Here is a 72089-nt window from a genome sequence, read left to right on the forward strand (position 1 = left end):
GGAAAATAATCTGGATGAGTTTAAGAAAGTTACTATTAGTTTATCTAACATCGGTGAAAAGATTTCAAATGAAAACCAAACTTTAATTATTTTGAATGCTCCGTTTGGTTCTTTTAAAGATGCTAAGGTCGATATTAAAAATGGTAGGGAGTCTTTAACATCAAAAGATGTTTTGAGTGCTCATAGCTTTAAGGAATTAGAGATGAAGTTTGAAAGAAAGCATTTATTGAAGGTTTAGATGTTAGGGGAAGATCTGGAAAGATAATTAATCTAATTTAAAATCAAATTCAAATAACAATAATAAATTAAAAAGTAACCAACCTAATAGATGTCAATGTAAGGGGAGGGTTACTTGTTGGTATTGCCACAAGGAATGTCATTTTAGAAAAAATTGTCCTAACAGAAAATAAATCACAGAATAATGGAAACACAAATAGAAAGGATTCTGCTAATTTATTGAATGGATATGACAATGTTGAAGTGTTAGCTAGTGTTGCCAAATAGGTTAGTGGACTATGAATAGATTATAGACTCAGGTTGTATAGTCCATATGACACCTAGGAGAGAATGGTTAAGTGACTTTATACCAATAACAAGTGATAAATCTTTATGGGAAATTATGAGACTTGTGATGTAACAAGTGTAGGATCTGTTAGGTTTAAATTAGAGAATAGGGCCTATAGGATGTTGGAGGATGTTAGATTAGTCCATGCTTTGAAAATGAATTTAGTTTATTTAAGGATGCTAGATTCCAAGGGGTTTACCTATAAATCTATTAATGGTGTTCTTAAGGTGACTAAGGGAGTCGTAGTTATTATGGGAGGGAAATTAGTTCATAGTTTGTACATTTTAGAGGGTGAGGGTGTTATGGGTGAATTTGATATAATTAAAAATAAATCTAATGATACTAGTCTTTAGCATTTAAGACTTGGACACAATAGTAACCAAGGGTTACAAAAGCTTTGCAAGCAAGGCTTGTTGGACCACAATAAGGTAACTAGTCTTGATTTTTGTGAAAACTACATTTTTAAGGAAGTCTCATAGTCTTAGTTTTATTGCATCTTCACATAGATTAGGATCTATATTAGATTATACACATTCAAATTTATAGGGATCACCCCAAGTTCCTAGTTCTCTCAGGTTTACATTATTTTCTATCTATGGTTGATGATTATTCTAGAAGAGTTCGGGTCTTTTTTTATAACAAAAGAATCAAGCCTTTGAAAGTTTGGAAATATGGAAAACTCTTTTAGAGCATTAAACTTATAAGAAATAAAAGTTTTAAGAATTAATAATGTGCTTCAATTTTGTAATAATCAATTTTCTGATTTTTTCACAATTTGATATTGTTAAACATGGGACAAGTGTTGATATACCTTGCAAAATGGACTAGCTGAACCTATGAATGGATAATATTAAACAAGGTTAAGCGTATGCTGGCTTATTCTGATCTAAGTAAATCCTTTTGGACCGAAGCTGTATCCAAGTTTATCATGTAATTAATAAGTCCCCCTCCTCTACTATAGCCTTTAAACTCCTATGGAGCTGTAGACAAGAAAACCCCCTAATATGAATTAGCTAAAGCCTTTTGGTTGTATTGCTTATGTTTGTATTAAATAAGAAAAATTAAACCCTAGAGTTGTCAAGGATGTTTTTCTAGGATATCCTCTAGGAATCAAAGATTATAGGTTGTGGCTTATTATTGAAAAGAAGTGTGTGATTAATAGAGATGTTGTTTTTAATGAGGTATGGTTTTATAGAAATACATTACAAAGACTAGAAGAGATTGATGACTCAGATAGAGTTAGATAGGAAGTGGAGAATGCTACCCATTCTCGGCAGCATGGGAGTGATGCTCAAAATGCATTATCTGGTCTACATTTAGATCAAGATCATGATAATAATGATGATGATGTTCTAGAATTATCCCCTGATATACCCTTCAAATCTGGACCTAATCTAGGTGGTTAAGGTAATGATCATTTGTATGATTATCTTCTTTTTAAAGATAGGTCTAGAAGGACCATTAGACCACCTATTGGGTTTGTTCATGCTAATATTATAGCCTTTGTTTTTCATGTTGGCAATTTAACTGAGCTTAATGAGCCAATTAGATACAAGGACGTATGTAAGAGTTTATTTAAGAATGAATGGTTGAGGGCAATGAATGAAGAACCAAACTTGATCCCTTGTTTTTTGCAAACCTGTTGTCCAAGGTGTTGAGAATGCTAGATTTAAGAGTAGGATTGTAGCTAAAGGTTTTTTTCAAGTTGAGAGCATAGACTATCATAAGGTTTTCTCTCTTATTGTTAAGCATTCTTCAATAAGATTGATGCTATCTGTTGTAGCTATATTTAATTATGAGTTAGAATAATTAGATGTTAAAATAAATTTTTTACATAGCCGCCTAAATAAATAAATTTGATGGAACAACTTGAAGGTTTTATAAAAAGGAATTTTAAAAATAAAGTATATTTGCTTAAAAAATCATTATATGGTTTAAAACAATCTCCTATACAGTTGTATAGAAGATTTGATGATTTTGTTTTGTCTCTTGGCTTCTCTAGAAGTAGCTATGATCATTGTGTTTATTTTAAGATGCTTGAGGAGAAGTGTTTTATTTATTTGCTGATTTATGTTGATGACAGGTTAATTGTTTCTAAAAATGTTGATGATATTAATAGGCTAAAAGAGTTATTGAAAGCTGAATTTGATATGAAAATTCTTGGACTTGCTAAAAGAATTTTGAGAATAGATAAAGTTAAGGATAGAAAGAATAAAGATTTGTTTTAGTCATATTAAAAAGGTTATTAAACTGTTTTTAATGCATAATTGTAAGTCTGTTAATGTGTCTTTGGGGCTCATTTTAAGTTAGAATATGTTGATGGTGATTTGTCTAGTGATGAAGTTGTTTTTATGATAACTATACTCTATGCTAATGCTATTGGTCGCTTAATCTATACAATGATAGGTACTAGAGTGGAAAATGCTTATGTTGTTATTGTTATTAGTAAGTTTATGAGAAAACCTTGCAAGAATGATTGGGAAGCTATAAAATGGCTTTTGGAATACTTGAAAGTAATTTCAAATCATATTGAAGTTTACTTCGAATGCTTCTAACAGTTTTCTTGTGAAGGGATATTGTGATTTAGATTTGTGCAGCTAATTTAGATAAAAGAAGGTCATTAACTGTCTTTATATTTATTGTGGGTGACACTTTGTTAGTTGGAATTCTAATATATGACATATTGTTGCCCTATCATCCACCAAAGCAGAGTATGTTGCATTACCTGAAGCTATAAAGGAGTTTTTATGGATCAAGGGAATTGCTAAAGAGCTGGGATTTGAGGTTGAAGATCCTATTATGTTTTGTGATTCACAGAGTGTAATACATTTGTCAAAAAATAGTGCTTACCACAAAAGGATCAAGCACATAGATGTTCGGCTACATTTTGTCAAGAAAGTCATTCTAAGTGGTCAAGTCAAGGTGGAGAAGATCTCTTCAAGTATAAATCATTCTGATATACTAACCAAGTGTGTCCCGGTTGTTTGCTGAAAATTTAGTAGTAGTTTTTTATGTATTTCTTTCTTTTTTCTTTCTTTTCTTGAGTCAGTGCATGTGTAAAGTCTCTAGTCTTGAGTCTTAGATTCCTGGTTTTAAATCAAGGTGAAGTATGTTGTAATATGGTTTAAATCCACGCATCATTATAAGGGCATATATGTCACTCATATGCATTACGTTAATGGCATATTTGATATTTTGTTTTACATTAGAGTTTAGAGGCATAACTGTCATTTACCAGGTATTTGGTTTTAGGGTTTTTTCTCATTGTATTTGGGACTTATGTTTAGGTTATTGTTGATCATCTTCTTCCTCTCTCTTGTGTGAAGTGTTATAACACTATGTTGTTGTGATTTTCTTGCTATTCTACTTTTATGCTTCTTGTATCTCTCTTGATTTATGCATTACAATCCTCGTACAGAGATGTTTATCAAGAGTGATTTAAAGGTATACTTTGTTTGATTATAGTGGAAGACTAGAGGTTCTAGTTTTGCCTTTGATGTAGGATCGCAAGATCCGAACCAAGTAAAAATCTTTGTTTTCATTGATTTGTTTCTCTGTTCTATTCCGCTAATCTGAGATGTGCAATTGAATCAAGAGGGAAGAATGTGGGGTTTCTTCTATAATATTGTTCATGACCTTCACTAGATTGGGTTGTTGATTATTGAACACCTGTTGTTCCTTTTAATCCATACAAAGTAGCATGCAATTATGAAAATAGAACTAAACCATCTATTTTTGTTTTTGTCCAATATGAAAACTGAAGGAAAGGATGCAGATCTCTAATTGACACATTAAGTTCTCAATCCCAAGGATCCCGCCACCCTAATCCTCCTTGTCCCTTCGCATGAAAGGAAAATATACCAAATTGTCTCGCATAATTGCCACAAAGTACACAAGAAGGATGTACATTTGTCAATTGGAATAATTTGGCTCTAAACGGAATGCCTGCATTTGAAACATGCCAAAAAAATGATTTAAATGTCGGACGGAGTTGTAGTTTCCAACAAAATTTCCACCACTTTGAGAAGGCATTCTGTTGAGTGGGGAATTTTTCTTTCAACAAAGCACACCCCCAACAATTTAGCAAAGAACTCGCTGTTAATTGAAGTCAGGGAAGACCAAGAGTCATTGGAGGAAGAGAGGTAATGGATAAGTTAATTGACCAAGGTGGGAGTCGGGAATTTTGAGATTTAGAGTTAATTCCCTGTTGAGATGTTTATAGGTCTCTATCATCTGGGCTACCATAGGCTTCCTTGTCCACAACTTCAAATCTTGATGCTCAATCATGTGGTTCGTTTTGATAACAGGACCCAAGGATTGTACCAAAAGGAGGTTTCCATTCCATTCCTTGCTTTTTTGATAGCCAACTTCTTGAGAGATGGTAGAACCCTTCTATGCTATTCCAGATCCACAATCCCTTTTTTTTGTTGCCTTTGGGTCAAAGGGTGTCGTGTTCGGAAAGTACTTTGATTAAAAACTTTTGCCCAGAGTGCATCAAGATTATTGAGCATTCCCCATCCTTGCTTGAGGAGTAGGTCACAGTTATACTACTAACTTTGGATTTTCCTTGGAAGAGGTTATTGCATCTTTTTTTTCATTTCAATGATCCCTAGTACAGAGAGGATTTAGTTTTGCTCCCTTGATGTGCATTCCTGTTGAAGTAGGCTCCACCTTTTTCAAAATTTATTTCCTATTCAGTTATGTCAGCAAAAAGTTTGTAGAGCTTTCTGCATTTCCAACACATCTTTTTTTCCTGCTCTGCAGAAGAAAAAGGTGTCATCTGCAAAAAAGAAAAAAATATTAGTTTGAGAATTCTGGTCCTTCTCCCCATCTTGATGCCCTTAAACAAATTAGGGATCTATACTCATTTAATAATCTTGTGAGGATTTCCATTACCAGAAAGAGGCATGGACTTAGTGGACATCATTGCTTGAGCCCTTGACAAAACCATAGAAAAGGTTAAAGACCTTGAAGAACCTGCAGTAAGAGAATCTGCAAATGGTTTCAAAGACCTATTAAAAACCTGAATAGAGTTTTAAAATCTGAAAAACTAGTCTTTGCGCAGCTCAATCGCATGAGTTGGAGTGACTATTAAGAGTCTCAACAGCCTGCAAACAGTCCAAGTTGATAATAATATATTTCAGTAGAGATATTCTCAGGTCAAATATTGGTATCTGTAGGGAGAGGGAACACAACAATTGCAGTGTCCAGGAGGAATCCAGTGGGGAACACCATAGAGAATTCTCTTGATTATAACTCTTCAAAAATACTGGGCACATTACACTGTTACACCAATCGGGCATAGATGGAATTCTTGGTGGAGCTTTTCATATTTTGGTAGTCAAGGCCTAGGATACCACAACTACATAGAGAAGTAATCTTTCATACCTCATTTTAGTTGATTGTCCACCTTCACGTCGCCGGATACAAGAAGCAGGTTTTAGTGGCTTACAGACCTCAACCCCTGTCCAGTAGTGTATGAAAATAAGTAATACAACTATGTAGGGAATGTGATCTCTTAGTTAAAACATAAGTTTGAATCCCATATATTTCAACTAGAAATAATAATACATGCAAAATTCTTACAATAATTTACTTAAAAAACCAAGTTTGATGGACACATATCCAACACCTCAAACTAATGCAAAACTGCACAAAACAAGTGAAAATTTCCCCCCCTCAAATTCATCATATATTCACAAATTGTTAAGTCTGCTCGGGATAACATGTAGCTGGGCAAATCAATTCATATACTAAATCCACATGATGATCAATCACCCAAATCTTCTGTAACATCTGCTGCACCATGTATTGCAATTTTTTCTGAAGCATCATCAGGATCACTTTCTGTAGGAGGGTCATGGTGAGTTGCTGACAAATACCTGCAGCTAAGATGCTGTTTTGCAGCATCAACATCAGGAGTGGCCCATTTATGGATGCTAGAATCGTTCATCCTTGGATTCGGTGAAAACATGGATGTTGGACAATGAATTGATTGTAAGAAGTTGAAGTATGCATACTTGATATCAAACTGCATATCATACCCTATCAAAATGATACATTTCTTACCATCAAAAAACTTTCAATAGACACTGAGCAAAGAAAGAGAGAAAAGATTGGTTTCCTCACAATAGTTTATCGCAATGGTAAGTCCTGTGTCATCTGAACCCTGTCTAACATGATGAAACCACATACTTGGCCTGCATTAACTTCAGCTGATAAGTACCATAAGCAACCAATGGTGGGTGAACAAATTTATGACGTTGCCAAAAGTCACAGAGGGATAGCAACAACACCAGAGTACTGTTTCACCACTAAGGGTGTGATTTTTTTTTTTTTGTGGGGAGGGGGGGGGGGGGGGGGGGGGTTGTTTTTTTTTTTATTAGGAGTCTAATAAGAGTTTGTATAGGAGTTAAGTTAGAGTTTGTATTCATATAGAATTCTATTCCTTGTAATATTCTACTTTCCACTTAATTATAAATAAAGGGCTTGAGATCATGGATCAATAAGCCATTCTACTACAATCGTTTCTTTCAACATGGCATCAGAGCCTAAGTTCGATTAGTATGTTCTTCTATTTTTTTCTGTGTCTTCAAACCTATAAACCCACAGCAGATTTTTTTCTCCAAAACCCTTCGCAGTTTTTTCTTGGTCTTCAACAACCTAATTCTGCAACCATCGTTTGGCAGAAATTTTTTCCCTTTTCAAACCCATCGCACCGCACCGCTGCACTATTTTTCAGTTCCACCTAGAAGACCAGAGAAGAAAAAAAGGGAAAGAAGAAGAGAAGAAGAACCACAACCTGCTGCTGCTTCTTGCGATTAGAAAAACAGAATCACAGGCCACAACCTGCTGCTGCTTCTTGCGATTAGGTAAACTGAATCACAGTGGGCTAGGCCAAGAAGAAAAGGAAAGAAGAAGAGAAGCCACCATCGCCATTGCCTTCACCTTACTGCTGCTGCTGCATCATCTTCCCAATCGTGCGCAACATAAATCTTTGATTTTTCAGGTGTGTGGAAGAAGATATCGATTGTTATTTGGTTGGTTTTTTGGGTTCAACTTCTGATTTGGTTCTTTAGTTCATTGTTTGGTTCAATTCTTGGTTCATTGTCCAAAATAGACTAGACCAGAACCATATTTTTCGTTTTTTTTTGTCTCTGGTTCTATTAGACCAGACCAGAATTTTTCTTTGGTTCAAAAAAAAAAAAAAAAAAAAAAAGCAGAAGAAGAGGGAAAAGGGAGATTTGATCATATCATTGTTTGGCTATTGCATTGTGCGACGTTTTAGTTTTTTTTCACAAGGTGACTGAAGAACTGCAGACAATTTTTTCAACATGGCAACTATCGATGGTACTACTGCTCCCACCGGACCTGAACATTACCCAAATTTTCATCCTCTTTCGGTAAGATTTGATGGGACAAATTATTTGATTTGGTCACGATCTGCTTACTTAACTATTGCTGGAAGAGGACTTGTTGGATACATTACGGGCACCACTATCAAACCTTCTACCACAGGCGTTTCCCAGGAAAAATGGATCTCGAATGACTCTCTTATTATGTCATTTCTCTTGAATTCCATGATTCCAAATATTGCCCGTGGATATCTATTACTTGATACTGCTGCCCAAATCTGGAAGGCTACTCTTTGAAACATATGGACAGTTGGGGAATGATGCACGGGTTTATGAGCTACGAAAGAAGCTTCATGAGACTACCCAAAAGGAACCGATCGTGGCCCACTATTATGCTTGAGTTGCGATCTCTTTGGCAAGAGTTGGATCATTATGGGGATTATCACCCCACTAATCCGAGATGATGTGGCGACTTATAAGAAGCACATTGATAAGATTCGAGTATATGACTTCTTGGCGAGGTTTGAACGTGGAGTACGATCGGATCGGAGTACAAGTCTTAAGCCGTTCTCCCTTTCCTACACTAGAACAGTCTTATGCTCTTGTTCGGTGTGAGGAAAGTCGTCGATTAGCCATGCTTCATACTCCTATTTTGGAGAAATCAGCTTTACGATCGTGTCGCACTAAATCTGATCCGGCTAAGGAGATTGTCAAGTGTGAGCACTTTGTCACAAACCCTATCATACTAAGGAAAATTGTTGGAAACTCCATGGGAAGCCTGCTGATTTTGAGAAAAAAAGAGCACAAAAAAAAGGAAAATCGAAAGCTCATATTTCTGAGACAGTTTCCACAGCACCCTCTGCAGATGTTGGTCTCTCACGGGAGGAGTTAACTTCTTTGCGACGTATTCTCGCAATCTTCTGCCGGTGCAGGTACAGCCTCTACCACTCGCTTCCTCTACTAATCAAACCAACTCCTACCTTGCTACTTCGGGTAAAACTTTTACAAGCTTCCAAGTTTCTTCAGTTTCTACTCCTTGGATTATTGATACCGGAGCCACAGATCATATGACAGGTTTATCCTCTTTTTTCTTACAATATTCTCCAACTTCCGGAAAGGATAAAGTTCGAATTCTTCGATGGCTCCTATTCTTCCATTCTTTGGAAAAGGGACCATTCAACATTCTCCATTCCTGTCTTTGTCTAAAGTTTTACATGTTCCCTCTTTCTCTACTAACTTGCTCTCTATCAGCAAGCTTACACATGACTTAAATTGTAAAGTGACATTTTTCCCATCTTATTGTGTCTTTCAGGATCTGGTAACGGGGAAGGAGATTGGACGTGGTAAACTAGACAATGGACTTTATTTGCTCGAGCCGATTGAAGGATCTACTCTGCTCGACTACATCTTCTAATCAGGTCCATTCGGTAATATCAGACCTTCATCAGTGGCACCGTAGGCTAGGTCACCCCCTCTAGGAACTCTTAAGAAAATATTTCCTGATTTAGTTTCTTCTTGTAATGAGGATGATTTTTTTTGTGAAGCCTGCATTTTTGCGAAGCAGACTCGTTCTACTTATTTACCTTCTCTTCATAATAGAAAAAATATTCCTTTTATGTTAATTCATACTGATGTGTGGGGTCCCTGCCGACGTGTGTCTATCACTGGCCATAGGTACTTTGTTACTTTTATTGATTGTCACTCTCGTTCTACATGGATTTATCTTTTAAAACAAAAAAATGAAGTTTTCCGATGTTTTCGTGATTTTCATAATATGATTAAAACTCAGTTCAATGCCACTGTGAAGATCCTTCGCAGTGACAATGGCACAGAGTATATTGATGGTGAATTTCAAAGATATCTCTCTGACTCTGGCATAATACATCAGACTAGTTGCGTTGATACGGCTGCCCAAAATGGGGTGGCCGAAAGGAAGAATCGGCATCTCTTAGAGATAGCCCGTTCTATTATGATTGCTATGAATGTACCTGACCAGTACTGGAGTGATGCTATTCTCACTGCTTCTTACCTTATGAATAGGATGCCCAGTAGGATACTTGGTTTTAAATGTCCTAATGAGATTCTTCAAGGAGCCTCTTCTTTTGTTATTTCCCCAAAGGTTTTTGGATGCGTGTGTTATGCCAGAATCACAGCCCACCAGAGTAAGTTGGCTCCCCGCAGCCTACGCTGCATATTTTTGGGGTATTCTGCTACTCAGAAAGGGTACAAATGTTATCATCCTCCCTCCAAGAAAACCATTGTATCTATGGATGTACTTTTTCATGAGTTTTGCCCTTACTATACACCTCTCCAGGGGGAGAGTCCTAGAGGAGAGGTGTTCTTTCCGACTCTAGATCTTCCTTTCACACACCAACACAACTTAAGAGTCCCAGAAGAGTTTCCTGACCAGGGGGAGACTTCGGCCAGTATACCTGAGGACTCTAATCCTCCCCCTTCAATTTCTGAACCATGTGAAGAACCTAGCCAAGGGGAGACCACTCCTTTGAGACACACTGTTGGGGTCTTTCAAAACCAGATTGACCAAAATAAAGAGGTGCAGACTTATCAGAGGAAGAAATACAACCGGCTAAAGCAGGTGGAGAAAGGGGATACGTTACCACTTCAGTCTCCTACTCCAGAATCGGATTCTACCGAGGTATCTTCTTCGATCTTCCTATTCTTTGTTAGAAAAGGGGTCGGATCTTGTACTCAACATCCCATAGCTAAATATGTTTCTTATAACTCTTTGTCTGACTCCTACCGTGCTTTTATATCCTCTCTGTCATCTGTATCTGTTCCTAAAAGTTGGCAGGAAGCCTATGCTAATAAGAGATGGAAGGAAGCTATGGTAGAGGAAATGCAGGCAATGAAGAAAAATGACACTTGGGAGCTGGTTACACTTCCTCCAGAAAAAAAACCAGTGGGCTGCAAATGGGTATTTGTGGTTAAACAAAATATGGATGGATCAGTCAACAAGTTGAAAGCTAGACTAGTTGCAAAGGGGTTTACCCAGACCTATGGGATTGATTATCAGGAGACCTTTGCCCCAGTTGCGAAACTAAATACTGTCAGAGTTCTCGTTGTCCGTGTCTGTGAACAAACACTGGAACTTGCACCAACTAGACGTAAAGAATGCCTTCTTAAATGGGGAGTTAGCGAGAAGAGGTCTATATGGAAATCCCACATGGTTTTTCCGATGACAATACTGCAGGGGAAAGTCCTGTCGGTTGAAGAGGTCAATATATGGGTTAAAACAGTCTCCTAGATCTTTGGTTTGGACGCCTTCGAAGGCAATGACTTCTATTGGGTACAAGCAAAGCAATGCTGATCATACACTATTTGTCAAGAAGTCAAGTACTAACATCACACTTCTCATTGTCTATGTAGACGATATTGTCATCACAGGGAATGATGGTGAAGAAATTCAAAAGTTGAAGGACTATCTTGGCAAAGAGTTTGAAATTAAAGATCTAGGGAAGTTACAGTATTTCTTAGGGATTGAGGTGGCTCGATCAAATAAAGGTATATTCCTATCCCAAAGAAAGTATGTCCTAGATCTATTATCAGAAGTGGGAATGTTGGGGTGTAAAGTAGTTGATACCCCTATTGAAGCTGGAGCTAAACTTAAAGAAAAAGAGGGAGAACCAGTGGACAAAGGAAGATACCAAAGGCTGGTAGGGAAGCTTATCTACTTGTCTCACACCAGGCCAGACATTGCTTATGCTGTAGGTATAGTGAGTCAATTCATGCATGACCCATATTTAGCTCATATGAAGGCTGTTATCAGAATACTACAGTATTTGAAGGGAACTCCTGGAAAAGGAATACTTTTGTCACCCACCGATAATCTAAAAGTAGAAGCATACACCGATGCAGATCTGGGCTGGATCTCCAGACAGAAGTCAATTTCAGGTTACTGTACCTTTATTGGAGGTAATCTAGTTACTTGGAGAAGTAAGAAACAGAATGTGGTAGCTTTATCTAGTACTGAAGCTGAATATAGGGCTATGGTTCGTGGAGTTTGTGAGCTACTATGGTTGAAAGGCTTGCTGCAAGATATTGGAGTCCAAGTTCCAAACCCCATGATGTTATATTGTGACAACAAGGCTGCTATTAGTATTGCTAATAATCCAGTGCAACATGATCGAACTAAGCACATTGAAATTGACAGGTTTTTTGTCAAAGGAAAGTTGGAACAAGGGCTTATCTGCATGCCTTTTGTAAGATCTGAAGACCAATTAGCAGATGTTTTCACTAAGGGATTGAAAGAAAGAGATTTCCTTCCTATTGTAGGCAAGTTAGACATGAGTAATATCTATGCCTCAACTTGAGGGGGAGTGTTGGATTCTATTAGGAGTCTAATAAGAGTTTGTATAGGAGTTAAGTTAGAGTTTGTATTCATATAGAATTCTATTCCTTGTAATATTCTACTTTCCACTTAATTATAAATAAAGGGCTTGAGATCATGGATCAATAAGCCATTCTACTACAATCGTTTCTTTCAACAAAAACAATCATCGATTGTGGGGGGTTTTTTGGGGGGGGAGGGGGGGGGGGGGGGGGTGAGATACTAGAGGATATGCTTAGGGAAATTTTTTTTATGTGCTTAGAGATAGATTTACACACAAGCATCATGGGATTGATTCACATTAATTTTTCATCCGACTTCCATGGTGCACTTGAAGTGGAATATGGTTCAACATTTGAATGGAGCAAGACATTAAAGTGAGTTACAAGTTTTGGTACAGAGGCCAAAAGATTTTCCTTGTTTACAATCCCCTGATATGAAGAGGTGAAAACAATAAACAAATGAAGCAGTGAATCCAAGATTGATACGCATGGAAGCAAGGAAACTTGCCTGTAGAGCAAGTTTCAAGATTTACAGCCATTGGGTCTTTTCATTGTTCACACCAAAAGCAGGGCACTGGAGCATTGACTGCTTGATTCAACTAAGAATCCATCGAGGCAGATTCCGATTTTCAACTGATTCCTCAGAAGGAAAATAGATTCAGTCAAAAAATGCATGCAACCTCTACATTTGGGAATAATCTCTATCTTACCTTTAATCACAAGAAAATGCAGGGAAGTCAAGGAAACCTGTAATACATATGGATCCAAATCTTGAGCCAGAAATCTTTAAAAGTATGGAATCCAAGGAAATTTAAAGTAAATCACCCCCCCCCCCCCACACAACCCAAAAAAAAAAACTTCTGATGTGGCTGATTCAGGACAATTTTAGGGAAAGTTACATGATTGGCAACAATTAGGTTTACATTTACAAAACTAACCACTGAATGTTTGACTCAACAAAAATAGCTTATATTGAGTTTGGGTTTACAAAACTGACCAAAATAATATCACTTGCTCATTTAAGAATTTATTTTGACTGTTTTACCCCTCCATTTCCTTTTTGCATATATTGTTCTTGCCATCGGTATGCCCTCACCTGATTCCAACCTTTCTTCTTCCTCCTATCCTGCAATCCTCTACCCATCTTCCTTTTTTCTTATTCCCAGAACTTGCAAGCTCCATTTCACCCCCTTCACCTGTTTCTCAAATAGGAAGACGTGCTAAAGCTCCAAAATCCATAAAAAAAATTCCATAAATCTATTCGAGTGGGTGCTGGACTGAAACAGGGTTTATAATGATGAAGTTATAGATGGTGAAGTCATCAGTTTATTTCATAATGGAGTTGCCATAAAAATACAGGTCGCCAGAAATTGCTAGGAACTGGGGCATAAAAAACCCTACTTCAAAACCAGAACTCGTTGTTCTTCATTCCCTTTCACCCGCTGCTTCTCAGAAGCACTCGGAAAACCCCATCATCCATGAGTACATATTTATTTAAATTCCATTCCATTAAGAGGTAGATCTCATACGACTTATGAGAGAAATACTTGATCCTAATTCTATTAATTTTTTTTGTTTCGTTAACGAAATCCGAAGAAATTAAGGAAAATAAGGATGATGTTCAACACGGAATTCTTTCAGAAGGGCAAGACTGAAGCGCCCTTTCTTTTGGTGCCGACCTGGGAGTAAAGATTTGTTGAGCAGCAACTAGCAATGAGATTTGACGGAGTAAAGGTTTCCAAAGGAGCAGAAACAAGGAAGAGTATGGCGGGATAAAACTGAAGAAGAGGCTCTCACCCTTTCCAACTTCTGAAGAAGAAGAGGATGGAGGAACTGCAAGAGGAAGGAGGGGAAGAACTGTCCAAATAAATCATTAGATGGGTGATGGAACTGTTTTGGCTAGTTTTGTAAACCCAAACTCAAGATAAGCTATTTTTTTTTAGTCAAACAATCAGTGGTTTAGTTTTGTAAACATCAACCTAATTGTTTATGTTCATGTAATTTTCCCACAATTTTATCATACTTTCGAGGCCTATTTTGCAAGGAGTTCGAATTTTAGATCCTAGAGAGATTTATATGCTGAGATGTGTGTAAAAGAAACCCTCTCAATGCAGCAAAAGTTTTACCAAACCTTTATTTCTAAATGGGCAGGCCCCATTTTGTTGTAAGTCTAATTTTTAGAAAGGCAAAAGATTTTGTGGATGGGTACCCACATGTAGAAATTATAGGTAAGCAAAACTAGTCTGCCAGGCGGAAGGCTGTCAGAAATCTCAACCATTGGACACCCATGGAATGGTCAGCAATGATTGCTAGTCAAATTGGAACTCCAAATTAGAACATTTTACTCTCCTATGGATTTCCATACAGCTCCACTATGGTCCCATATTCCCTCCTTATACTAATATTTTAATAATTACAACTCTTCTGGTCTGAAACTTAAATAGTGAGCAGGGGACCTTGGAGTCTTTATCTAGTTATTTTTGGTGCCATCTGACTTGCACATGGCAGCACAATTGATTATGCAAGATTCAAAGATGAGAAATAGATCCTTACCTCTAAAATCAAATAAATATTTCCTCTATCATGCAATGTTAAGGATCAAACATAACCAGCAGCTACATGCCTACTTTTCAGAACTAACCATGAGCAGTAAATAGAAGTAGCAAATCCTATAAAACCAACCAAATTCTAGATCTACACCTGCACCTACAACTCAGGTTGGAAACTGTTACTCTAATAATATCCAATAGAGCTAATAAACTATTCAGATGATTTCTATCTACATCCTCGAATCCTTTCCAAAACCTAGTTGGTTGAACTCAAATAACCTTAATTTGAAACCTTCTTCAAGGAAGACTTGAATCCCATTTCTTAGGGGATTTTTTGAGCATGGAAGGTGTAGGAACCCAGATTATATCATATGATTTAAGTTATAGCGCTATAACTTTATTTTTGTGGGCTTATCCACAATTCATAAAGAGGATTTTCCATAGTAGAAGCTCAACATAGGTAAATTTTGTTTCACTAACCCATACCCCACAATTAATTGAGTGATAGGGTAAGCTCATCATATGCATCCATTTCTAGAACAGTCGGTGTGAACATGAGCTTCGCTAGATATTCCACAGCATTCAATCATGAATGTCAACAATGGCTAACTTCCTGAAAATCCACAAGTCAAGGATCGAAGAGTCATTGTTATTTTTACTCAACTAGGCAACATCATGGAAAATGACATTTTAAATTTGGTTTATACCAAGCTATTTGTTATTTTATTTTTCTCATACACCTATTTGCCAAATATGCACCTGATTGATGCATCTGGGAAAGGGAAAGTTTATAAGAACCCTGTACCCTTCATTTGAACTCCTGGATAATCCGACAGAACCCCTGCAACAGTGCTCCTCTCTAAGCCAAATTCCCCTGCAATACAAGATTTCACCACACCACACACACACCGCAACTGAATACAATAAGAGAGCACGTAGAAGAAGACGATTGTAAGGGGACTTTCACGTTTAATTCTATCACTAAAATTGGTTACATAAAACTGCAATACAGAACTTCTCCAGCCTGACTACTCGACTCTAATTGCCCCAATCGAGAGTCGTCCTCTCCAGCAAACAAGCTTGCTTTCAACCTTACTCCTCCCATCCCCCCCCGCCCCCCCCCCCACCCCAAAAAAAAAACCAGCCCTTCCCTCTAAATATAAACAGAACAACTAACCAACTACTTTCCACCTACCCTCTGAAAAGTCCCAGCATGAATGTAGCTGCTCCCCAATAAGCCCCTGCTACCTGTCCCTGTCCTCCACATGGTTACTTGGATTTGATCCCCAACAGCCCCTCTATCCTACAGTGTACACCTCAACATTAGTGTCTTTTCAATACTTTTGCCTTCAGTTTCACCTTGCCCTCAAGGTGAACTTGGTCCTTCAACTAGCGTAGCCGTCTCCGTGCTCTTCCTATCTCCCGTCTCTGCTGCCTGGTTCTCTTCTTCTTCTTCCTCGTTCAACAAGAGGACTGTGAGTTTCTTGTAGAGGCATTGGTGGTCTTGGAATAAGGCGCATCACAGTGAGAAAACAAGCCCTCATCCATCTTTGCCTTCATTTCCTCCGGCATTAACCAGTGTGAGCAATTGTTCCTTTCGGAGGTGGATGTCACTGCTTGAGAAGACAAAGGAGAGGCTGGTCAGCTGGTTATTGTAGGGTCTGAATGGATTTGGGTCAGTTTGTTCGAACCACCTGAGCCAAGCCCGGCTCCATTTACCAGACATTGGGCTAGGCTTTAGCTCACCAAAAGTAACTGCATGTCTGCATTGATATTTAAATATCACTAGGTTGCCACATTTAGTTGGGACAAGGCAAGAATCCATGTAGCCGACCCCATTTAGTTAGGACAAGGCCTGTTGTTGTTGTTATTGTGACTAGACCGCCCCATGGTTTATCAGGTTTATGGGCTGACTGCTGATGGGTTTCCTAGACCCACAAATGGCCTGGTTTTTCGTACAGACTGGGTGGAACCGACAAGTTTGAATATCCCAACTTCAGCCTAAATCTCATAGATGAAGCCCAGCATGAACACACCCTTCAGCCAGGTCTTGTCTCCCTCTCCAGCAATGGCTGCTAAGGTTTCAAATTGAAGCCTGTATTCAGCAACCGAACTCCATTGATGAAGGGCATTGTGGCGAGTTTAACAGACGCCCTCCTTCAACTCCACCCATGATGCAACAGGGTTCTATAACTCCCTGAACTGCAACCATCTGAGCGCAGGACTTTTGAAACAAATGGTGGCTACCCACTTCTTCTCCTCATCACTGAACCCTGCAATGTGAAGTACCTTTCTGCTCTCACTGCCCATCCAATTGGTCTTCTCTAGAAAAAATAGGTAACTCCAGTTTCCCGTGAAAAAAAGTCCAATCGCCCAGGTGCATTGCCACCTCGGGTCTGCTCTTCATGGTGTCTGGTTTGCATATTATTTCCCACCAAAGGCTGAGGAACCTCCGGCACTGTGCTGAGGTTATCCCCGGTGACTGAGACTCTTCTGCGATAGCTTTCCTTCGAAGCAAGTACGATCGCAACTTCTCTCAATTCTTCGTTGGCTCCCCTCCTCCTTTTCCACATGCTGAACTAGAGATCCTAGCTTCGAGTCCATTGCAGACATCTGACTCCGTAGATCACTTACAATAGACTCAAGTTCTTCTACCCTACTCTCCATTCTGCTCCTTAGCATCCCCTGGAATTGCAGCTGCACTGGTACAAGTTGATAACAACCCTGTATCATCATTTGAACCCCTGGGTAATCCGATTGAATACCTACAATGGTGCTCCTCTTAGAGCATATAAAATGACTGTAAAGGGACTTTCATGTTTAGTTTTAATCACTAAAATTGGTTACATAACACTGCAACACAACTTTCCCAGCCTGACTACTCTACCCTAACTGCCCCAACTGAGAGTCTTCCTCTCCTGCAAGCAAGCTTACTGTCATCTTACTAATTCCCCCCCCCCCCCCCCCAGCCCTTCCCTCTAATATAACCAGAACAAAAACCCTAACCAACTACTTTGCACCTAGGCCATACCCTATAAGAAGTCTCAGCATGAATGTGGCCGCTCCCCAATGAGTCCCTGCCACCTGTCCTGTCCCCCACATGGTTATTTGGGTTTAATCCCCTACAGTGTACACCCTCAGAATTAGTGTCTTATTAAGAGTACAAAAAGAGGAAGGATAGTTTTACCTGAAACCTACTCTCCATAATACAAGCACCTCACTCCTAAGACCAATTGATCCAAGCATATTAGTTAAATGTTCTTCATAACCAGCAATTCACAGATTTGTCATTTAATAATCAATAATCGTTAACCATATATGTAGCCGTTTTGTTTTAAAATTATGGTTTTAGACTCTTGTTAGGATTAAGGAGTATCAACACAAAATTATCTCAACCTCTTAGAGACAAGTAAAGGTGACCTCCTAAACCATGCTGCTGGTTAATTCTCAATCTTGTTATTTCCTTCATCCACAATAGGTACTAGACGAGGGAAGTCCCTGAACCATCCTGTAGGACATAACCTTTTCCTCCATGAAATGGCGATGAGAGATTCCTGTCACAGAACCAACCAAACAAAAGATTCTACTTTTGAGAGAATTGGGCAAAGTCAATTCTATAAGTAAAATTATGTTTTTCAGCAAAAATAACCTGAAAGACATTACAATCACATCTCTTAGTTATTCACAATCTACAACTACACAAGTATAAGTTGGAATATAAGATTCTTTTTCCTTCCTTTTTTTTCTTTTTTATTTTTGGGCCAAAAAAAAGAAAAAAAATCTCCTTTGATTGGATGAGTGGGTATTGCATCAATTATGGTCATCAGATATCTTGTTTTTTTATAAAAGTTAATATATATCTTGTATTCATATTTTTTTTATAGGTATATGTCAAAGCATATCTATTATAAATACTTACTTCAAAAAGAGAGATGAACATTTAATTACTTTCAAAAGTGGACAGCATAGAAGCCAAATAGATTTCTTCATAACTAGAAGGACTGATAGATTGTTGTGTAAGGATTGCAAGGTGATACCGGGGGAAAGCTTAACTGTACAACATAGACTTGTGGTCTTGGATATGTGCTTAGTCCCAAGAACACATAAAAGGTCCAAGGTAAACTATCCCAGAATAAGATGGTGGAATTTGAAAGGAGAGTACTCTAAATCCTTCGTTAATGAAGTAGTCAAACAAGGAAAATGGGATTTTAAAGGGGATACCAATGCATTGTGGAATGAGATGGCTATGTGTATTAAGAAGGTGGCTAAAAATGTTCTAGGTGAATCAAAAGGAAAGATCCATTCTTATAGAGAGACGTGGTGGTGGGATAGTGAGGTTCAAGCTGCCATTAGGAATAAAAAAGCTAGTTTTAAGATATGGCAAAGAACTAAGGATGTTGAGGATCTTCAAAGGTATAGGTTGGATAGAAATGAAGCTAAGAAAATTGTGGGAAAAGCAAGGGAAAGGAAGTATGAAGAGTTATATAATAAGTTGGGCACAAAGGAAGGGGAAAAATCTGTTTATAAGATAGCTAAGATGAGGGATAGGAAGAGTAGAGATCTTGATCATGTGAGATGTATTAAAAATGGAGATGGTAAAGTATTAGTTTGTGAGGAGGATATTAAGAAAAGATGGGAAACCTATTTCTCTAGTTTACTAAATGAGCATTCTTCAAGCACTTATGTTTCGGACGATTACACTGTTCACCAAGGCACCAATGTCCGAACTTATATACGTAGAATTTCGATGTTCAAAGTAAAAGAAGCTTTAAGGAGGATGAAACTCGGCAAGACACAAGGTCCTGATGAAATCCCAATTGAAGTATGGAAGAGCTTAGGAACCCATGGACTAGTTTGGTTGACTAAGTTGTTTAATAATATTATGAGCACAGGGAAAATGCCAGATGATTGGAGGAGAAGTGTTGTGGTTCCAATTTACAAAAATAAAGGAGATATTCAAAGTTGCAATAACTATAGGGGCATTAAATTGATGAGCCATACGATGAAATTATGGGAGAGAATAATTGAAACCCGTTTGAGACACTTAACTACAGTTACGGAGAACCAATTTGGGTTTATGCCGGGAAGATCTACAACGGAGGCTATTTACTTAATTAGGAGACTTATAGAAAGGTATAGAGAATGTAGGAAAGATCTTCATATGGTATTTATTGACCTAGAAAAAGCTTATGATAGAGTCCCTAGAGCGTTAATTTGGCAAGTACTAGAGAAAAGAAGCGTTGCAAGTAAATATATAGATATAGTTAAGGATATGTATGATAGTTCGGTGACTAGTGTTAGAACAGTGGGGGGACAAAGTAATGAATTCCCGATAACAGTTGGGCTACATCAAGGGTCAACTTTAAGCCCATATCTATTTGCACTAGTAATGGATGAATTAACCAAAGACATTCAAGATGAGGTCCCATGGTGTATGCTTTTTGCGGATGATATTGTGTTGATTGATGAGACCCAAGTGGGGATTAATACCAAATTAGAATCATGGAGATTAGCTTTGGAATCAAAAGGCTTTAAACTTAGTAGATCGAAGACAGAATATTTAGTTTGTAACTTTAGTCATTATCGGGCAGATGATGAGGTGGTGATACTTGACAATAAAGAGATTCCTCAGAGTGATTGTTTTAGGTACCTAGGTTCAATCATAAGTAAAAGAGGTGATTTAGAAGATGAGGTTTCCCAAAGAATTAAAATAGGGTGGATGAAGTGGAGAGGTGCGTCCGGGGTCTTATGTGATCGGCGTATTCCATTAAAGCTTAAAGGAAAATTTTATACGACCGTTGTTCGACCAGCTATGATGTACGGTGCAGAGTGTTGGGCTGTTAAAAAGAATCATATAGATAAACTTAATGTAGCAGAAATGAGGATGCTAAGATGGATGAGTGGCAAAATTAGGATGGATAAGATAAGAAACAATCATATTAGAGGTGGTCTGGGAGTTGCTCCCATAAGTGATAAGTTTAGAGAAAGTCGTTTAAGGTGGCATGGCCACATTCAACGGAGACCTATAAATGCTCATGTACGGAGAAGTGATATAATCCATATTGCAGGAACTAGAAGAGCTAGGGGTAGACCTAAGATAACCTTAGGAGAAGTGGTGAGAAAAGATATGTATAGCTTAGGCCTTGTATCTAGCATGGCCTCGAACAGAATTGATTGGAGGGCAAGAATCCATGTGGTCGACCCCATTTAGTTGGGACAAGGCTTATTGTTGTTATTGTTGTTGTTGTTGTTGTAGGTATATGTCAAAGCAGATTTTAGGTAAGATAGGCTAATTCTAGGAGTTAATTGTGGGGTTAATTGCTCTCTTGTTTATGCATATATATTCCTTCCCATGAAAAAAATTCGAAGAAACTCAAGTTTCGACCGGGTGAAAATGGGAAACCTAGGTGGGAAACTAGGAAATTTTGAGGAAACTTAGGACTTTTTCGTGCAAGTTTCGACAGGTTTTAGGGAGTATTTTAGGGTGGGACTTTGCACTTAAACTAATTAGCATATAAAGAACACATTGGCATATGCATTTTGCTAAAAAAATCAATGTAGATATGTCATTCAATGTACATAATATTAATGTAGAGTTGTTCAAGAAGTACACTATAAACTTAACTACTTAAGTACATAACATTCAATATATAATTTCTAACTTTAAAACATCAAATACAAAGTAACTGACAATTAAAGGACAACTCAGAGCCAAGAGGAGTGCCTCGGTGGATCCATCCTGTGAGCTAAGTAGTACTATACCTGTAACATCCTCTCCGCCAAACAATGAACATAGACATCCCATGGCATTTTATGCCTATGGTTGTCAAGGTAATCGACAACTGCAACTTTATAATTCTAGTCATCAACATGTCTAAGATAAGCAGCCTGAGGGAATACCCAATTTGGATAGGGAAGTCCTGATGGAGGGGGTATTTGGGGAAACATGAAAGAAACAAAAAAAATTGAAAATTTGTGAAAGTTATGCAACTTGCATGAAAAAGTCTCAGGTTTCCACGAAATTTCCCATACTTCCACGAAATTTTCCAAGTTTCCACGAAATTTGGGAATTTTTTTTTCTTATGAACCAACTGGTCCAGCTAGGTTGAACTAGGTTTCGACGAAATTTCGACGGTTTCGATCGAAACTTGGGATTTTTTTTTGGTCCCCTAGTTTTTTGTTCCTAAAATGAAAATTTTCGGTGGAAATTTCGCAAGTTTCAATCGAATTTTGTTCTATGTTTCTTTCTATCTTGGTGTTATTCATTCAGTTTCACTCAAACAAAGTTTTAACATGGTTTCAACCTAACTGGTCCTCAACCTCCATCTCCTCCAATGGCCGCAAAACCCACACCACCAGCGACCTCAGGTCCAGCTTCCGCTTACTATATTCACGACTCTGATCAAACTGGAGCCCACTTCGTTACCCAGCTACTCACCAGCAACAATTTCCTGACATTGAGTTGTGAATCAGTGTGGCCCTTCAAGTGGAGAACAAAATCGGGTTCATTGACAACCTCAAAAAGCCAAATAATGATTCTGTTGATCTCCCTGCTTGGACTTGCTGCAACTCTAAGGTTACCTCTTGGCTCATTCATTCCCCAATCTCGTCAATTGCCCATAGCATCCTATGGACCACCAACTCATGGGTGTTTGGGTTGGTCTCAACAATCGATTTTCTCAGCAAAATGCTCCTCGGATACTTGAAATACAACATTCTAATTCAATCATTCGCAAGGGACTGATTCCATTTCAACATACTACACCACCCTCAAAGCTTTTCACAATGAGCTTGCTACAGTCTATGTGCAGGTCACTACCTACATGCACTAGCGGTAGCGTGACCACCATCAATGGATACATATGAAACTGATGCTCTAAATGGTTTCTTCCAAAGCCTTAATGACTCATTCAACTGTTTGCAGTCAAATACTTCTCACCCACTTCCAACAATGGTGAAAGCTTATTCCTTGATCCTTCATGAGGAATGACAGTGTTCCTTAAATGGATCTTGCCATGTTGCTCTCAATCAGGCAGCCATGCCTACCCAACGCTTTATGCTAACAATACCAACAACCGTTCTTGCAATTGTTCCATAGGCAGCGCCGACCTCTCTATTCCTGCAACATAGATGGCCATTATGATTCAGGCTGTTTCAAACAACATGCGCATTCCCCTTCTCAGTCTTTGTGGGTAAATGATGATAGTCCTGATTCAAACCACTCTGGTCAAGCATCATCCGACCAAGGCATCACAACACCATAATTCAGCTATATGGACATCTCCACTCATTTCAGTGCTGTGCATATGTTCATTCCAGTGAACCGGCAACATGATCCTCTGTCTCCTACAGTAAGAGCTGAACATATCCAGCAGTTTCATTCACTGCTTCCAACCGATAATCCACTCCCATTAGCCAATTTTGTAGGTACTACTGTTTCATTGCCTTATTCATCCTCCCTAATAATTGACATAGGTGCAACCATATGATTTCAGACTCTAATTTATTTTCACTATAATTCATTCACATTTCCTTCTTTTAAGCATTTACCTAATGGATCTAATGTCCCAGTCACAAATGTTAGAAATGTTCCTTTATTTTCAAATGTTCCAGCGTCTTTCATGTTTTCGAAAAATGTTCCAGCGTCTTTCATGTTTTCTCATTTCCATACAATTTGTTGTCTATAAGTAAATCCAACTGCCATCTCATTTTTCTTCGCAATGTTGCCTTTGCAGGATCAACAGAAGAAGATAACCTTTGCAACGGGTAAAAGACACGCTGGTCTACCTTTAACCATGCTTTCCCATGGCCTCCACAATTCCTCCTAGTTCCTCTTAGATCATTGGCAGTAGCACATTTGCCATCCTGCTTTTCCATTTTCCCTAAATTCAAAAACTCGTAATACCATATGTTTTTCTAATAAAGGCACTTTGTACCATGTGCCACACTAACAAAACAAACCCACTTAACATTTTCCTTGAGTATGATTTTTACTAAATCCTGTTTAATATTGGTACATCTACACATCTGGGGTCCTTAAAACTCCTGCTTGCTTTCCGGGCTCACCGGTGGATGATTACTCGTATAGTACACAGGTTTAGTTTAAGACTCATAACTACGAACTGTGAAGCAAATTCCCCAATTTATTATTTTTTTCACCATGTCTCAAAACCAATTCAATGCCTCAATTTGCCAAATTTGCATTGAGAATGCACATGAAATTTTTTTTAACAGGGTTGCCTCATTCCTTCATTCCTTGGTCATGGTTTAACAATCTAGCTGTCTTGAGACCCCCAGAAAAGAAAATGTTGTTGTGGAGTCTAAACATTGTCATCTCCATGATAGTGCAAGGGCCCTCCTTTTCCAAGCACTCTATTTCTACAATTTTGGGGTGAATGCATTCTCACTGCTGCCTACCCAATCAAAACCCCTTACCAACTCCTGCGCTATAAGACAACTTCTCAAGAAGTCTCTTCTAATAAAAACCTATCTTCTCTCACCTCAAAGTCTTTGGATGCATTTATTATGGTTAAAATACAACCATGAAACAAAATTTTGATCAACATGCTTCACCTAGCATTTTCATTGGTACCCTCATGGACAAAATGCTTTCAAAATTTATGACCTTTCAACTAAAAGAATCTATGTCTCTCATAACGTTACATCTCATGAAACCATTTGACCTACCAATTATATTCATCATCTGCTGCATCCCCACCTTACGTGTTTACTTTACTCTTTCTAAAATTGATTTTGATACACATATATCCTCCTCATACACCACCACCCACCACTTCCACCATCACTCATCCTATCAATGACTCCATCCTTAGTGAGAATACCACCTCCCTTCCACCCATTGATACAATTACTTCTACCACCCCCCCTCCAACCCATCCTTCTACACACCCATCACATACTCACAAACAAAGTACTTAAAAGATTACTACTTGTCTTTTGCTTAAGCAAAGTTGTCTTCAACTGTTGGCCAAGGTACACATCATCCCTTAAAATGTTCCTTAGGTTACCATTAATTTTGTCCTTCACAATTATCTTTTCTCACTGCTTTGATTGTCACAGAGGAGCCTGGCCAGGAAATGTAATCAGTGACACGATGCTATAGACAATGAGATTATCTTTGACACACAATAATACATGGTCTCTTTTTCCATTACCTCTCGACAAGAAAGCTATTGAATCCAAGAAGGTTTTCAAAATCAAATGACGAGCAAGTGATACATTTGTGATATAGAGCACATTTAGTTGCTAAAGGACCAAACAGATTTCAAGGGAATTAATTACCATGATGGATTTGCACCTATTGCAAAACTTGTTACTGTACATGTTCTCCTTGGTATTGCAGTAGCTCCTACATGGCCACTTCATCAATTAGACATCAATAATGTATTTTTTTGCATGCGGATCTTCTTGAGGAAGTATACTTGACCCCTCCACCTGAGAATATTGTTTGCAAATTACTGAAGTCCTTGTACAAACTTAAATAAGCATCTCAGAATTGGTTTTCCTAGTTATCAACCGTTCTAGTGAACTTTGGTTTCACCTCAGTCCAAAGCCGATCACTCATTGTTTATTCTTCATCAGCAGTCTAACTCAGTCTATGTTCTCGGTTATTTGATGACATTACCATCCGATTTTCTGATATTAATTTACTCCAAGCTATTAAAACTCACATCAGCGAGCAATTTCATACCAAAGATATTGGAAGCGTTGAGGACTTTTTCGGCATAGAAGGGGTTGTATGATAACAATTCTGGCACACTTATTCTGTGCCATTTGCCCATTTTGGTACAGAAGCAGCCAAAATCTTGTAAGGTAAACTAGTCTAAAAAGAAGTGTGTTGGTTCAGCAAAAGTGTGTTGGACTGGCTGTTTGCACACATTTTGTGTGCGCCCAAGAAGCTACAATTTGAAGCTTCTTGTGCTGAGAAGCACTTCCCATAAAAAACGTGGGACACACTACTTGGAACGACGCTAGTTAGGGCATCGGTCTCATTTCACTTAATATAGTTCTAAAGCCCTAAAATTGTGTTTTGCCCATTTCCACTGTTCATTTCACTCTACAAATCGAACGAAAGCTACTCACTGAAGACTAAAACCTCTCTAATCCTCACTCAATCCGGCAGCACCGTCATTCATTTGTGTCTGAAAATCCAAGGAAACCTCTCTCAAATCACTCAGATCTCTCAAATCCTCTCTCAATCTCACACGATCTCTCTTTGTCATCTCAAATCTAACACTCAAAGCTCACACATCTCTCTGTTTATTGTTGTTCTTCGTCTTCGTTCAACAGCAACAATCTCTCTATTTAATCTCGCGGCACCATCTTCGTTCACTCTTCGAAGGGTTCATTCACTAGCAAGTCACTCAACTTGAGGTAGGTGTTTCCTCTCTCTGTAACCGTTTTCTGATTTGTGATTTTGCACAAGAATGAAGGAAAAAGAGATGTTCTTGGTTGTTGGTTTTTTTTTTAAGAGGTGTTCTTTGTTGCAGTATAGCCCATCCTACAAGAGGTTTTTGGTTTGCTCCCCTGGTTCTCACATTTCTCGTCAACTTCTGGTCTCCTGTTGTTATGTTGGTGTGAAATATTTGTGGTAAATGACCCCGACTATGAAACTAATTAAACCCATGAATGCCATTTCCTGCTCAATTCTCAAGATGCATTTTGCTCCTTAATGCTCAGATTCTCTTTATCCTATTTGAAGTTATACAAGGCTAGAATCAAGTGAGATGTACTGGTAGATCACTTTAAAAAAAAATTCAAATGTGTTTGAACCTATCACAAGGCTAGATGATGACTGATCTAGGTTTGTTCATTCAGTATAAATCTGGGTTGTATACAATCTCGTCCATAGAGACTTGAAGGTTTTTTCCCTAAAATTTTTAGCTTATGAGCTTCCTTTCTATCAGATTCATGCACCTTCTTGCCCACAAATGAGCACCTCGCATTCACTGTTCTGCATTCCAAACATTAAGATAGATGATCAGGGCCTTAGTATCATTGCTCAAGGGTGCCAGACCATGAGCTGGTTCTCCTTGATGTCACAATTACTTGTCTAACTCTAGCAATTGCAAGAATCTAAAACATTTAGTATTGTATTTGTACCCCACATTCGGTGAATAAGGTAAACCACATTTGCAGCTTCTGTGAATCTGTTTTCCATGTGTTTCAAAAGCAAAAAGGACCATCCCAATGCTTATCTGTAAACCCAAAAATCATAGACTAACAACTCATGGTGGGCTACACAAGAATAACGTAGTACATTTTGATAGATGAGGAGGAAAAGATGTGTAATCTATTGAGTTTGTTTCAGTTTTGGTTTTAATTAAGTAAGCTGGCTCCAAAAAAATAGAACTTAGTTTGATTGGTTCAATTTGGATTTTAATTGAGTAAGCTATATGGTTCCATCTGCTGTTATGCTCATCAAGAATCTCTGAAGAACCAGAAGCCATCGCATGTTGCTGCTTTTCTGTTTCACCAATAGCCTTTGACCCTGTGAATGTGGTTTACCCCTTCCCACTTCTTCCTGTTCTACTAATTCCCTCAGTGATAACAGGCCTTCTTAGGTCTTAATTATAGCCTCATTAGTTACTAAAACATTAGCCTTCCATCTGATTCAATTTAGTTGAATGGATTCGTCTTTATTATTGCTGTATGAATGTTCTGCCACAACCTATCATCGACCCTACCTTTCCTACTGTAGAATGCTTCTTAGCTGAACCTCTTTACATTTTGTAGCTTTTTGTTGCTTACATTTCTTTATGTGTTTAGAATAATGAGAATCCAGTACTTACGCATGGAAGGTCAGATGCCTAGGTGAATGAGACAACAGCCACAGTTAATGTGTTAACATGTCCAGAATGTCAATATGTTGGTTTGTGGTTTATGTGGTAATACCGTAATAGTACCCTTCATGTATAACTTAGGTAAGCTTGATCACAGTAGTATTTTTTTTCATATGATCCAATCCAAGTACAGGAAAGTCTTATAAAAAAGATGGATGTGGGTGTGGAGGGGACCTCTTGTCCTTTTCTAGAAAACAAAACAATGATCTGAACTGGGTTTACTGTTGATCTTGATACAAGGAAGGTAGAACCAGAGGCTAAACTTGGCACTCTAGGTTTCAAGGTAGAATTCACTTCAAGTCACCATTCATTTAAAATGCTGCCAATGTTCTCCAGTTCTACTGCTGTACCTATATTTGAATCTTTGATCCTAGATTAATTCTTAGTTTGACTTGGTACTTTCGATGAAGTAAAATGCTGCCATTGTTCATTTTGGTTTCCATGTAAAACATTATATAAGCAAGCACTCTTGCAATATTTTTCTTATTTTTGTCCATCTGTGATGTTCTAATTTGCAAAAGATTGGTGGTATTTGAATATCCATTCTGCCCCTCCATGTCAAGATGTCAACATCCAGTGTGAATGATTTGAGAAGTTGTTACTTAAAGTACTACAACACGAATTGAAACTGTGGGAACTTGGCAGCAGTCAGGATTTCAGAGTCAGCCCGGTATCCTAATAGATTATAACAATGATGTGCATCATTTCCGAGGGGATGTAGTCTCTTTCGATAGTGTGAACCAATAGGAGAAGTGACCACACCCACTCCTTCACGTGGGATGGAACCAATACAAGAGGACCCACTAGTTAAGGAAGTATTGTAAGTCCCAAAAGAAGGAAATGAAATGTATGGAGAAATTAGCGAAGGATGTAGTGTTAATTAAACATGTAGTGAAAGGCGTATTTGTACTATGCCATGTAATTCTATTCCTATTGGGTATGTCTGCTTAGTCGTGCTATCATTAATTATTTGAATGTCTTTGCTATTTGTCAACACCTTAATAGTTGTGTTTTAATTGCTATGTTGTTAGTAAGTGGTATGATACACCATAATTATTTGTATGAATTAGCAGTTTCCCTAAAATGTCAATGTCACACCCTCAAACTATCACTTGGAGAAAAGAGCATACCAAACTCTTTGAGGAAATCATGGTTGAAGAGGTAACTACTAGGACCAGAACCACATCCACATTTAATAAGTTAGGGTGGAAGAACATTTGGGAGAAATTTACAAGCAAATCAAAGATGAATGACGGAATGAAGCAATTGACAAACAAGTTCAACAAGCTAACGCAACAATATGTCAATTTTCAAAAAATTACTCAAAACTTCAGGATTTGGGTTGAACACTATCACCAAAACTGCCACTATTGAGGATGAGTCGATATGGGAAACTCATATCAAGGTAATTTCTTCAAAATATATATATATACATTATTTCAAACAATATAACATGGATCATAGACTTATGTACTCATTTGTGCAATGTTTATGACAGGCTAATCCAGGTTGGGCCAAGTTTAGGAGGCAAGCTCTTCTTGAGTGGGACGACCCGGTGAAGAGCCGTAATTGTTGATACTGCACTGCAGCCTACAATGGACTTGAGCAGGGATAATGACAAGTCTGTTGGTAATTCTAGCTTAGATGAAGGTGACACTAACATGATTTCTGATGTGGATCCTGAGGTGACCCCTACCACTCACATTCCTACACCCAGTGGACCTGTCCCTACTACTGAAAGGCATAATCATGGTGGGAGATCTCGCGAGATATCTCATTTTTTCAAGCAGGCGAGACGAGATGGAGGTCAAGAGCAAAGAGTTGGGATATCTTGCTCGAGATCTCGCCATATCTCGCCCGAATCTCCGCTGGAACTCTCAATTTTTGCATTTTTTTGTGTGGATTTCTGCTGGATTTTCACTTGCAACTACTCTTAGCACATCTACACCATCAAAGGAAGATCAATCATTCTCTACTTGTCTTATGAACTTATGATTTAATGACATAAAATTTCTAATGGTTGTATAATTTTATTATTCTATTCTTGAAAATTGAGATTGTGATACTCTTATGGATGAAATTTTGATAATATTTAGGTTACTTGATGCATTTGATACACTTACTTTTCATTTATATGCCTTAAAGGTTCTATATTACATGTTGTATATCCTTGCATTCCCTAATCCTACAACATTTCAGACTCACACTCTGGGTAGACTTAGAAATCATACTTAGGGCTGTTTTCTGACAAATCCAAGGCCACCAACGTATTCAAAAGGCCTTACATAGGCTAAATACCAAGTTTCAACCCAATTGGGACCCTAAAACCCACCGAGTTGACACCAAAAAATTGTATATCTCGACCGAGATCTCACCGAGATGGTCGAGATCTCACCGAGATGGTTGAAATCTCGGTTTTTCAAGGTGGCAAGATCTTGCTCGAGAGAGAGAAATCTTCTACCATGGGCATAACAAGACTCCAAATTCAAAGAGAAGAAAGAGAAAGAGCACATGCACAGAGTTCAACAATGCAAATAAACTTCAATAGTTCAATCCTTCTCAGAAATGTGCTTAGCAAAGCATGACAAACATATAAAGGACACTGCTGATTCAAGTGTCAATGACTTCAGCATTGCTAAGGCTAAGGATGTTCTTGCGACAATGCCGTTGGATACGACCACTTTAAGGAAGGCAATCTTATGTGTCAGGTTGGACCCAACACACAAAAATGTTGATATCTGCCGAAACCCATATTAGGGAGGATGCTTTTGAGACAATGATTGTAACTATCCAACCACTCAGTTGAATTTAAGCCTCAAGCTCAATCTCCAACTAAAGACAAACTTTCGGGTTGAAATTTCATTCTTACCACTATCTTTTTGAAGCAGATAGTTCACAGTGCTCATTCTATAAATACTGGAAAAGCCAACTCATGTTTCCACTCCAATTTCATTACAAAGATGTCTCACGTCAGGATCCGTTGCTCAAACCGAATCACGCCAACGTTATAGAAGTTCCTAGATCTTGTGAAATAATAGTACCAAATTCGAATAGTTTGCATATGATTTTTTTTTTTTTTTAAACGCATGTGGGGATTTTTATTTTTTATTTTTTATTTTCAGATGGATTTTATTTACTTTCTGGATGATTTTAACAGTTTCATGTCATGGATGGATTTTTTTTTTTTTAACTTATGTTATGGATTGGGTGGATGATACTTTTTTTTTAAAACTAATGTTATGGATTATATGGATGATACTCTATGTTAAATTTGAAGACTAACTTTTTTGTTTATTAATATAATGGATGTCTTGTACCTTGTTTGTTTAGGTGAATGTTATTTCTTTTTTCAATTTTAATAGGGTATGTATATTTTTCAGGGATTAGAGTCATACTATGGATACATATGGTGATTCAGATGAAGAGATTTTCGTGGAGTATTTGGGTTTCGAGATGGTGATGGATCAAGCATAAGTGACCTGTGTCCCTGAGTTAATACGAGATAACAAACTCACGGGACCAGAATGTGTTAAAAAAAAATTTAGATGGACACGTAGATCGCATCTACGAGAGATTTAAGACGGAGCGACACGTGTTCTATAACCTAGAGTCCAAAATGCAACATCAAAGGTGGTTAGAGGATACTAGGTACATTCGAGTAGATGAACAACTTGAGATCTTCTGGTGTTTACTTGGCTGTGACTTTAAACATAGGGGTATCACGAAAGATTTCCAAAGTTCACTGGAGACCATCACAAGAGTGTTAGATGTTAACAGGGTGTTAGATGCTTTCTTAATGTTAAACACAGAAAACATAAGGCCTCCTAACCTTGTTGCAATTCCAACTGAGATCCTAGCAAATCCAAAACACTTTCCTCACTTCAAGGTATGATAGATGCTTTTATTATTAGAGAGAGGAACAGTCAACATTTAAATTTTATGCTCATTATCAAGGTCTATTAACGATTTTCAATGTGTTCATTGTACTAGGATTGTATTGGTGCCATCGATGGCACTGATGTGCATGCAGTGGTACCGGCTGAGTGACAAGCACCATATTGTTGAAGAAAAGAAATCACCACACAGAATGTGATGTGTGTTTGTTCCTTCGACATGAAATTCACATTTGTTTATGTTGGCTGGGAGGGTTCTACAAATGATTGCAGAGTTTTTAGACAAGTAATTACAGACCCAGGTTTAAATTTTCCTCATCCTCCTCCTATTAAATTAATACAATGATCTCATCAATTCTTTTTAACCCTTCATCGGATCTAAATTGATGGGACTGACTTGTATTATTTTATATTGTCGTAGGAAAGTATTATATGGATGACTCTGGATACCCGACTATGACTAGATTTATGACACCAATTAAGGGTACTAGGTATCATTTGCGAGATTTCAAGGGGAGAGGTCGAGGGGCAAAGATTACAGTTGAACTTTTCAACCACAGGCACCCTTCAATAAGGAACGTTATAGAACGGTGTTTTGGGTGCCTAAGGAATAGGTTTCCAATTTTGTCTAAAATGCGTCACGGGTTTACATTATGTACTCAAGCCAAAAAATTGTCATTGCTTGTTGTGTTGTTCATAACTACATCCGCAACAAGCAACTGACAAAAATTTTCAAGAGTACAGAGACCCAAATTGGATACCTGAAGAAGTCATATCGAATCCTTATGTTCCCTCTAAAAAAATTAACACCCAAAATAAAGCAAGACAAATGGAAGAGCAAAAGAAGGCGATTGCAAATCAATTGGCAATAAGAGCAACATTGCCACAATCACTTGAAGCATTATATCCCTAAGTTTATTATAAGCAACTGTGTATTGTCGTCTTGTATTTATCCTTTTTTTTCATTTTATTTAAAAAAAAAAAACCCATTTTGTACAGCTGTACTTAATAATAGAAGGATTTGGCAGAAATATGTAGAATTGTCCCTCCTAAAAAGATTATTCCGGAATAAATGGGCAATAGTTAGGAGAGATACCATACAAGATTCTGTGCCCGTTTTGCCAAAGAAACACGGCTATCTATGCCCAACCATACAAGATTTCAATACCCATCATGTGCCCAATGTGCCCAAATTGGCACAAAATCATTGCTCACAGCCCCAAAATTTCCCATTCTCACTTAGGTCTTTACCTTTGCCCAAAGAAAGTATGCTCTTGACAGTCTTAATGATTATGATATGATTGGCACTCAACCAACAGATTTCTCAATAGAACAGAATCTGAAGCTTTCCAATTCCACTTGCATTATCCACTTTGATCCATCACCTTACTACTGTTTGCTTGGCTGCTTAGCTTACCTCACTGTGACATGACCTAACAATGTCCACACTATTAAATTTTAAGTCAATTTATGCATCATCTGGCACAACACATCTGAACGCTGCACATTGTTTATTGAGATACTTGAAAATCACTCATGGCAAAGGCATCTTCCTTCATGCCCAATCCAATCTACAACTACAGGCTTTTGGTGACTCTAATTGGGCAAGCCGTCTTATGACTCAATGTTTCACAATGGGCTATTGTATTCTCCTAGGTTCTAGTCCAACTTCTTGGAAAATCATGAAGCAAGCTATTGTATCCCACTCATCCTTGAACCTGAGTATCAAGCCATGGTAGTTGCCACTTGTGAGATTAACTGGCTTTCATACCTCCCAAGGGACCTAGGTTTGTCGTCAAAGATGCCCCTCCCCCTTTTCTGTGATAACCAAGCAAACTATTAATATTGCTGCCAATCCAATTTTTCATGAACACACCAAGCACATGGAGATAGACTATCATGTTGTTCCTAACATAATATAACAAGGCCTGATCCACACTACAAAATTCCCTTCTACTGGCCAACTTGTTGATTTGTTTACCAAGTATCTTGATTGTGGTCAATTTTCAAAGCCTAAAACCCAAGTTGGGCATTTGTGACCTGCATGCTTAGAGTTGGGATCCTTTACCCAAGAGGGTAGAAGACTGTGCTCCCCTCACACTCCACCACATATTTAGGGGCTAGAAGTGGGCCCTCCTCCTAAAGTGGTGGAGGGGGCATGAGGGGAGCACAATCCTCTACACTCACAAGTAAAAGATCCACACTTGAATGCTCCCCCTCTCGGCCTAGATGAGCGGGTGTAGCATCAATTATGGGCATCATGTGTCTTGTTTTTGTGTAAGCTAACATACCTTTTGTATCCGTATTTATATATTTTCTATAAGTACGTCAGAGCAGATTTTGGGTAAGATAACCTAATTCTAGGAGTTAACTGCTCCCTTGTTTCTATATATTCCTTCCTATCTTGATGTTATTCATCCAAATCCTCACTCAGACAAAGTTCTAACGGCTACAGCATGCAATTTTTTGCAGAGGCACAGACTTTCTTTCAGAAGATAACTAGTCCAGTATCAAATTACTAGAAGGGCGGGGCAGAAAAAATGGAGTCGAAGAAATAGGCTTACAAGTAAAGAATCTCCCCGGGTTTGATGGTGCACTCAAATGGCTTCGGTCCATTAAAATACAGCGGAAACGACTCCATTTCTTTATCCCTATCACCAGAAGACGGGTAAGGGTTCACACTACACCAAGGCACGTATCTCAACGGCTTCTCAAGTTCCAATGTGAGCTCACCACCATCCTGCAAAACTGATTCCTAGATAACTAAGTATAAGGATGAGCATTCAGATAGCAATAAAAGGGAGAGAGAATTTCTGATGTTAGACCTGGGAATAGCAATAACGGGCAGCAGGGTAGTCACGAACGTACATGCGGTGGACGTCGGTGGGGGGAAGGAGGAGGAAATGCTTCTCGCCGGAGATGACGGCGTAAAGGTTTTCGTAGTGGTCCTTGTGAAATGATGTCTCAGAGAGATGGTTACCAATCCAGAGATTTACAGCATCAGGAAGGCAACCAAGAGCTTCGGTGGCCCAGGAAATATGAGAATCGACATCGGAAGCAAGAGCTGAGTACTCAGAGTTGAAGCAATCGTTCTGCTGCTGAGCATATGCAACAAATGAACTGCAAACTGAAGAAGAAGATATGAGATTGAGAGCGGCAGGGAAAGGCATGCGCTGAACATGGGCAGAAGCGAAGCACAAAGAAGAAGGGTCGTCGGGGCTAGGAACAAGGGCGTCTGCGCGGCCATTCGGGGTAAGATGAACGGAGACAGTGGAGGAAGAGAGGGTATTGGAGAGACAGGAAGGGTCGGCCCAAGAGGAGAGGGCTGGCCAGTGGAGAGTGGCATTGGAAATGATGCAGGGTTTGTTGGGTGAGACGAAATCCCTGAGGAATGTAAGTGGTGAAGGGGGTGATTCCAGGCGTTCCACCTGAGAGCAGGTGCCCAGGCTCAGCTCCCTTACCTCCTCCCACAGCTTCGATATCTCCATTGGAACAAATTCAAACAAGTATTCTTGAAATATTCTCTGCTTCCATAAGCTCCATGCGTCCCGTGCGTCCAACTTTGTATTGATTTGATCCTTTTTTTTTTTTGGTAGAAAAGTATTGATTTGATCGAAGCCCTTTAATTGTACACATTTTGAATATCAGGAAATGTAATAAACCATGTAAAACCTAAATCCTCAACCTCTTAGAAGCATTTTTTTAAATCGCCTTCCCAATTCCCTCTCGAACGAATTCAAAGGGTCTAATGAATCTGCTGTTCTTTTTTAACACTAGAACACCCTAGGGATTTTTATTTGCGGCAGCAGTTGCTTGCTGCCGCCGACGGTGGAGATTAGGCCACGTTAACAAGTGTGAATCCAACGACTGTAAATTAAAGGACATGGGTATGTATGTAAATACAAATTTTACATTCACATTTGAAGGTTTGAAAATTCTGAAATTTACAAAATACATCCTTACCTTTACCGATGAATCACAAACTCTTTCTTCGAGTTCTCGAGTGTCTGAATCGCAGGTGACTGAAAAAAAGAGAGGAAAGCAAACGAAATCACTCGCGACCTGCATGAGTTTCTACAAAACCCTAAGCAGATCGTCTTTTATTTTATGAATTTTCCCTTAATTTAATGTAGTTGATGGTTTCAGAGATTCAGAGATGTCCATGCTTTCGCGTTGTTCGAGCGATTCCTCTCACGATAAATCAATTAGTCCGTGTAAAAATTCTTTCGATCTCTCTAAAGTTAAAGCAATGAGTTCGAATAGGATTTCTTCAGAAGAAGGAAGCGTTGCTCACGCTTGCAGTTGAAGATAATGGACGATGACCTGATATCAGTCGAGTTATCGAGTGTTGAAAGAGAAGCAAGAATTAGATCTGTGAATGTGATGTTTAGTTTATCTGTAGATGATCAATTTTACTCGTCTGAGATAGTAAAAGATGCAATCTACAGTAGCACAAACTATCTTGTTAGATTAGATTTTCAGACGATAACTGTTCGATGAAATGAATCAGTGAATCATCTTAGACATCATGTAACCTGTATCATATAAATATGGAATTTTATATGAAGTTTAGTTTAGATCTTCAGATTTGTCCAATGGATGACATTGAATCATCTTGGAAACCAAGCAACCTGTATGCTAGAAATCCGAAATTCTATTCAAATCCTAAAATCTCCTGAAAAAGAACCTCCTTTTTGCTCAAGGAAACAAAGATACAAACAAGGAATTTATCTTTATTTCCTTTTTGATTTGCTTTAGATTATTGGTTTCTGGGTTTCTCTTTATCCTTGTTCTGCAATTAAAAACCAAGAAACCTTCACATAGAGAGGCTTGATCATCTTCACAAACTTCTGCACCACATCCTTCGAAAACCTCTTGTCATCCGTAGCCGCCTCATCGGTGTTCTGCTGCTAAAGCTTTTCTCCGGAGTTTGTAGAACTGTTGTCTATGGTAAACAGGGAAGCGATAGGAACCTCTTCGACCTTCAACTTCACCATGAGAAATTTTCCTTTCCGATGGTGTTGGGTCTTGGGTTGTTCATCCTCTTTTGCAGCAATCGCAGCTTCAGCATTTGATTCCGATTTCTCAGAAGTTGTCGATTTGAACTTCTTGAGCCCCAGAGCCCCAGCCTGAACACCCTTAACTTTGTGGTAGTTTTCAACAAGGAGATAGGGAACTGAGACTTCGAGTTCGGCTCAGAAGTGTTGAAATCAAGCGACGATGGCTCCAAAGGCCCAAGCCTTCCTTTGAAGAAGGGATCATCCGAAGGGAGAGCGAGAGATTCGCGTCCGAGTTGCCACCCGCTCGACATAGAAGACAACGCGAAGTTAAATGAATGCCTACACCGTTAACACAAACATTACAGATCTGCTTAGAGTTTTGTAGAAACTCAAGCAGGTCGCGAGTGATTTCTTTTGCTTTCCTTCTTTTTCTCAGTCACTGCGATTCGACACTCGAGAACTCGAAGGAAGAATTTGGGATTCATCGTTAAAGGTAGGGATGTAATTTTGTAAATTTGAGAATCTTCAAACCTTCAAATGTAGAAACAAATTTTGTATTTACACACATACCCATGTCCCTTTATTTTACAATCGTTGGATTCACACGTGTTGACGTGGCCTAATCTCCACCGTTGGCGGCAGCAGGCAACTGCTGCCGCAAATAAAAATCCTGAGTCTTCATGGAGATATTGTCTTTATCTTTTACATCAAAGAGATTCAATCTCATGGAACCTACCTGAGTCTTCCCTCATTGTTTGGAAAATCTAAAGTGCAAACACTCTCATTTGTCCTTGAGAGGTTGGTCTCTAGACTTTCAAGCTAGAAAAGAAAAACTCTTGACCCAAACTAGCAAAAAGGTCTTGATTAAAGTTGTGGTTTTTTTTTTTGGTTGCCCACTCCGGTTTTCAAGACTTTGCCCTGACTAATCCGGTGTTCGACCCGGGTCGCAACACCTGGCTGTGATGGGTGAGTCTCCCAGCAGGGATTTTTTGCATCCACAAGGTTTCGATACCGGAACGTTGCTTAAGCGGACCAAGCTACTTACCACTTGGACCAACCCCCGTTGGTTAAAGCTGTGGTTTTTACCCTGCCGGTTTATGACATGTCTTTCTTATCCCAAATGAATTGTGCAACAAAATAAATCAAAAAATTCGAGAATTTTGGTGGAAAAATGACCAAGGGAAAGGAATACAATGGCTTAATTGGGAAACTCTATGCAAGGGTAAAAGGGATGGCGGGCTTGGGTTTAAGAATATTCATTGTTTTACTAAGGTTTTGTTAGCAAAACAAAGTTGGAGATTGCTCACTAACCCAAACTCCTTATGGGCTCTGGTAATGTATGCCAAATATGTCAAGGACACCCTTTTTTTGGATTGTAAAGTCCCATCCACTTATTCTTAGGGTTGGAGGAGTATTCTTGTTGGCAGGGATATCCTTCGCCATGGATTAGTTCGATAGGTTGGGAATGGGGCTAATACACATATATAGAGAGATCCATAGATCCCAACACTATCCTTTGGGGGAATTAGCAGCCCACTTTTGGGCCATAGCCCCACTTGGGTAGAAAACCTAATCCTATGGCCCATTTCTCAATGGAATATTCCATTGCTCCATTCCCTTTTTATCCCTGTGGAGGTTGATGTTATCTTTACCATATATCTTTATCCTTTCTCTAGATACCCAAGATTCATGGATTTGGGGCAAACAAAAAATTGGAAGTTCATTGTTAGATCGGTCTACTATCAGTGTCTTGTTTTATCTAATGCCCAAGGTAAAATAGCCTCTTCATTTGTAATATGGAAGGAAATATGAAAAATTCCCATCCTACCAAAAATCAAACATTTCCTTACTTCTCAGCTGCCATGGCAATTGGGAGCTCTCTTTTTGCAAGAAGAGCTTCTTTAGCCCCATGATGTTTGATTTGTTGGGGGGGGGGGGGGGGGCATGTTGAAACTGTAAGTCATGCTTTATTTCATTGCTCTCATTCAAAGGATTGTTGGAAACTTTATCCTTTACGTATTGATATAGATGAATTTTATGGGGAGCATTTTCATGATTGGATTGATTTCATTCAGTAGAAATTTAAAGCTCATGACAATATGAATTGGGTGAATTAAATTTGGAGTGCTATGGTGTGGTGCATTTGGAACACAAGAAATGCCGTCTTATTTCAGGGTAAAAAGATGCTTCTGTGCTCCTCACTATGGCTAATTTCTCTTTCCTTTGCACAGATATTCATAACCACTTTTCGAGTCTAGCAATTGAGAGGATAAATCGGTAAGCGTCTTGGCACCGGAGACACTATAGGAGGATGTGGATTGTTTTCAAATGTCTGTTGATGGTTCGTGGGACGGTAGGACAAACAAAGGTTACAAGGGCTGCATTTTATGGGACTCAAATGGAGCATTTGTGGTAGCTCAATTTAAAGAGGAATATGGCTTCTCGGCAACAGTTTTGGAACTTGAAGCTGTCAAGGACGGCTTGTTTTTTGGACACTCTTTGGGTATTTTAAATATGAGGATTAACTCAGATTGTTTGCTAAGGTTTTAGCTTTAAGAGGTTTTCACTCTTCCCTTGATTAGAACTCTAATAGTTTAGTTTCTGATAATATTAGGTTTTGTTCAGTTTTTCAATTATGTTTTGTTTAGCTATGTTCCTAGGAGCTCCAATGTCTTGGCTGATTTTCTGGCCAAAGGAGCTCGGTGGTTGGCTCTTTCTAGATCTTGGTGGCTTATTCCACCAATGTTCATGATCAATTCCTCTTTGTTATCGTCCAGGTTTCCTGGCTTGAACAGTTTTATTTAATGAAGCTTATTTGTTTTTTACTAAAAAAAAAGAATTCAAAGAGCTTGAAAGAGAAACTAGGGAGAAAATCAACACACAAAAGGGTTCTCTTTCTTTCTTTCTTTCTTCTTTCTTTCTTCTTTCTTTCTTTCCTTTTTTTTCTTTTTTTCCTGGGGAGAAGATCAACACAAGAAAAAGGTTGGAGTATTGCAGGCTTTAAAATGAGAGCATTTCATCTATTTTAATTTTTTTTCCCTCTTGATTCAATAAGCTTACTAATTTTAGTTTGAAACACAATCTCTAGAGATTTGTGTTTTGCATTTGCAAGGCAACAAATCCATTAAAACCCTTGTATGGTTTCCTCTATTTCTAGATAGAAAGAAGGCTACGAGAATAAAAGGAGCTAAGACTTGTAGTAGTTATTCATCCATATCATAATAAAACCACTTAGCTTTTTTAGTGGTTTTGCAACTAAAGATTATATCTGATTTTAGATCCTATCTAGAGTGATAATAAAATTTGACAATGAAGGAGATTTGATGATCCAATTTGTTAGTTAATGATACGGAGAAAATATGATTGGACTTGGTTCATTCATGGTTCGACCCTTGACTGCGGTCGAGACGAAGGGAATCGACTAGTTTCCAAGCGAGTTGGGTTCAGGAGGTAGCTTGCTGAGGAAGAAAACTAAATCAGCCACAAGCACGCCCTAATCCAATACTTATGGAGGAGGTTAATTAACCTAATGATGGCAGGCAGATTTCGGCGGCTGTCACTTATCGCTTTCAAGAGGATAACCATCAGATAACGATCGAGTTATCCTAGGAGTCCTCTACTAGTCCAAATTATAGAAGTCTATCACTCAACGGATCTATCTGTTGAAATCCAACGATTATCCAAAGAAGGCTCAAATACATCCAACGAAGAAGATTCGAAGGTATACTCTATATAAACATCACCTCCCCACAAGGGAAGGACACACACACTTGGACGTGAACACTCAGATGCTTACTATCTGAATCGTATTCCAATTATTCATTCCTTAGCTCTGTGTTCTAGCAGAGCCGTTTGTGATTAAGTTCATCAACTGACTTAGCCTTCGGAGGTGGACTCCCGACCTCAGCAGTCGGGCCACATCTGACGCTTTGTTTTGCAAGTCATTTTCAGGAGATCTAAAGGCTGGGCAGATCTTGGACACATCAGTTAATAAAAGCAGATTTGTTAAGTGAAAGACTCTCCCTGATTTATTTTTGGGATAAATTGGTAGTATGATTTTATTTCAGTCCCATGAAGATCTCACAAACATTCCCATAAGCTAGCTGCTATCATTACAACAGGCCCAACAACCAACCTAACAAATATTCCATAAGCTGCTAATTTGTTCCCACGTGCTATGATCTTACATTACAGCACCATGAATAGTCATGATGTGAAATTTCTTAGGATCCTAACCTGAAACCTTACCCAAAGATCTAGTAGAAGGCAGTCGTGAGCTATCCAAATTAAGACCATAGGATTGAGATCAGAGTCCATGGACTTGAATGGTGAGGATTGTGGTTTTGCCGCTTTGATATAGAGTTTGGAAGGAGAACTAACTCGAACGCTGATGGTTTTGAAAGGTAGATTTCCTACTCACGGATGATGGAGTTGGGAGGTTTCCAAGTCCAATAGAAGCCCTTGACATGATCCCTAAGGTTGTATCCCTAACCTCAATTATGAGATTTTTATATTGTTAGATGGTTGAGAACCCTAGAACAACGTAGATGCTTCGTAATGGTGAAGAGAAATTTGCAGCACAAATCATGAATTATTTGCAAATATTTGATCTTGAAGGTAACCAATCATCCTTTCTATCTAGTTCATTACTTTTCTTTCATTTCTTGATAGAAAGATGTACAAGACCTATATTGGGGATTCGATCCGATTAAAAAACACCTATTTTCCATAAATCCTAATTGTTGAATTTAGCACGTGGGAAGAGATTCACATCTCACCCCAATTGTTGAATTCTTCCCAAAATATTTTTCAGAAACTTCAAATCTTTAGAATGTCAGGTTTGGATGATAAACAGGCACAACATATGACCGAACAAAGATCTATTTACTTCAAATTTACATCATGTTCGGGGAAGAACCGAACACAGAGATCTATTTACTTCAACTAAACGTCGTACTCGGGGAATAACCAAACACAAGGTTTAAGACTTAAGGGCTTCCAAAAAAGGTGTAAGATCTAAGGGTTTCCAAAAAAAGTGTAAGACCTAAGATACTTAGGCTTCCGGAATAAAAAAGGTATAATACCTAAATTTAGGCTTCCGGCAACGTAGTGTGCAAATACGTCACGAGCACCGAAGTGTGCAAATAAATCACAAACACTGTAGTGTGTAAATATGACAAGTTACCACACTCGGAAGAAGTAGTCGAGCATATATCTACATATACCAAGCAAGTAACCATGGCAATTGGCAAAAATCTTCAATCAAAGAGAAGGACGATCAATGATAATTCAATAGCCAAAGAGAAAATCAAGAAGACGAAGCAAAGGAGTCTCCGATAAAGTTGCAAAAAATGTGAAAACCATGATCAAGGTTAATCAAGGAATTTTACAACAAATAAAGCGAAGCAGAAACCTCAAGATAAGAGGCAAGAAAGAGCTTCCGTAGTGGCAATAGCAACTTCTATTTTCTCAAGAAACACAAAAATGAAAAAGCAGAGAAGAAGAAATAAAGGAGGTACCTATTTGGACCGATCAAGGACACCCTGCACGGGAGTAATGTAATCCCTTGGGTCGAACACACTGTCCTCGACTCCAATGGACTGGGGGGCTTCTGTTAATGACTAAAATAGTCATTCTACCCTGACCGGTCCAACCAACGGGTTCAATACAAGTGTCTCAACCATAGTGTTAATGGACGGTCCGACCATCGTGCCAAGAGTACTCGATCAGGATAAACTTCTATCATCTGCCAACTTCCTAGAAAGGATAAGTCAGGTAAAAGACTCTTTCTAGAGTTACTTTCCTAACACAACTCTTCTTAGAGTTATATTCGGAGTCTAACTCTGATATCTAAAGCTATATAAACACCTCAGGCAGGCTTTATGTAGTAAGTATTCATACTCTATGTGATCAATTACTTGAATTCTCTATTGAATAGTTGAAATCATATCATTGGTACTGACTTGCTCGTCGGAGACGTACCTCGACCACACAAGGTCGAGCTCGTATTTTGCAGATTTGTGACGGGGAAGGACGAGCAGGATTTCATATCACAACTAACTTCACCAATGCAAAGAAGCTTAGAAACCCAAACTTCCAAAAATAGAACAAGGTGGAAAAAACCCATTTCCAATGATCAGAAGTGAAACAAACATTTTAGGAAAGGAAAAAACATAAAACCCGGCAAATTTCATACACACTGCAATCAACAAGTTTGGTTCGTGAATCCAAATTTACTGGTTTGAAAGAACAACCATATAGATTGGTACCCTTCAATACGAAACCATATGAGAAAACTCAAGAAAACGAAAAGAAAGCAACACTCATGAAGATTAAAAGTAGCAACAAATATACCTTTAGCAGAACGAACAGGGTGGATATTGTGTTTTTGGGCTTAATAGAGTATGAACGGCACTGTACTGCAGTTCAATATCACAGAGAGACTCATGCGATCACTGGTAACTTCAAGCTTCTTCTCTTCTTCTCCGTCAGAGCTTCAACAAAACGCTCGGTATAAAACGAAATGAGTTTTGAAATGAAGGAGAAGACTGAAGCTTTTAGGTTTGCTTCGTCTTCTCCTCTGCAACGAGTTTTTGATTTGGGGCTCAGGATCGAAATGAAAACCTTTTGAAAACGAAATGAGTTTTGAAAGCAAACAGCTCGTGTTCGCTTCTTAGCGCTTTTGATTCATTTTGAAAAAGTATTTGTCATTTTCAAATCGTATATACGGAAACAATTGTATGTATGTTGTCTTTTTAAAATGTATTAACCAATTGGTATGGAATACCAATACTTCACTTACATATATCACTCGAACCGCCCAACTCGGACCGCCTGGTAGCATTTGGACCAAAACGAGAGCAAAAACCAAGTATAACAGGTGGGTTTTGAATATTTTAATGGAAGGATGAATCCAGCCGTCCAAAGGAAAATGAAATACGTGAGTTGTAGAAAAAAGGACAAACCCAAGATATGATTGGAAGAGGCATAATCTACAACTCGAACTAAAACTCTTAAATTTAGTTATTTTGCTTCAACACTTAAATTCCCAGCATTCATAATACTAGGTATTCAAGATAGTAAAGAAAGAAATTTTCCATCATACAGGTTCCCCTCCCGTCTTCCTTCATTGATAGACTACATAAAACATTTAACCTTCAAAACACCAAGGTTTTATTTACTTTGTTTCACCATCTTCAACATCTATTTCATCTCAGATGTTAAAAGAAATTTCAATCAGTTGAAAAGAGTTTTACCAATCAATCGATTTATAATCGAAACACAGATGTCATATTTTATTTGTAACGAACTCAAAAAATAAGAGGCTTCTTCCAAGGATCAGTAAAATAAAGGGTCCTATGTACATCAACAGTTAACTATCTCTTTCGCAAGGTTCATATAATGCTTTCAAGGATCTTACTAGCTAGAAGTGCTCTACTTCAAACAGTGGGTTGGGAATTCTAGTTTCAATCACTAGAACCATGGTATATGTAGAAACAAAATGAGGGCATCATCTTGTCCAGAGGATCATAATCAATATTAAAATTCACAGCAACCATAGATATTGTAATACTACCAAAATGCTTATGTAGGAGGCAAACATGAAAAGATAGTCTCACACTATAAAACTAATAAGAAAGCTGCAACTACAGATATTGTAATGCTTTAAAAAACAGTTCTTAAATTATTACACCTAGGTTCAACTATGGAAACCTAGAATACAAGAGATAGTCCAAGTTATAAAGGGGAAAAAGACCTTTGTTCAAAGATAAACATAGAAGATAGTGCACAAAGTCCAAAGAATCATATCTAAAGCACTGAATCTCAAAAAAACCAATAGCCAGTCTCAGCTGATACACATATAGAGAGAATTGATTAAAAAAGAATCTGTTTTCACAACCGCAGATCCTCTCCTAAAAGGGTTTTCAAAAAAATATGAAAAACAAGGGATTGGAGCTCACAAAACGAAGCAGAGGACGAAGGAAATTGCTGATCGTGGAGGAGAATCGTCCCGCTTCGAGCTGCTGTTGCTTCTTCTTCTTCTTCCTCAAGCTGCTACTTCTGGAGCTTCTCCAAGATGCGAGCTTCGATCGTGTAGCAAAGCAGATAAATTGCTGCAACTGATTCCGATCAACATTCCTTTGTTCTCAACCTCCTATTTGCTGTTCTTTGCAACTGATTTCGATCAACACTTCTTCGTTCTCAACCTCCTGCTTGCTGTTCTTCTCTTTCTCTAGATTTTCAGAGCTCGAACTCATTCACACGAAAAATGAGTTAGGTGGTGAAAGCCATGGGTTTTGTGAGTTGCACAAACATCTTGAAATTCTCAATTGAACCGCTGGTTTTTGAATTCGTATTTACGTATCTTGAATCAAATATAAAACTCGTATTTTGAATCAGTTATAAAACTCATATTTTGAACCAAGTATAAAACTATCACTCGAACCGCCCAACTAGAATCGATTTATTGTCATTGGACTGAACCGTCAGCAAAAACCAAGCATTAAAGGTGGGTTTATATTATTTTAATGGAATAATGAATCCAGCCGTCCGATCTGGCTTGATGGTCCTGCGCAATAGCAAAATTGGTGGTGGTGCCTTAATACCAGAGCCAACTAGGAAGTCTACACAGGGAAAGAATAAAAAGTAGGGTTAGAGGAAAAGAGGGAAAGAGTCAAATTATATGTTGGGAATTTGTGATAGTTGGATTTAAATTGACCATGCGTTCGTATCTAAGATGATAAAAATTCAACAAACAAGGTAAATTTGGTATTTTATTCATTTAACCTTAATCCTTAACAATCAGGGACATTTGTAATTGATTTTTTAAGAGTTAGTGGATATAATTGAATGCAAACCTAAGGGTTTATACGTAGTTTGCCCTTAAAAGAATATCTTAGTATTTGTTCAAGACTCACCTAAAGATAATGCTCTTGCATTGCTAGTAAAGAAAAACATCTGTTATGTTTGTCAATTTCCTCCACCATCTCATTGCGGTATTTTCATTTCTTTTCATATAATTTTTGCTAACATGAAAATAAGCCTAAAAGTTATTTAAGTTTGAAAACCACTTTATCATTGCAACGGGCAAGTTTCGGTTTCATTTAAGTTCTTTAATGATTGGAACTCATCCTAACTTTGCTTCCTAAGCATGATAATAACATTTATATGTGCATATAGAAAGAATGAGATGAAAATCAAGAAAAGGAGAAATATACATATTCATGCTAGTTATGTGATTAGGTTTTGGAATTTGAATCCTTTCCATCTAAGCCTCTCATCCGTCCGGTCTTCCTAACATTATATATTGTATATCTTGTGGGAAATAATCTGTCAAGAATTAAAAAATTCAAGAGTTTGCTAGGTTATAAGAACCTGTTGCTCCATAACTAACCATCTATTTAAATTAACAAATTATGTTTTAAAATCATAATTTGGTGGCTATTTCTCATCTCATCCAATGGTGAGTTCTCGGCTAGGTTGGTGGGGCAAGCATTGCTAAGACAAAAGTACCCCTCCAATGTCAATGTTTTCACTCCATGGTAGAAATTTTCATGGAAATTACCATTACATCCAAAATTAAATAATTCTTTTGGAGTCTCTTGAACGCAGGATTACCGATAAAGTCTACTCTTTTCCAATGGGCAGAGGTGCACATTGATTGTCAACTATGTGGAGATAAGGCAGATACTCTATGGTATGTTTTCCTATCATGTGAATGGACCAAGAGAATATGGGCGGCAGGACTGAGAACGAAACACCCGTCCCAATACTCGATCTTGGAATTATGCAATTCCCTCCTAGTTGGTTGACACCAATTAGACAGCGATACTACTCGATGGGTTTTTATTTTATTTTTTTTATTATTATTCATGCTATTTCCTATATAGAGAGAGGAATTATGTGACTATTAATAAGCAAAACCCAACCCCCAAAAACTCTTACCTAATATTACTAGGTTGCTAAATGAGGTTAAGATTAGCCCCAAAAAAGGGGTAACATGAACCATTTGTAGTAATGTCAATACAGGTTATGTTGGGAAGGAGTGCTTATATGATGCTTTGAATAATATTAATATAATCCACTCACCTACATTATAGTGTGTAGGCATATTTAACAAATTTCTTGGTAGGTCGGGTTGAGTGTGGGGATAGTCAGCAACGAGAAAACTCATCTTCTCAAGACAGGAACAATGGAACATGGAAGCGAGCTTGAGATTGTGCTACAAGTGGTATAGGAGGGATTGGACCAACTGTTGGCAGAAGAACTAAAAATCGCATAAGTATGATGGAATATTAAGGGGGTGCCAAATCTTCTACCCATACCGAGTGTTACAACATGGCCTTTGGACTTAGTTTCGGTTATGCTAGACATTGCTACTAAACCAAACACTACCTTGTTTTGTAATTTTAAATCCCCCACTTCTTTAGACGGTTGTACTAATATAGCTGACCAGACAATCATTAGTAGAAGTAGTAATAGTAGTGTTGCGTCTAGAACTTCTTCGAGAGCCGGATATTGAGATGACCACCTTAAGAGCTCTCCAACCAAGTTGGAATAACTGGGATGCCTGCACACACAAAGAAAGCAAGAACGGTCCGGCCTAGTTTTGGCCGGGGAACCGCCTCCGACGCTCAAATCAGCCTAGGTAACAATAATGGTTCTTGAGAGAGTTCTCAAGAACGTAATGAGTAAGTACTCAGATGAAAGTTCTCGTTACCTTTCTCCATGTAGGAGGTAGGTTTATATAGAAGTTACCTGGAGGCGGCGATTCCTTAAGTTCCGGATCGATAGTTGAGGAGTGAGTGGAGTAGTGGAATAACGGCTCCTTCTTTGTCGCACCTGATAATGCCGTTATGCTGACTCACCTCCCCAATTCTCGGAATAGATATGCTGAGTGTTTATGCGTAACTAACTCTTCTTAACTTAGTCAAGAGAGTCTTCTGAGAAATGCTAGAGTTGGATTTTTTTTCCCAAGTGTGGCACTTTTCCAACGAATAAATGGACCTGCCCAAGGGGGAGGTGTCTCTCCCGAATGAGGCCCTCGAGACCTTCTTCAAGGAAGAAACCAGATAATAAAGAAGGGTGCATCCGTCCCAAGTGAGGCACTCGGGACCCTTTACGAGGGAAGAGATGCACCAGCACGAGGGAGGTGCATCTCTCCCGAGGGGGGGTGCATCTCTCCCGAGGGGGGGGGCATCGGGACCTTCGTTCCCCACAACAGAGCCCCCCATTCCGTGCGATTGACTTCTCGAACGTATGGAATGTTACTCCCAGGCTTCTTAGAAAATTTTCTTTCTTCTTGGAGAAACTTTAGGACGTCGTCTTGGATGAGAGCCATTATTTCTCCAAGGCCTTCGTAATTCCCAACCGTCGTACTAATTCATACTTATTGCTGCTTCTGATATGCGAATGGTCGTGTTATCTCAGCCGTTGATTTATTCGATCAAGGGCCGTTTGATTGAGATCTTGAGTCCCTTAATCTCGACCGTTGTGTCCGTTCATTGTTGGTCGTTGGATCGCGACCTTTCATGTGCCAGATCTCAACCGTCGCTTTGCTTGATTCACAGCCGTTGGATGTGTCTCTTCATCTTCCTCCTCCTCACTATAAATAGAGGTTCAATCCTCATTTTCAATTTTTTGCTTGCAAACTCCCTCTGAAGTCCCCTGACTGCGTTGCTTGCTTTCTCCAACTCGCTATTCCAATCTTCAAACCAGTAAGTTTTCTCTAACTTTTCTTCATTTCTTTCCTTTGTCATTTCCGTATTATGGATAATTTAAGAAAAGGCAAGGAAATAGCCCGAGCCCCCTCCCGACTGGAGGTCCCGACTGCTGCGATCTCCAGTCCCGAGCTGTCTTCCCGAACCCAATCCATGCATTATTCCAGTGAAGATGCTTTCTCTGGCTCTTCTGACTCTCGTATTGTGAGAGCCACTGCTGACTTAGCTAGGGACAACCCTCTTGACCAAGAACCTCTTTGCTCCGACTTAGGAACGGACTTAGTCAACCTTGGTCTTTCTATGGATTCTTCGGATGAGCGGGAAGTTGATAGTATTAATCAATCTCCTAGTAAATTCCGAGTGAGTCAGAGACATTATTCGCCTCGTCCACCCCTTTCTCGTCCCCAGGATTGCCACAATCGCTGGCCTCCTTTTATTTTCTCTGAATTGCTTTCCGAAGAGGCAGTTCTCGAAGAAAGGAACAAACCCAAGACGCCCTCTCACATTGACTATGATCTCAAGTCTTCGGGTCCCGAGTTCTTTCCCGGAGATCTCAACCCCAAACATCTCCAGCGTCTAAGGGATTTCTGTGAAATTCCAAAGGACTGCCTCTTCCAGCTCCCGTCTCCTTCTAGTCGGGTTGGAGAGCCCCCGAACGGGGCCTTCTCCCTTATTACGATGCTTTCTTAGGAGGTCTTCGCCTTCCGATTCAAAAATTTTTCGAAGACCTTCTCGTTCATTACGGAATTTCTCCCTCCAACCTTATTCCAAATAGTTGGAGAAGTGTTTCCTGCTTTGTTGGTTTTTGTCACAATGTTGGAGTCGAACCAACATTCCCCCTTCTTCTGCGTTTCTTCGAAGTTAAGAGTCAATCAAAAGGGGGTTGGCTCTCTCTTCTTCGTCGGGCAACTGACGCTGTGGATTGGTTAGGCAACATCATTTTGCCGAGGTCTATGCCTACCTCCACCAAAGGATGGAGGCATCACTTTTTCTTCTGCCAGCCCCCATTTCCGCCGCTATTCCCAACTTCTTTTGTGAAGAAATCTAAATCTGATCTTAAAGGACTCAATAATCTCATTGAGTTATCCGCCGCCGAAGAAGCGGCTTTAGAAAAGATCATCCAAGTTGGCGGAGATTCAGCCGCAGTTCACGGATATTTACCTAAGTATCCGTCTGCTCTCCAGTTGTGGGGCTTTTCTCCGGGTGAGCCCCTTCTTCATTGACATTCTTCAATTTTGTATATTTTTCTTATCTTCGCACTTTCTGACTTTCTTCGTTTGTTGTCGCAGTGTCTAGCAAATTGGTCATCGACGCTCTTCGGGCATTGACAACTGGGAATGTCAAAGAGGCTTTCGCCCGAAAGCCAGTGAAGAAAGGTGGTGCCACGGACACGGGTCCCGTCGTCCAAGCTCTCGGCGCTCCAGGTTCTTCCAAGCCTTCAGGCAAGAAGACCGCAAGGAAGAGCATCTCCATGGGAGGGGGGCCTCCTGAGATAGGTATTCCCCAGGCATCTCCTTCAAGCCGCTCGGGAAGGCCCTTGAAGAGGGCTCGGGAGAGTGAGAAGGCCGTTGAGGAGGACTCCCAAAAGTCCCCTGTCTTCGTTCCCGGCTGGGATCTGACTTCCTCCGACACAGTGCTGGGGGACTCCAACGCTGCCAGATCTTGGCTTCTTGAGGGGATGATCCCTTCGGACCGAAAGCATCTGAAGGATCTTTCGGATGACAAATTATATGCCAACGCCTACAGGTAATTCTCCGTTCTTAGTCCCTCATAGTTCTCCAAGTGATTTCTTTAACCTGGTATTCCGTATTTTCTCCAGGTTCTTCTCTGGAGGGGCGCATTACATGGGCGAGTGCATGATTCGTTCCGAGCACCTGAGAGATCAGCTTCGAGAGCTGAAGGAAGATCAAGAACGCACTGCTGCAGACCTTTCTGAGTCTATTAAGACCGTTAGGTCTCTGAAGAAATGTGACGAAGAAAGGAGCTTGAAGCTGAAGGAGATATCCCGAAGCAAGGCGGCTCTCAAGGGGGAACTCTCCGAGGCCAAGGAAAATTTGGAAGAGGCCCTTCAAGAAATGGAGAAGTTAAGGCGCGAGAAAGCTGAGATGGAGACCATTGCCATGCAACTTCGCGAAGAAGTCCGAGCTGGTAAACTCCCCGTCAGTGCCGATGAGGTGCCCGAGGTGGTCCAGAAAGAGATCATCACTTCTTACCTCGGCACTTCTCAGTTCAAGAATCTCCAGGTGGCTCTCTCTGCTTCTACCTACCGCCTCAGGCTTAATGACGCTTTCACTGCTGTTCTCCGACGGGTCGATATTCCTAACCCGAAGGAATTAGGCGGAATGCTAGACGGTAGGGTTTATGAGACTCTTGAAAGAGCCGTACCCGAAGGGGTTAAATGCCAAGAACCCTTCAGCCCTCCCGACCCTTTTCTCTATGTTGATGAAGATCAAGCGGTGGGCTCTGGAGAGAGTCTTGAGAAAGAAGCTCCTGGTGGCGACGAGCTTGGTGAAGAGAATCTTCCCGAACTTGGGGTTCCTTCTGAGAATTGAAAGACTTCAACCTTTTCTTCCTTCCGTTTCTGAGAAACTTATGGAATTTTTATAAACAATGTTGAATTTTGCGCAACTTTGCGCTTTCTCTGTAATATTGGTCCTTGTGGCCAAATGTTTTGAATAGTAGCTTAACTTGTTGTTTTATTCAAACTGAGGCATTAAGCTTCTCTGTTGACTGGTCTCGTGTGTCTTCTCCCTTAGCGTAATGCCTTAGGGTTGACGATGTTTTGATTTCTTCCGAGCCTTTATTACAAATGGTCCCGAATATGGTCCCGAATGAAGGTCTTGGAGAGAAATGTATCTCATGGATAAAATCCCATCTCATGAGAGTCTCACTTGGATTTTCGTAAGAGGTGGGGAAAAATCCCAAGTGGCTACCCGAACGAGGTCCCGAGTGTAACGCCATTGGATAATTCCATCTCATGAGAGTCTTACTTGGACTTTCATGAGAGGTGGGGAAAACTCCCGAGTGGCTACCCGAGCGAGGTCCCGAGTGTAACGCCATCGAATAGTTCTATCTCATGAGAGTCTCACTTGGACTTTCATGAGAGGTGGGGAAAACTCCCGAGTGGCTACCCGAACAAGGTCCCGAGTGTAACGCCATCGAATAATTCCATCTCATGAGAGTCTCACTTGGACTTTCATGAGAGGTGGGGAAAACTCCCGAGTGGCTACCCGAACGAGGTCCCGAGTGTAACGCCATTGGATAATTCCATCTTATGAGAGTCTCACTTGGACTTTCATGAGAGGTGGGGAAAACTCCCGAGTGGCTACCCGAGCGAGGTCCCGAGTGTAACGCCATCGAATAGTTTCATCTCATGAGAGTCTCACTTGGACTTTCATGAGAGGTGGGGAAGACTCCCGAGTGGCTACCCGAACGAGGTCCCGAGTGTAACGCCATTGGATAATTCCATCTCATGAGAGTCTCACTTGGACTTTCATGAGAGGTGGGGAAAACTCCCGTGTGGCTACCCGAGCGAGGTCCCGAGTGTAATGCCATTGAATAATTCGAAGAGATAGATGTCGACAATGAAGACGTGGATTTATTGAAAATCAAATGGTCTTTCGACTTTACCTGCAAATGTTACATATTTGGATTAATTCTATTGATAGAATTTCCGAAGGTTCATGGAATTCCAAGTTCGATCAATTGTCTCGCCCGTGGCCAAGCTTTTTAGCTTGTAGGTTCCTGGTTTCGTCTCTTGTTCGACGAGATAAGGCCCTTCCCATGTGGGTGAGAGCTTGCCTTGGTTTCTTGGGTCTGAAGCCGCAACTTTGCGGAGCACTAAGTCACCCGTACGATGTCTTCTATTTTTTACCCGAGCATTGAAGTATCCAGCTACTCGGTTTTGATATCTTTGATTCCGGTATTCTGACATGCTCCGTACTTCGTCTATTAGATCAAGATTACTCTTCAAGCCTTCTTCGTTTGCTTCTTCATTGAAGTCAGTATATCTCTTTGATTCTGCCAATACCTCCACCGGGACAAGTGCTTCTGTGCCGTAGGCTAGCCGAAAAGGTGTTTCTCCCGTAGGAGTTCTAGCCGTGGTGCGATATGACCAAAGGACGCTTGGTAATTCTTCCACCCATTTGGTTCGACTTGTCTCCAAGCGCTTTTTTATTCCATCCAACAGCGTCCGATTGGTTATTTCAACTTGCCCATTGCTCTGCGGATACGCCACGGATGATGTTCTATGCTCAATGTGATATCTTTCACAAAAATTCTTGAAGCCGGCTCCGATAAATTGCTTTCCATTGTCGGTCACAAGGATCTTTGGGATTCCAAATCTGTAGATGATTCTTTCTTGAAAGAACTTCTCCATTTGTTTCTCAGTAATGGATGAGAGAGGTTCGGCTTCCACCCACTTAGTGAAATAGTCGATTGCCACGACCAAATATTCTCTATTGTTGGCGGCCTTAGGGAGCTTTCCCACCAGATCCATTCCCCACATGGCGAAGGGAATCGGACTGGAGACAGATGTAAGAGGGACAGCCGGAGTCTTCGGAACGGATGCATGAAGTTGACATTGCTTGCATTTTCTGACATATTCTACGGCATCTTTCTGAATAGTCGGCCAATAAAGGCCTTGGCGTATTATTTTATGGGCCAAAGCTCGGCCTCCCATATGCGCTCCGCATATTCCTTCGTGTACTTCGGCTAAGGCATATTGAGCTTGAGAAGGGCCAACACACTTTAGAAGAGGTGTGTGACCGATCTTTTATAAAGTTGTTCTTCAATAATGGTGAACTTCGCTGCTTGATTTTTAACTGCCTTAGCCTCCTTGACGTCTTCCGGAAGGATATCGTTCTTCAAATATGATATTATTGGGTTCATCCAACTAGGCTCTTCTTCAATATCCATCGCCTCGGCCTCCCGAATGCTAGGAATTTCTAACTGTTCAATATAAACGGCTGAGCCTAAGGTCGAATATTTGGATAAAGCCAACTTGGATAACTCGTCTGCTACTTCATTTTCCTTTCTCGGAATTTGCTTTATCTCAAGATGATCGAAATAATGGCGACAATCATCAACTTTGGCTAAGTAATTTGCCATTCTTGTTTCCTTTGCGTCGTACACGCCACGAACTTGATTCACGATCAACTGCGAGTCGCTTCGGACTTCCAATTCTCGGACTCTTAGGGCTCAGGCAAGTCTTAGTCCTGCTAGTAGGGCTTCATACTCGGCCTCATTATTAGAGGCTTTAAAGTTGAATCTTAAGGCATAATGAATAGTGAATCCATCCGGGCTGATAAGCATTAGTCCTGCTCCACTCCCCGAAGAGTTGCTCGAGCCGTCAACATGTAAAGTCCATAACTCTGGACCGGGTGAATTTTCTACTCCCGAACTGGGCATGCTATTCTCAAGAATAAAGTCGGCCAGAACTTGTCCCTTTATGGCTGGACGAGTTCTGTACTCAATTTGATATTCGCTTAACTCAATAGCCCATGTGACCATTCTTCCGGCTAAGTCTCGGTTTTTCGTAGTATCTTCTTCAACGGGAAGTTGGTCAAGACTACAATTGGATGAGCTTGGAAGTATGGTCTGAGTTTCCGAGATGCGATTACAAGTGCTAAGGCTTGTTTATCCACATCCGGATATCGTGTCTCGGCATCTATTAAAACATGACTTATGAAATAGATAGGGTTTTGTGAAGTACCTTCTTCTTTTACTAAGACCGCGCTTACTGCCGCTGGAGAAATGGCTAAGTATGTGAATAATTGTTCTCCCGTTGAAGGTCGGGCTAAGAGAGGTGGAGTCCCGAGCTTCTCCTTTAACTTCTCGAACGCTTGCTGACATTCATCAGTCCATAAGGTATCCTTTGCCTTCTCGAGCTCTTTAAGAGCTTTGAAGAAAGGCAAACATTTCTCACCCGATCGTGAGATAAATCTGTTTAAGGCTGCTACTCTTCCGGTTAGGCATTGGATGTCTCTAACCGTCCTTGGTGACTCCATCTCGAGCAAGGCTTTGATTTTCTCCGGGTTTGCCTCAATTCCTCTTCGGGATACCATAAACCCAAGGAATTTTCCGGAAGAAACTCCAAAAGCACATTTCTTCGGATTTAGCCTCATCTGGTATGTTCTCAAAGTATCAAAAACTTCTTCAAGATCTTCCAGATGACTTCTTTAGACGATGCTTTTTATGAGCATATCGTCCACATATACTTCCATATTTCTTCCTATTTGGTCTTTGAAGACTTTGTTTACCATTCTCTGATAAGTGGCCCCAGCGTTCTTCAACCCGAAGGGCATTACTTTATAAAAGTAACTTTCTCGATCCGTCATGAAGGTCGTATCCTTCTCGTCCTTAGGATTCATCATAATTTGATTATATCCCGAATAAGCGTCCATGAAGCTCAATACTTCATGTCCTGCTGTAGCGTCGATTAAAAGGTCGATCCGAGGAAGTGGATAGCAATCCTTTGGGCATGCTTTATTCAAGTCTGTGTAATCTGTACACATTCTCCATTTGCCGTTGGCTTTCTTCACCATGACTACATTTGCCAACCAAGTTGGGCATTCAATGGGTTTTATAAAACCCGATTGCTCTAGTTTCTCCACTTCGGTCCTGATGGCAGCATGTTTCTTGAGTGAAAAATTCCTTCTTTTTTGGATCATTGGAATTGCATCGTCCCTTATCCATAAGCTATGTTCTGCAACTCTTCGATCTATTCCGGGCATGTCTTCGGCCGACCACGCGAATATATCTAGGTTGTTTTGGAGAAACTCGGTGAGCTCTTCCTTGAATTCCGTAGATTGTTCGGACCCGATCATAGTCCCTCTCTCGGGAAGATCCGGATGAAGTTGAATTCGCTCAAGCTTTTCAACTGGTTCGGCTCTCTGCATAGCTTCTTCATCCCGGTCATCCCGAATTTCAATACTCATTGTATTGCCCGATCTCTCGGCTTTTTTGACTTTCTTAAGATAATTCACATAACATTGTCTGGAGAGTCGCTGATCAGAAGAGCACTCCCCGACTCCCGCTGTGGTTGGAAACTTCAACTTCATATGTGTTGGAGAAACCACCGCCCCTAAGGCGTTAAGAGTTGGCCTCCCGAGTAGAACGTTGTAAGCTGAAAGGTCCCGAACCACCATGAATGTTGCTTGGACGACTGCGTCCCGAGGGGAGGTTCCGATCCTTAGATCCAATTGGATAGTCCCTTCGGATATGGCGGATGACCCGACGAACCCATATAAGTGAGTCCCGCATGGAGTCATCATCTCGTCCTCAAACTTCAATTTCTTAAATGCTTCATAAGATAGTAAGTCGGCGGAAGATCCCGTGTCCACAAGAACTCGGTGAACTTCTCGGTTTGCCAATTTCACTTTGATAACTATAGCATCGTCATGAGGAAAAGTGACGCCCTTGAGATCTTCGTCGGTGAAGGTTATTGGATCTGGGCATAAGTCATTTCTTCGTTTTCTTGGCAATTGCATCGATCCAACGAACCGTGCCTTTTGCTTCGCCTTATTAATGGATTCTTCCGTCGGATTTCCCAAAACGATGTAAATGGGGGAAAACTCCCGAGTGTCGGGTTTCTTCTCGGGATTCTTATCTGCCCTCGCGGGACTTTTGGATCTGAGTCTTTTAGTTGATCTAGGTGGGGACTTCTCTCGATCTTGTCGCTTCTTCTGAAGATATTTTTCAAGTTGCCCTGCCTGGATGAGCTTCTCGATCTCGATCTTTAAATTTCTGCACTCATCCGTATGGTGATCGTAGTCTTTGTGGAAACGGCAATACTTTGTCATATTCCTATCTTCGGGTCGGGTTCTTATCTTGCCCGGCCACTTCAAGTTGTCGTTATTTCTGATCTGTAATAGAATTTCTGACCTCTTAGTATTAAGAGGTGTAAAGTCTCCATTAGCGAGTCTTTCTTTCCAAACTCCCTTTTTGTCATCTCTTGCCCGAGCATTTGAATTTTGACCTCTTTCTCCGTAATTCTTCTTTTACTTTACGCCTCTCGTAGACTCTTCCCGGGCTTCGATAACTTCTGCAACCATTGCTTGTTTTTGGCATTTCTTGAGAAGTGCTCCATAAGTCCTCGGCTTGTCTTGGAGTAATACCTCGAGCAAACGTCTTTGGGTTATTCCACTCCATAGCGCATTGTACGCCACTGTGTCATCCAATTCTTCAACTTCAATAGCCACTTTATCGAATCTGAGAAGAAAGTCCCGAACGGACTCATTTGGTTTCTGCCTGATGGCGAAAAGGCTATCTGCTGTCTTCTTACTCCCGATGCAACTTCGGAATCAGGCAATAAATTTTCTCCCGAGTTCTCGAAAATTTTGGATGGATCTTGGCTGTAGGCTAGAAAACCATTTTATCGCTGGGCCTTTGAGAGACGCCGGGAACGTTCGGCATAATAGCTCATCTTCTCGGCCAATAACAGCCATGACCGATTTAAAATAACTAATATGTTCTCGAGGATTGGACTTACCTTCATAGGGAGTGAATGTCGGCATGATAAAGTTCGGTGGAAGAGGTGCTCTCATGACTTCTTCTGAGAAGGGTTCTCTATCAACCACATCATAGTCGTCATCGAGGTCCCGATCATCAAGCCGTCTCTCCATGGCATCTAATCTTCTCCCGAGACCATGCGCCTCTTGACGCTCTTGCGGAGACCGAACACTTCCGAGATCAGAATATTGGGAAGTTGGTCCATGAGAAGATCCATATTGACTAACCGACCCTCTCGGGTTATTAGATCTAGAATGGCCTCTTCCGTGGCTTTCTCCTTCTTGCTCCCGAACTCCTTCATTTCTGCGCCCTTTTCTAGGTAAATCTTGAGTTTGTCTAAGCCCAACCAAATGGTGGAACACACTTCCCCTCAACCGATCCTCTCGGGGACGTGGCTCTTCAATATGCACTCCTTGAGATCTTTCTCCAACTCGTTCGGCTGGCCTTCTTGGTATTCTGGGATTTCTCCTTTCTTCATTCGCCGGACGTTGCCTATCCCGAGTTTGACGGAAGGCTTCACGCCTTCGTCCCTCTTGGGAATTTCTGGGGGGTCCGGATGGTACCCCGATCTGATGGACTAAGCCTCGAACAACTCCTTGGAGTTCCAACATTTGTTGTTGGACTTCTCTTTGCATATTCTGCAAATCGGCCACTGTCGCTGGAATAGGAGGTTGACTCGAACCGCCTTCTCCAAATGGAGTTGGAATAGTTAACGGGGGATTCTCCGGAACTCCTTCTTGACCTTCCTCTGGAATAGGCATTTGTCGATCTAGAGAAGGGAGAGTTTGTTCTTCAACACGTCCGTTTTCTGTCTCCCTTTCTCTCGCTCAAGTGAGAATTTGAGAACTTGCCACCTGAGGTGTGGTACGTCTCGTCATGACTTTTTGTGACTTTCCCACAGACGGCGCTAAATTGTTGCGTCTAGAACTTCTTCGAGAGCCGGATATTGAGATGACCACCTTAAGAGCTCTCCAACCAAGTTGGAATAACTGGGATGCCTGCACACACAAAGAAAGCAAGAACGGTCCGGCCTAGTTTTGGCCGGGGAACCGCCTCCGACGCTCAAATCAGCCTAGGTAACAATAATGGTTCTTGAGAGAGTTCTCAAGAACGTAATGAGTAAGTACTCAGATGAAAGTTCTCGTTACCTTTCTCCATGTAGGAGGTAGGTTTATATAGAAGTTACCTGGAGGCGGCGATTCCTTAAGTTCCGGATCGATAGTTGAGGAGTGAGTGGAGTAGTGGAATAACGGCTCCTTCTTTGTCGCACCTGATAATGCCGTTATGCTGACTCACCTCCCCAATTCTCGGAATAGATATGCTGAGTGTTTATGCGTAACTAACTCTTCTTGACTTAGTCAAGAGAGTCTTCTGAGAAATGCTAGAGTTGGATTTTTTTTCCCAAGTGTGGCACTTTTCCAACGAATAAATGGACCTGCCCAAGGGGGAGGTGTCTCTCCCGAATGAGGCCCTCGGGACCTTCTTCAAGGAAGAAACCAGATAATAAAGAAGGGTGCATCCGTCCCGAGTGAGGCACTCGGGACCCTTTACGAGGGAAGAGATGCACCAGCACGAGGGAGGTGCATCTCTCCCGAGGGGGGGGGGCATCGGGACCTTCGTTCCCCACAACAAGTAGCATTGGTAGCAATAGGACTAAAGTAGATAACATCTATAAGTGTCTTCTTGCACCTTAATGAAGTTTTTTTTTATGATAAAAAAAATAAAATAAATAGTAATAATAATAATAATAATAATAAGAAGAAGAAGAAGAAGAAAGAAAGAAAAAGAAGAAGAAGAAGTTGAAAAACGACTATACAAGGCCATTTAGCATTTCACATGATGAAAATTAGTGTTCATCACAGTCATAGCCGAATTAATTTTTTTATTATTAGTAATAATAATTTTTTTTTTTTTGCCAATGCAGGGTTGGTTGAGTGGTAAAGATCCAGTTCCGGGAGATGCGGGTCGACCCTCCGGACGGCATTATATTGCATGGATTTTCAAGAGTCTAGATTGAATTCTTGACCAAGAACCCGATCTAACAGCCAAAACCAACACTTAATGGTTCAACACGACAACACCATTAATGACATTCAACAGAAGCAAAATTCACGTTATTGTTATTTTCATGTTCTACGTTGAACTAGTAATTAGCACGTGTGTAAAATGTTGACAAATCAATATTCTTTTATCATTTTATCGGATCAAGTATGAAGCATAGAAACATTAGGGCAGGTACATATAGGTTTTTTTTTTTTTTTTGGGAGGTTCATTTCTTCTACTTTTTGCAATAAAATTATCTTTCTTCTCCCATAACCGAAGTATAAAAAATGAAAAAGGTCACAAAAGAATAAAAGGATATAGCATGTTGATTCCTCTTTGCAGCCATTGTTGCTATTGGCTTGACGAGCGACTGATAAAAACCTTCTTCCACCGTTCACGTAAGCCAAAAAGAGAGAACCAGAGCTCTATAGCATCTTGCATTGCTGTACTTTTGGTGAATAGCAATTGAGATTTCATTCTCAAAAATAATAATAACAGTAACTTTTTGACTCTTTTATATCGGTTCCGTTCACTTTGCTATATATTGTTCTACTTTACGCAAAAGAGAAAGTTGGATGATACCAGCAAGGTCGAACAATCCAGAGTCGCTAGTGGATTCTATTTTGGCTGGGAACTCGCCCCAGTGTCAACGGTACGATGGGAGAGAAGATGCGTTGCTTTGTTATATCCCTGTTGGAAATGAGAAGCATCCATTTCCTTTGGCCTTATAATTCCTCTCTTCTTCTTTTTTTTAAAATTTTAAAATTTTTTATTTAAATAATTGCCACTATAGCTGAAGTTTAGGTGGATGTTTGGTTTGGTAGAGTGACTTTGTTTAAGATAGGGATGTAAGAGATACTCAAAATTTTGAATTTGATTCATATTCATATCCATTTAAAAGCATCCGAATTCAATTTTTTTTGGATTTGAATTCGTATGATCCAATTGATAATCGGATTCGAATTCAGATATGTCAATTGAAGTAGATATCGGATTTGATTAGATATTTGAGGGATACTATGTGTATTTGATTAAAGTCTTACCAATACACCGCTACATTAATTGGAACCACTACTTAAGAATGAGATGAAGAGTCCAAAACATAAAATCTAAAGAGATTTCATGTTTTATGAGTTATGACTCTTCATCTCTTTATAATTTCTAGAGTTTCTTACACGTGGGTAAGGGTGTCAATTTAAAAATCGGACCGTTAAAATCGGACCGAACCGGCCCGTTATAGTCCTAATGAGCCCGAACCGAACCTTAACAGGCTGTGTTTGGGCTGAGGAGCCTAAGCCGAGGGGTTTCGGCTGGTTTGGGCCAACCTGTGTGCGGCTCGTTAGCCCGAACCGATTGGCCCAACCAGCCCATTTTAGTATTTTATCGTTTCCTATTAAAAAAATAAATGCTCTTTCAACTTTTAGATTTAGGTTTTATTTTACTTTGAAAAAATTAAATGAGTCATTTTCACAGTTACAGTGTTTCAATTTCACCTTGGCCCTTCTCCTTCTCCAGTGAGTCCAGCAGCAACGATTGGCAAGTTGCAAGGCACAAATATTTCTAATTTTTTTCTTGAGTTCTTCTTTCTTTGTTTACTCCTGCGGCCTACCCTTGGTATAGGTATATCGTAAAGAAACCTTCTTCTCTCATTTTTCTTTGTCTTCAGTTCTTCTTCTTCTTCTCAGGGACATCTATGGCTTTGATTCTTGTTGTGGATCCTATATCTAATATCTCTTTCGTTGCATTTTCACTAAATATTTTTGACTTGTTCGTCTCTGAGTGTTTCTGTATAAAATAATTCCCCTTTTTTTGTTTCCTCTTTTGTGTGTAAAACAACATTTGAATGCAATGAGAAGGCAGATTTTGAATAATGTAATAATCCCTTGTTCTGCACCACGTTACTCCAATTTGAAGTTCTAGCATATACGAAAGACAGGAGTTAACTCATTTTCTATACGTGCAAATTATGATGATACAACACAATTATAAGGTCCATTGAATCATAGAAAAGACTCTTTCCATACTGATTCAATTTATGGTCTTTGGTTCAATAGACCAACCCAAATAAAGGCTACTTTTTAGTTCCTTTTAAGTGTTCATAGCAAGGAAATCCCGCTGAGAGTTGAGTTCCCATGTTAATGATGGGTTAGTCAAACGGTTAAAGACCCTCCCTCCCACGGGGAGGTCCTGGGTTTGAACCCACTCGGCGACATATATATTAGTAATTTAGTTCCCACCCCATAATAACAATTTACTTTTCTCCCAACAAAATAAAATAAAAAAAGAGATGAGTTCCCATTTTTTATGCTCAACTATTTTCTTGTTTTGTTTTCCTACATATTACAAACCCGTTAGCCCAAATCGTTAGTCAACTCCAACCCAAACTGTGAGTCCTTTTAATAGAGCAAAAACTAACGTTGGAACTCCTTAGTGCAATAAATTACTTTTGAGTCCCAAAACAAATAACACCATCTCTCACCATTAAGTTTTTTTCAAATTTAAAAGCTAGATGGACTAATATACATACCCCTTAGGTTATTTAACACGTATAGTATAATAGGAATAAAATACCCCCGATATCCTATCATCATCAATCATATAGATGGGTTCCTTCATGCTACTAGGATGGCACCGAAAACCACCCTACAAGAACCACCATACTTACCCATTAGTTTTGGGATTCCTCTCTCATCTTTGAATTGGATTAATTTCTCCCACCTCTCACAAATTAGGGCTCCTTGATTTGCAAGATACATTTTAGAAAGCTTCTGCCCAGTTCTTTTAAGGTTGGAACACAATAACTTCAAGCCAACTCTTTCTGTAATTTGACTAGTGGAGATAATTCAAAGAGGAGAATTTGATGGATCAATCTAATCAAACAGAACGAGTGCAAGACCCATAGTGGAAATGACTTGGCTACAGCTGCACGTATACACGAACTAAACCCAGTTAGATTTTCTTTTTTTCCCCATATTAATTGGGTTTAGGTGAATTGCATGTTGAATTATATATTGTATATCTTGTAGGAAATAATCTGTCAAGAATTAAAAAATTCAAGAGTTTGCCTTGGTTATAAGAACATGTTGCTCCGTAACTAACCATCATATATAAACTAACAAATTATGTTTTAGAATCATTAGTAATGGCGATACTGCAAATTTATGAAAGTGGAATCCTAAAGCTAATGGATAAGTATAGTGGGTTTTTTGGATTTTCGTTTGCAGCAGCTGCTGATTGTTGCCAATGTTGGTTATCACTTCACATAATGAAAATAGGATTGAACAGTTGAAAATAAAATGTTGGAGTTTACTTGTAAATATTATTTTTTAATTTTACATTTTAAGTGTTTTTTACCTGACTCTTTCTCCTCCCTCCATCCGTACTCCTCCTACAACCCATCTCCATTGTGTTTCCAACCAACAGCGGCTGCTGAAAAACACCTCTGGTTCCCGATGCCTTACTTCACCATCTTTCTTAGCATAAGGAGGTTGAGACATGGCGAAATCACAAGAATTTGTTGGAGATCTGTGTGAGATCTTTGGCAATGAAATGGAGGGAGAGTTGAAGAACCTGTCACTCGCAAGCAACTGAAGTTGAAGGTTGAATTCATTCTTAATATTGTTTCCAGCGTAAAAATGATTTCGTCCATATGGATGCATCATTGCACTGTTAGATGTTTTTGAAATTCTATCTTTCCTAAACTGTCGAAAACTAGATGAGTAGGCATTTTTATTTGCAAAAATAAATAAATTGAGTAACTTTGCTGGTTTTTTTTTTTAACCCAGTTGACAATCACCTTTGATTCCATGTTTCGTAATTTCTAGGGTTTTGCTAGTTTTGGCTTTTTCACATCTGAGAATCAGAAAGCCTATAAATTACAAAACTGTGAATTGTTCCAACCAAATAAATCCCTTCAATTCAATGAGATTTGATAATCCGAAAGACATCGTCGGTCCTAAGAACGAAGAGTATTGGCAATATTAATTTTTTTTTTAACTAAATCAAATTCCTACAAAAAAAGGCCATCTACCTTGCAAAAACAAACACAATGGCTGAGAAAATGGAAAAAATCAAATAGACACTGGTTAAAGATTTGCAAACCACCTACCATAAAAATAAACTTATTCCCACCATTCCCTTTTACATGGTGGTAGTGCCCTACCACCAGAGCCAACTAGAAAGCCTGCACGCGGAAAGAATAGAAAGTATGGTTAGATTAAAGAGAGAAAGAGTCAAATTATATGTTGGGAATTTGTGATAGTTGGATTTAAATTGACCATGCGTTCATATCTAAGATGATAAAAATTCAACAGACAAAGTGAATTTGGTATTTTATACATTTAACCTAATCCTTATCAATCAAGAACATTTGTAATTGATTTTTTTAAGGGTTAGTGGATATAATTGAATGCAAACCTAAGCGTTTATACATAGTTTGCCCTTAAAATAACATCTTAGTATTTGTTCAAGACTCACCTAAAGATAAAGCTCTTGCATTGCTAGTAAAGAAACGTCTCTCATGTTTGTCAATTTCCTCCACCATCTCATTGCGATATTTTCATTTCTTTTCATATAATTTTTGCTAATGTGAAAATAAGCCTAAAAGTTATTTAAGTTTGAAAACCACTTTTATCACTGCAACGGACAAATTTGGGTTTCTTTTAAGTTTTTTAATGATTAGAACTCATTTTAACTTTCCTTCCTAAGCATGATAATAACATTTATACCACTACAACAAAAAGGGCATATAACTACAGATAATTAGCTATGGTTTTTTTAACTGAAGCTACAAGTCTCTTCTAACTACAGTTTCCCATGTGTAGTAATATAAAACAGTTATTATTACAGTATGTAAGAACTGTAGTAACAAATACATTTATAAATGTAGTTTTAAAAGTGTAACTAAAATTTATAGTAATATATACTACTTTTTACTACGGTATTCAAAACTGCAGTAATATATTTCCTCTAACTATAAAAATATAACTACGGTTATGTATTGTAGTAATTTAAGACATTTTAAACTACAACATTTAAAATTGTAGTAATAAAAAAAAACTTTGTAACTGCATAAACAAAACTACAACTAAAAATTATAGCAATATATGGAACTTAATGTTGCGGAATTAAAAGTGTAACAACATCGACTTTTTTAACTACCAAAATAATATTGCATTTTCGAATTGTAGTAATATATTTTATATAATAATTGCAGTATTTGTAATTGCAGTAACAATTTCTTTTTAGCCACATAAATAGAAACGCGGTTAAAAATTGTAGTAAACATATTTATTCTTACTATAGAAGTATATCATGATTATTTTAATAAAAAAGTAAATGTACATTGAAACGTATGGAATACGTCTTTTTCATCCCAAAATATTGAAGAGAATATTTCCCATTACTTACCAAAAAACGAAAAATACACTTTCCCGCTTAAATTCAATATATAAAATTTTTAAATGAAATTCTTCCCACAAAATAGGTTTCTTCTAATACCTTTATAGTACTTTTATAAAAAGAAAGTAACTGAAAACAAAGATGGAGATCGTAGCAACTATTTCATCTTGGTGGTTTTCTTCAATGAGGCCGTGAGATTGATCCAAGGTAATGTAGAAATGTCTGACCCTTAAGGATTGAAAAAACTCAATCCATGATATTTCAGAGGAACAGACTCTCTTCTCACCAGATCTCTATATCTCTAATTTGTAGAATGGTTTCAAGATGAATGGCTGAAAAAATAACATGACAGAGTGAGTCTCCACCAGCAAAAAAGGTTAGACAACTCTCTCAGTATTCTACAACTTATCAGATTTATCTCCAATTTGATGATGTTAGGGTTTACAATCTATCACTGAAAGATGGTGGTTTTTTTTTTTTTTTTGCAGAAAGTTTAAGCGTTAATTAGGTTTCTATCTAGGATTTGACAAGAGGGTTTTTCAAAGGAGCGGATTCTCTTCTCACCAGATCTCTACATCTCTAATTTGTGGAAAGGTTTCAAGATCACCATAATTGAAAGGTTTCAAGATCAATAGCTGGGAATATAACACAACGATACTAAGGTTTCAAGATCACCAGAATTTTATTTTTTTTTCCTTTCCTAGTTTGCTTGAAGCTTTCAAGAATTAGATTAAGCACAATTAGTTTGTATATTTCTGTTTTTTCTTATCCCTCTGTTAACCTCTTTGTTAAGCTATATTAAAAATATATATAAAATTGAGGAAATATCTGACCGGCGATTGGGTATAAAAATCAGTGCAGGAATTGATTCTCAAATGACAGGCCATTAGAGATTGCACCGTCAGTGGCAATTTCATAAAGCAAAACCATAGACATTGAGAAGGCTTTATCTTATTTCACGCATATATAGACAAGGTAAAGAATATATGAGTTGTTTTGGTTTTGCAAGTTCTTGCTGCCAGTTTTAGTTCCCTTTATTAAGAAGCCATTTGATTAAGTGGTTGGAGGTGCTTTTGTGTTTTATTTTGCAGGAGAGGTTGTTAAAATGTCTTTAACTGATCAAAGATGTGTTATTGATTAACGGTTTAATTAAAGTTGGTGCAACAACTGCTTCAATTCCATCGATGCCACAACTGCCAAGGGGGAGCTGGACCTTGTATGCTAGAGTTACTAGTCAGAAGTAATAGTTGGGTCACAAGAAAATTATTCTCCTAGTAGTCCAGAAGCAAAGAGGAGGAAATTGGACAAACTTGTGCTGAATTAAGAGTCCCACCCCTAAATTTGGCTCTATCAAAGTTGAACGATGGTGTATTGGCTGTGCAACCTGAGTTTTACTGTAGTCTTAGGGAAATTTGATTGGAACAGGGTGTGTGGTAACATGTTCATGTTAATGTTTGGGATTTTGTATAGCTATTGGAACCCTAAATGGAGGTGATTTAAGAATTGTGTAAGCATCAATATCATTACTTTAGATCTTCATTTGTATAAAATGCTTCTTATGAAATAGATGCATTATTTGTATTCGATTAAATAAGTCGATTGATTAAATATAAAATAATTAAAAAAATACTCATTATGATGGCATTATTGAACAAATGTTGTTGACTCCTATGCTGGCATTTGTTAAAAATGCCTCAAAATGTCAGCATAGAAGGGCATATGCTATCCATCGCTACAATATATGTAACTAGAAATCAGATGTGGAACATCCGCAATTATATTTTTCTTAGCCGTGAAAATATTTGCAGTTATACTTTTTGCATCCAGAGGATATATAGTCGTGGAATTATCGCGCACAGATGTGTAGTTAGAAGTTAGATGTAGAACCGTAGTTATATTTTTCGAGCTATAAGGTAATGCATAAAAACCGCAATGTTTCGGGTAGAGGATATATAACCACGGAAACATCCGCGCTATAATACGATAGCTAGAAGTTAGATGCAGAAACATCCGCAACTAACAATGTGCATCTATAGATATAGCTACGGAAACATCCGTGACTAAAAAACCGCAGCTATAGACAATCTTGTACATGCGGTATATTATATGTAGCTACTGCGTTTGCGACGGAGCCTGTAGCGACGGATATTAAAGCGCATGTAATCCGTAGTTATAGGCTATTGCTACGGATTTTTTTACCTTTTACTGCGGAAAATTCTGCAGTTATATGCCCTTTTTGTTGTAGTGTACGTGCATATAAAAAGAATGAGATGAAAATCAAGAAAATGAGAAATATACATATTCATGCTAGTTATGTGATTGGGTTTTGGAATTTGAATCCTTTCCATCTAAGCCTCTCATCCGTGCGGTCTTCCTAACATTATATATTGTATATCTTGTAGGAAATAATCTGTCAAGAACTAAAAAATTCAATAGTTTGCCATGGTTATAAGAACCTGTTGCTTCGTAATTAACCATCAAATATAAATTAACAAATTATGTTTTAGAATCATTAGTAACGATGCTGCAGATCTATGAAAGTGGAATCCTAAAGCTAATGGGTAAGTATGGTGGGGTTTTTTGGATTTTTGCTTGCAGCAGCTGCTGCTAGTTGTTGTCAACATTGGTTATTATGCCACATAATCAAAATAAGGTCGAACGATTGAGAATCAAATGTCGGGGGTTTATTTGTAAATCCTATTTTTTTATTTTTACATTTTAAGTGTTTTTTACCTAACTCTCTCTCTCCCTCTCCATCGGTACTCCTCCCTCTGCAACCCTCCACTGTGTTTCCATCGGCTACTGAAAAGCACCTAACTCTCTCTCCCTCTCCATCGGTACTGCTCCCTCTGCAACCCATCTCCACTGTGTTTCCATCGGCTACTGAAAAACACCTCTGGTTCTTGATGCCTACTTTCATCCTCTTTCTTAGCGTAAGGAGGTTGAGACATGGTGAGAACTAGACGACTAGGGATTTTTATTTGCCAAAAAAAAAAAAAGAGTAACTTTGCTGGTTTTTTTTCCCTTCTTTTAGCCCAATTAGCAACGACAAACCTCTTTGATTCCATGTTTTCTAATTTCTAAGGTTTTGCTAGTTTTGGTTTTTCACATCCAAGAAACAAAAAACCTACAAATTGCAAAACTTTGAATTGTTTCAACCAAATAAATTTCCTTCAATCTGGTAGCGACGACCATAAGAAGGAGACGAATAAGGTGAATAAATCCCTTCAATCCGGTAGCGCATAAGAAGGAGATGAATAAGGTGAGATTTGAGAGTCCAAAGAGTTGAAAGACATGGTCAGTCCTAAGAAAGAAGAGTATTTGAACGAATGAATCTCTCGATTCACATGGTACATTTTGTAAATTTTAAAAACTTAAAAATAAGTTTAGTAAAATAAGAATCTTATATTTATATTTAACCCCTTCACTTTTGAATCTAAACCGTTCAATCTAAAATAGATTAAATGGCAAATATCTGACCCTTGTTGCTTCTGCTGCAAATTAAAATCCTAGTTTTTTCTTTTCTTTTGCAAGGTGGTTTCTAACAATGGTTTTGACACTGTGAAGGAAGAAGATGGGTCCCCTTCACCCATCAATATATTTGATAACAAATAGGGTATTGGGGTATTTTAGTCCTGTCATATATATTAAACAACCTAACGGATATTTTGATCTCTCCAAGTTTAAAATTAAAAAAAAAACTACGCTATTAGTTTTTTTGGAACCTAAATATAATTTATTGCACTAAAATGGTCCAACATTAGTTTATGCTCTACAAAGAAGACTCATGCTTAAAAAACTCTAATTTCCTCCAAGGAGACCAGTTCTTTCAAGTGTTTTATCATTTTGCACCTTCTGATTAATTAAAACTTTAGAATCTCCTTTCTACAATGTATTACTGTTGCAACTAAGTTGTTTTTTTTCTTCTTCTTTTGGTCAAATTTTTTGGTTATCTTGAATCTTCTCTCTCTATAACGGTTTTGGAGCGACTATATATTTGTACCAATACATTAGATTGCAATTCAATAGAGAAAGAAACTAGATAAAACTTCTGAAAGTAATGTTTACTTTTTGAAACAAGTGAAGATTTTCTACTTATCAATATAGAAGTCTTTTTTATTTATTTATTTGTGAACTAACAAATGATTCTATTGCTTCAAGCAAGGTTTAAAGTATCTCGTATCGGTTGGGTGATTTTAAGAGACGTTTTGCTTCGTATCGTATCGTTTCGCAGATACGTATCGATAGGTACAGAATTAAATAGAAATGACCAAAATACATAATTCATTGCAATTGGTAGGCTTCCATAATATTATTTCAGTCTCCATGTCCATACAGTTGGTTTTGGTTGGGAAAACTCTTGCAAGTATGTGTTTTTGTTGGGTTTTTGAAATTTCAATTTCTGATATAATGTTTGTCTTGTAACTCAATTTTTGTGTATTCTCCAAATTCTCCAATTATGCAATACCCTAAGGGCCTGTTTGGTTACATGAATGAAATCTCTGGATTCATGAATCTAAGAATTATACCCGTTTGGTTGTAAAAATCTCTAGATTCATGAAATCTAGAGATTTACATTTTACACTAAAAACGTGAATCTGTAGATTTATGGGAAATTCAGAGATTTCAAAAAAACTATACATTTGCACATTCACAAATCACATCGATCAAATAGTTTTTTAGGATGAATCCACAGATTTCATTCCACAACCAAACATCTAATTTTATAAATTATAACTCCATAGATTTGAAATCTCTAGATATTTGAAATTTTCAGACTCATGTAACCAAACAGACCCTTATTATTGATTACTTCAAGAGGAACCCTTTCTATATAAATCGCACTTTAATTTCAAATTTTACATGGTGTATTGCAAAAGGAGTTATTTGATAATCAAAATGATTTGGACTTTTAATAGTCTGTTGAAGAACTAAATTTCCTGCAATAATATAGTAACACTAGTATCTCACTCAAAGTAAACTTAAAATCTTTTTGAAGACCTGTATGACCAACAACCAAACTTAACAAAGAATACTATATTTTTTTCACCAAAGACAACCCCTGTGTGCACAAAGGGACTTCCAAAAAATGCTAAATATCCTGCTAATGTCTGATACAACAACATCCCACCAAAAAAAAAGATACAGCAACCTACAAAGGTCTTTACAGAAAGAAAGTTCCCCTGTAGGTTCAACTCCAGCACTACGCATCTTCGAAGTTCCTTGGAAAGTCATCATTTGGCACTCTCTCCTCAGCTTGCTCAGATGCACCATCACAGTAAATATACTATTTTCCATCACAGAATTAGTTGCTTGTGCTAAAAACAGAAGCAGAACAAGATAAATCCCTCAAACCATGGAGCCGAACTTGGCCAATCTATCAAACAGTCAAATAGATAGAACTGTCCGAGGCTAGGCAATCTGCTACTACATTAGACTCTCTAGAGAAATGAGGAAAATAACAAGACTGATATCATCTAGATTCAGGTTTTAACCGAGTGGGTATTAGATGTCCAGCCTTGCTGCTGTAGTTAAACACATCCCATGCTGTCAAATTCCACCGCACAACTTATGTCACCATACTTATCATCACATTATAATATTTAAGAATATTTTCATTAGTAAAACCAAATTCATGCCAAGTTGTTGAATACATCATATAGAGGATAATGAAACACTAAGAATTCAGTGACAACAAGATCACATAAATGGAACCTTAAAGATTTATTATAAAGCACAGAACTACATCCTTTCTGTTCACAAGACTGAACAACAATCTCATTCTCATGTATTATTAGTTAGATAAAATAAACGTAGTCAAGCACAAAACAAGACTATGGAATCTTAAATAGACTGCTGGATAAGATAAGAAACTATATCTCTATTTAAAATACATTAGTAACTTCATATTGCATAGTGAGAATGAGAAACCAATAAGCATTCAAACAAATGCATACAAGCTGAAGAAGTATCACATACTAGCAATAAGCTTGATTTATAACCTTAATATAGTCTCCCAAAAGACTCGCATTTTGATGCAACAAAGAAGATTAAAAACGAACTCAAATTTGGAGAAAGGCCAAGCTCATTGAATCACTATTTGTCCTCTAATTTTTAAAGATCCGTCTCATCAAAGATTTCTGTATTTAGCGTATCAACACAGTATTTACCAGGTTCTATCTCAGTTACTTTGGATTTAACACATTGCAAACCTCTCTAACAAGAAAGAGATCACAGTTCCACACAGGTTGATACACAACTAGAATTTTAAAAAGAAAAAACATTATCAGCTTTGATGCTCTCATAGATTTCTGACCTACAGTTTTAAGACTAGATTTGTTAGTTGGTGGTCAAAGTCCAAGAGGCCCGGGAACCTTGGTGATTAAAATTGAAGATAATTTTGTAGGTTCTTCATGGCTCAAGTTCAAGATTCTCGCTGTGGCTGAGGATGCAGCCTAGATCTCTATTAATCCACCTCCTCTGCAGAAGAATAGGTTCTACAGAAGGTTAGTTGAAGACCCATCTTTCCCTCTTTCCTTTATCTTGATCCCTAATCCCCCTCCCTCCATCAATCAGAGTCGGATCAGCGACCCTGACGCTTCCTGACCACAAAGATCAGTGGGGTCCACGGTGAAAAACACTTTTTGGAAAAAATATTTTAAAAAATTAATTTTCACCCGTGGGACCCACTGATTTTTGTGGTTAGGAAGCCATGGGGCTCCCCCGACTGGGAGATGATCTGGATTCCATCAATCAAGCTCCCCAACTCGTAGACACCAAGAAACCATAAATCTCCCAACAAGCAATCAAAATCAGACCAAACTATTCACCCAAAAAAATAAATAATGAATAAATAAAAATCAGACCACACTCACCATGCCCCAACGCCTCAACCTCCAAACCAAATACCGAGCCAATTCCCCTCGTCCTAACTCTAGAAACAGCAGTTTCTAGAATTTTGAGAATATTGAATTCCTAATTTCAAGAACCCTAACTAGTAACTGCTAATCTACCCATCCAAATTCAACCTTACTTTAAGGACATATCCTATACCTAACTTGATCCAAATTACAGCCCCATCCAATCTCTAGAATCCTAATTATCCATATTAAGGATTTCACCCCATATCACCCCATATCAAATTCTCAAGAAAACAAAGGCATTTGTCTCTTATTACTTGTTCTCCCATGAGGATTCATGAACCTTAATGCCATAATATCACTGTTTTAACCTAATTAGCAACGATAAACACTTCCGAGAATCAGAAAACCTACAAATTGCAAAACTTTGAATTGTTACAACTAATAAATCCCTTCAATCCGGTAGCGACCGCCATAGGAAAGAGACGAATAATGTGAGATTTGAGAGTCCAAAGAGTTGAAGGACATGGTCGGTCCTAAGTAAGAAGAGTATTTGAACGAATGAGTTCCCTCGATTCACAGGGTATATTTTGTAATTTAAAAACATAAAAATAAGTTTAGTAAAATAAGAATTTTATATTTATATTTAACCCCTTCACTTTTGAATCTAAACTTAGTAAAATAAGAATCTTATATTTATATTTAACCCCTTTACTTTTGAATCTAAACCATTCAATCTAAAATAGATTACATGGCAAATATTTGCTCTTGCCACAAATAAAAATCCAAGTTTTTTTTATTTTGCGAAAGGGTTTCCAACAATGGTTTTGACATGGTGAAGGAAGAAGATGAGTGAAGGAGGAATCCCGTCACCCATCAATATAGTTGATAACAACAAGGTATTTGGGATATTTTAGTCTTATTATATATATTAAACAACCTGATATGGAGAAATTATGATCGGACCGGGTTCATATCTG

The 72089-nt window shown here is 38.8% G+C and overlaps 1 protein-coding gene across 1 annotated transcript; it reads right to left on the reverse strand.

The window, feature by feature from the left end:
* Positions 1-6244: 6244 nt before the first annotated feature.
* On the reverse strand, positions 6245-35146 carry LOC148999527 (2-oxoglutarate (2OG) and Fe(II)-dependent oxygenase superfamily protein). Its single transcript, XM_089140280.1, has 4 exons — positions 34401-35146; positions 34140-34330; positions 6695-6765; positions 6245-6610 (listed from the first exon to the last, which is right to left on the reverse strand). The coding sequence occupies exons 1-4, from the start codon at positions 35061-35063 to the stop codon at positions 6336-6338; spliced, it is 1200 nt and encodes a 399-aa protein (XP_088996406.1). The 5' UTR covers positions 35064-35146; the 3' UTR covers positions 6245-6335.
* Positions 35147-72089: the final 36943 nt, after the last annotated feature.

Source organism: Hakea prostrata, chromosome 11, assembly GCF_041222555.1.
Source record: "Hakea prostrata isolate BN-2017 chromosome 11, UWA_Hpros_2, whole genome shotgun sequence".
Taxonomy (NCBI): Eukaryota; Viridiplantae; Streptophyta; class Magnoliopsida; order Proteales; family Proteaceae; genus Hakea; species Hakea prostrata.

Bases quoted from the DNA above. Each gene is read 5' to 3' on its own strand.
- LOC148999527 (XM_089140280.1), bottom strand. From the start codon at position 35,063: ATGGAGATATCGAAGCTGTGGGAGGAGGTAAGGGAGCTGAGCCTGGGC. The intron at 6,766-34,139 runs GTAAGCCTATTT...AAGTTAATGCAG, and splicing joins CCCGGGGAGATTCTTTACTT to GCCAAGTATGTGGTTTCATC. The intron at 6,611-6,694 runs GTGAGGAAACCA...TCATTTTGATAG, and splicing joins TACCATTGCGATAAACTATT to GGTATGATATGCAGTTTGAT.